The sequence below is a fragment of the Amblyomma mixtum genome, chromosome 2 (assembly GCF_055824585.1).
Source record: "Amblyomma mixtum isolate Tamu chromosome 2, ASM5582458v1, whole genome shotgun sequence".
Lineage (NCBI taxonomy): Eukaryota > Metazoa > Arthropoda > Arachnida > Ixodida > Ixodidae > Amblyomma > Amblyomma mixtum.
The window spans coordinates 65,312,762-65,384,850 of NC_143013.1; the positions used below are offsets into that span (position 1 = coordinate 65,312,762).

The 72,089-nt window shown below is 48.3% G+C and overlaps 1 protein-coding gene across 1 annotated transcript; it reads right to left on the reverse strand.

The window, feature by feature from the left end:
- Positions 1-44,836: 44,836 nt before the first annotated feature.
- LOC149359594 (uncharacterized) lies at positions 44,837-56,581 on the reverse strand. Its single transcript, XM_089567708.1, has 2 exons — positions 56,569-56,581; positions 44,837-46,152 (listed from the first exon to the last, which is right to left on the reverse strand). The coding sequence occupies exons 1-2, from the start codon at positions 56,579-56,581 to the stop codon at positions 44,837-44,839; spliced, it is 1,329 nt and encodes a 442-aa protein (XP_089423834.1).
- Positions 56,582-72,089: the final 15,508 nt, after the last annotated feature.

Sequence of the window (72,089 nt, forward strand, 5' to 3'; positions counted from 1 at the left end):
TGAGGCAGCAGCGGCGACCGGTCGCTGACAGCGCAAGCATTACTTCCTTGTCGTCAGCTAGGCGCTACGTGGCGGTACTAAGTGGCAATATGTTAAATTTTTCAACATACTCCGACAACCTTATTTCAATTAAGTTTTCTCAATTTTTTTGTGCCTCCGCTTTGTGCTTTCTGAAATAATACGGGCAGTAAAAGAATTACTTCCATATTTCAGTATGTAGGCAAACCACTGCTTCTCTGGCACAGAAACAATATAGGCCTATGCTTTCCTCTGTCTTTTAGATTCACCACCAGAAAGTGCTCAGATTCATGGTCATATGTACCCTGTGAATAATTTCTTCATTTATTGCAGTTAAAGTTTATAATAATCTTGCCAAGCTAAACGTAAGATTCTATAGCGTGTAGATAGTTCTTAATTGACCTTATTCACGACTACTACCACTGATGAACAAATAACCTCAGCTATGGGGTTGTGAAACACATCCGCTAACAACTAAGGGTGTTGTTGCGACCCGGGTAGCATGGCCGGACCGGAGATGGGAGGAGGAGGATGGGAGACTGCGTTAGTAGGAAGGCAACGAAAACTTTATACACTTATTTACATTATTTACAAAGAGCGACTGAGCATGACTCTCAGTGGAAGGGAACTTCTTCGTCAACCGGAGTCGACAGGAGCTAGCAGGCTTCTTCCTCGGACACACTCACAGCCAAGTTAAATAGGGTTCGCATTCCCCAGATCCCTGCCTGGGGAATAAAGTTCGATGAGCACTGTCCAATCGGATGGACCGAAGTGGACGCTACTGTTAACACACGGCAGGGACGGTGCGGGCTGTTCCGCTCTTTCGCAGCTCGGTCGATGGGAAGGGGGAGATGCTGACTAATCCGACACGGCTGGATATCATCACCCGCAGTCTACCAGCAGGTGAACGAATGTGCTTCCCCGCCGGATGTCCAGACCACGAGACCTCTGCGAGGACACAGCCGTCTTCAATTAACAGCCAGCGTGACTGTGCGTAGCACCCCTTTGTCCTTCGGCGACCCGAGGGTATACACGATCGGCCTGACTGGAGCGCCACGTCGCCGCCGCTTTCGCTGCGGTTTGCCGCTGACAATGCCCTCTGCGCATCTCCTACCTCCGCCGCTGCTGCCGTGGTCACCTCAGCTCAAGGAAGTCCGCTGGACTAATCCACTTACGCTAGGAGGGGGGCATCACAAGCACTACACTGCACCGCCGCCGTCGCGAGGTTGTCGGCCGTGTCGACTGTTCACGGTTGCTGCTTGATCGGGTCCACGTGGCCAGAAGTACAATCACAACAGCTCACCCGCCGCCAGGTAGAGGCCTCGAAAGGGGTTACAGCTCCTCGCTGTCCTCTGAAGAGGCCGCATCAGCTAGGCAGGTCCTCTGTTTCCTGGGTCATCCAAGGGTCGGTGTCTGCAGGCCAAGGGTCTCAGGTAGAGCATTAGTGGTCAAGAATGCACAATGCCCCCACCCCGGCAAGGCAAGAGCACCACCCCTCTCCCGAGTCGTGCTAGACAAAACAAAGAACAAGGCCTTAAGCTAGGCTGCTAGATTAACTCCCCTTTTGGCTCCCCCTCTCATGCGGCCTAGTTGGGTGAGCTGCGGACGTGACATATGCGGGCGATTCACTGGCACCGCATCTTTCAATTTTGGACCAGGTTTTATGCTGGAAGAAATTATCGCTGCCGTTGCTATCCACAGACGGACGGCCGATAGATCAGTTGAGAGGATAGTAGAGCTCAACTACTACAGCTGCCCATGTCGTCTTCCTTGCGTTATGCATGACAGCAGACACGACGTAAATGTTCAAAACTAGCACAACAAACACAGCCTAAATAATCACGTTCTGCCAAACCAAATCGGCTAAAAAATAGCATTTCTACGAGCTCACCCGAGCCACGTTCACTACAATGTCCAAGAGAGGCTTCGCTCGCGCCTCTGCGTCTGCGGACACTAGCGGGTTACAAATACTGCGCACCTTGCTTGCAAAGCCAAATTCGGCTGAAACGTAGCATAGCTGCCTACTCTCGCGAGCTACGTAAGATACAAAGTCCCTTCGTGCTTCCGTGTCAGCGGACACTATAGCACGCAACAGTCAGCGCAGGTAAAGTTTGCATGTCAAGCCACGAAACAAACTTGACAAGGTTATGGCGCAAAGTGATCTCGCGGCCCCCACGCGAGGGACTACGCCGAGTTAGCCCACGAATGACTTCGCTGTTCATCCGCGCCCCAGCGGGCACTCTCACAATTCGCATCAAATCTCAATTCAGTGATGCCACGGAAGAAAAGAAACAAAACATAGACAATAGCGCGGGTGAGATTACATATCTTACAAATGAACTGGTTCCTGCTTCAAGGAACTGCGCCATTGACAGGTTACATAAGAAACAAGCATAGTCACGGCTACATCACTCAGCGCCAGATTCAAAAGAGTACAAAATGCTTCTCAGGCACCAAAGCTCAAAACATGGTTTGCTTTAATTTTCTTTTTACAGTTGATTAAATGAATAAAAGCAAACAGTTAATACATGGAGCACTTAGCCCTGGAATGCGCCTAGACGCAGTCATCTGATTCAAGGAATCCACTGGTCCCCATTCTTCAGGCGCGCCCTGCGGGGTCGCGGTCGGATGGCCGGGCTACCAGCTAACGCTTCCAAAAATCTGCGGGTCTGATTAGTTCCGCGTCTTTTCGACTGGCATGCAAAGCCTGGGTAGTGCTGGAACAGCTTTACGCGAGAGAGGCGCTTCCTCCCCTCTCGGTTCCCTGCGTGTCCCGTCTCTGTCTGACCCACGCACGCTCTGCGGCTCCCTTTTGTCCGGTAGCCGCGCGCTCCTTTCTTTAGCAAGCAGCAGGTGTGACATGTCTCCTGACAACCCTTGCTGCGGTCCCACAATGGAGCAGGTGGCTTACGCTCTGCATGTGCCCGCTTAGTCGATCTGGTCATCACGCGAATCCTGTGAGCTCTGGAGTGCAGCGGTGGCAACTTCGGGAAGTTACGCGGTTGGCCGATCCTCAAACTCGCGGGCTTTACGACCTGTACCTTTTTTTACTGTGCGACCATTCACCTCAGTTTTCTTTGCGCACCGTCGCTTTCTCGAGGCTGCCCTAGCGGGCCTGGATCTGTTGCGCGCGTCTCTAGTTATGGCGGTGCCGTCACGTGTTAAGCTGCCGGCCCTCGCCGCAGCATCAAAACTGAACCTAGACATTTTCAGAGGCTCCTCGCGTGCGAGGTTCGCCCTGCAGCGCCAATCCACATGTTCCTCACTCTCACTGCTCGGCGACAGTCCCTCTGAAAAGCTGGTCGCTGCTGTTTCCTTTGAGCACAATAGCTCGTTTGCCTGCACTTTAATTTCTGCCGCTCATAACCGTTCGTTGTCCTGAATTGTGCATTTTGGACCAGCGTCATTGCCATTCCATGTGACAGCAACAATTTGAGCGGCATCGCCCTTATCTAACGCTACGCTCTGACTTAGCGCTTCAAAGTTGGTATCCCGTAACTCTCCGTGGTGCTCTTTCCCGGAAAGCTGTCTTTCGGTTTGGCGGCATGCCAACTCACTACAGACTTCCTGGCACGGAACCTCCGCCTTATTTGCCATAGCGGCATCTTTTTCAGGGCTAGAAGCGGCCATGTCACAAATTTCTTTTCTGCTCGCCTTTCCGGCCAAACCATCCCTTGCGCCTTTGCCATGGCCAGTAGTGCTACATTCCCTTTCCTCTGCCTTTAAATTGACAGATCCTGCCACCGTTTCTGCGGAACTGGCAGTTCTCTCTACGCTTATACCTGCCTTGTCATTCCTGTCTTGCGCAACTGCTGTGTCCCTAGCTGCATCTTCACTTTGACGTTTAGAGTCCACCACCATACGTATGCCGAAGAAACGAAAGAGGGCACCTGTTGCTATGTCATAGTGGTGAACCTCATCGTCGGAGAGGCGCGCTAATACAACGCCGACGTCACCAGGGAGGATGGCCACCAACAACATTGACCATTCGGCCTGGTTCCTCCCTACAGACTCGCTCAAAATTCTCGAGGAAAGTTCTGAAGCTGTCACCTCTTCGAAAAGTCCTCAAACGATCTCGAGCCCTTCGCCATTTGAGAAGCTGAACGTTACGCATGAGCTCCTGCTGCTGAAGCAGTTCGCTCTTCTCTTTCTCCTGACGAAGCCTTCGCGTTTCTCGCTCTGCTTTTGCTACCTCTGCCTGAGCTTCAGCTAGCTTCATTTCTAGTCTCTTCCTTTCTCACACCACCTCATATTTCCTCTTTTGTTCTGCTAATTCCTTTTTTCTTTTCTCTTCCTCTAACTCCTCTATCTTTTTATTTCCTCCCAGTGCTCTACTATCTCCTCGTCCTCAAAACCGAGGTCCTCTATCACACTGACAACCTGCTATTTCTTCATAGTTTTCCCACAATCAATCCCTAATTCCCCAGACAAGGAGATCAGGTCCATCTTAAGCAGATTTCGCCAGTCCATGACTGCCCTTAAGTGCTCGCAAATAATGTGATTGCAAGTCTCTCAAGGATGTTGGTGCAAAGCAAGGTTCAAATCCGAACAGGCTACTACAACCAACGCACACTACCAGGAAGAGCAGCACAAATGCTAAGCCTGGAAATACTCAAGGAGAGAAGGCAATGCACTCACCAAAACCGGAGCCAGGACACCACGCAGACAATCTCACCGCTGCCAACCAGTTGTTGCGACCCGGGTAGCATGGCCGGACCGGATATGGGACGAGGAGGATGAGCGACTGTGTTAGGAGGAAGGCAACGAAAACTTTATACAATTATTTACATTACTTACAAAAGAGCGACTGAGAGTGACTCTCAGTGGAAGGGAACTTCGTCAACAGGAGTCGACAGGAGCTAGCAGGCTTCTACCTCGGCCACACTCAAAGCTGAGTTAAATAGGGTTCGGATTCCCCAGAACCCTGCCTGGGGAATAAAGTTCGAAGAGCACTGTCCAATCGGATGGACCGAAGTGGACGCTGGTGTTACCACCCACGGCAGGGGCGGTGCGGGCTGTTCTGCTCTCTCGCAGCTCGGTCGATGGGAAGGGGGAGATGCTGACTAATCCGACACGGCTGATAGAATCTCCAGCAGTCTACCAGCAGGTGAACGAATGTGCTTCCCTGCCGGATGTCCAGACCACGAGACCTCTGCGAGGACACAGCCGTCTTCAATTAACAGCCAGCGTGACTGTGCGTAGCACTCCTTTGTCCTTCGGCGACCCGAGGGTATACACTTGCCCTAACTGGCGCCGCCACGTCGCCGCCGCTTTCGCTGCGGTTTGCCGCTGACAATGCCCCCTGCGCATCTCCTGCTTTCGCCGCTGTTGCGGTGGTCACCTCCGCTCAACGAAGTCCGCTGCCCTAATCCACTTACGCTAGGAGGGGGGCATCACGAGCACTACTCTGCACCGCCGCCGTCGCGAGGTTGTCGGCCTTGTCGACTGTTCATGGTTGCTGCTTTAATCGGGCCGGCGTGGCCAGAAGTACAATCACAACAGTGTGAAGCATTTATTGTAGCAAAGGCATACTTCGTTGTCGTCGAAACAACCCACATTGATAGGCTTTAAAACACTAGTGAGAAAAGAATCAAGGACACGATAAAATGTTTTAGCCAGCCCAATTGAAAGCATTGCCACTTATTCCTTAAATTACCGAAAAAATATAGTTATATGGCTTCAACGACCCTTAAGCCACCAGTCAAGTGAGGTACAATAGCATTCAACACTGAACTGTAACCAGTTCAAACCGACTTTTGCAAAAATTGCTGCCGGTTTAGTATTGCTAACCATGAATATTGAGCGCCAGGTTTCTGTTTTTTTTTGGTGAGGGAGGGGGGGGGAGGAGAGGGGTGGCTCAGTATTATTTTATTTTGAGGCAATAGCTACACTACTGTAGCTACGCCAGCCGCTTCGCCTCTTCAGCATAGTCACACTTTTGCCGTGGTCGCACCGACCGTGAGCCGTTGCCTAGCAACCGCCTCGGTGGACACCCTAACGGCACTGTACAGGAAGGGAGGAAGTGGGAGTGAAAGAAGAAAAAGAAAGAGGGGCCGTAATGAAGAAAATGTAAATTCTCTTTGAGTAAAGGAAATAGAGCAGTAACTGTCTCACGTATCTCGGTGGACACCCGTCATCCGTTTGATGACCTGAGAGAGTACCCAAGTAAATCATAAGTAGCATTACATCGCTTAACCACAGCGAAGATTAAGCATAGTTATGGCTTGTAGTTCGCTAAGTAATGACGCAGTGTATCTCTATCTCGGTGGACACCCTAACGGCACTGTACAGGAACGGAGGAAGTGGGAGTGAAAGAAGAAAAAGAAAGAGGGGCCGTAATGAGAGAGAGAGAAAACTTTATTTACAGAGGAATTCGGGGCACGCCCCATGGTCCCCGCACGACCCCACTGCACTCAAGTGTTTATGTTCCGAAGGTCCATAACACTGGCAGCACGGCCGGTGGCGATGGTCTGCACGGCCGGATCCTCCGAGCGCAGCAGCGTCTCCCAGTCCTCCCAGGTCTTGAGGTTCTCTAGGTCCCGCGGGGGAGGGTCCGCCGGGCAGAGGGAAAGGATGTGGAGGGAAGAAGCGAAGGGTTCTGGGCATAGAGTGCATGCCGGAGTGGGGAAGGAGGGATGATAATGGGCTAGGGTAAGGGGTGAAGGGAGTGTGTGTGTCTGTAGTCTGCGCCAGAGTGTTTCGTGTGTGTTATCTAGGGAGGGGTGGGGCGGGGGGTAGAGCTGGCGTAAGGCTCTGTGCGCCTGGGTCAGCTCACTGAATGAGTGCATGCGCTCCTTCGTGAATCCCCGATCAGAGGCCACCTGAGCCCGGTTTAAAGAACCTCGGGCTAAAAGGTTGGCGGCCTCGTTTCCGGGATTCCCGGAGTGCGCGGGCACCCATATCAGCTCCACTTGGCGGGGCGGGGGGGCATCGGGCGAGTCCAGTATGCCAAAAGCAGGGACATGGACTCGGCCTCGAGCAAAATTTAGAATCGCAGTTTTAGAATCGCTTCCATGCGGGTTATAGCAAGGGCAATGGCGGCTTCCTCTGCAGCCTCTGGGGACGTGTCTGGAGGGAGAGGTAGTGTGAGGAGGGCGGATAAAGAGGAGTCCACCACAGCTGCTGTCGCTTCATCACCCGTGCAGGCAGCGTCCACTCACACGGCGTCCGGCTGGGGGCCGTACGCTCGATGAGGTGCCTTCGCACGGGCTCTGCGGCGCTGCTCATTGTGGGACGGGTGCATATTCCTCGGGAGCGGCCTGATGAGGAGCTCTCGGTGAAGGTATCGTGGGATGGCGAGGAGGGTTGGGTCGTTGGGCGGTATTTTGATTCCGAGGGTGTCCAGGATATACCGACCTGTGGAGGTTTGTGTGAGCCTGATGTATTGGGCCTGTCGGTGGGCCTCCACCAGTTCCCCGATCGTATTGTGGAGGCCCAGGCCTAGTAATCTGTCTGTGGGTGTGTTGAGGGGAAGGTGAAGTGCTACCTTGAATGCCTTGCGAATCAAAGCATCCAAAGCGTTTATGTCATGTTTGGATAGGTGTAAGTATGGGGTAGTGTACAGCACACGGCTGAGGACAAAGGCATGAATGAGGCGACATAGGTCGCGCTCCTTCATGCCTCTATGACGTCCCGAAACCCTGCGGATGAGGTGCGATATCGCGCCTACAACCTGCTTGAGTTTCTTGAGGGTGGTGGTGTTTTTGCCATCGTTCTGGATGTGCAGGCCCAATACACGGAGGGTTCCAACCTCAGGTACCGGGTCACCATTCAGTTCAATGGCAATGGGGGAGCGGGGGCAGCGGTGGCTCTTAGGCCGGATAAGGAAGAGTTCGGACTTCTCTGGGGAGCAAGACAGTCCGATGGTCCGTGCGTAATTTTGGGTGAGGGTGGCTGCTTCCTGTAAGGTGTTCTCTATGTCTCCGTCACTGCCGTGAGTGGTCCACAGGGTGATATCGTCGGCATAAAGAGTGTGCTTCAGGTGGGGAATAGTGGCCAATTTTCGGGCGAGGGGGATGAGGGTAATGTTAAAGAGAAAGGGAGAAAGGACGGACCCTTGAGGGGTGCCGATACTCTGAAGAGTGTAGGAAGGGGAAGACAGAGGGCCGAAGTGTATCTCAGCTGTGCGGTCAGTGAGGAATGCTTGAATGTAGGCATACGTGCGCACACCCACAGTCAAGGGGGATAGAGCAGTCATGATCGCCTGATGTTCAATGCGATCAAAAGCTTTGGAGAGATCCAAAGCTAAGACTGCCTTGGTGTGACCCGGAAGAAGCGGGTCGAAAATGTCGTGTCAGAGTTGCAGCATAGCGTCCTGTGCGGATAGATGGGGGCGAAACCCTACCATGCTATGCGGGTAAAGATTGTTGTCCGCCATGTGACTTGTGAGTCTCGCTAACACAACGTGCTCTAGGAGCTTCCCAAGGCATGAGGTTAGCGAAATAGGGCGAGGGTTTTGAAGTGTAAGTGGTTTGTTGGGTTTAGGTATGAATATTACCTTCGCGTGGCGCCAGGACTGCGGGAGGTTACCCTCCCTCCAGCACTGGTTGAATTATTTCGTAATGTGGGTGATCGATTGGTCATCCAGATTACGGAGCATGGAGTTTGTGATTTGGTCTGCACCAGGTGCGGAGTTGGCGCGGAGAGTCAGGAGGGCCGCTCTGACTTCCGTCTCCGTGATGTCGGTGTCGAGTGTTGGATTTGCTTGTCCTGTGTCGTGCGGTAGAGGTATGGGGCCGCCTGGAGATGTGTACATGGTTCGAAGTGTGTCTAGAAGGGTGTCGGGATCGTCAATGTGTTCATGTGTGAGGCGTGTCACGTGGTGCTGTGTTGCTGATTTGGTGCGCGTGGGGTCAATGAGGTGTCGGAGGAGTTGCCATGCGCGTTTGCTGGACAGGTTTCCGGCGATGCCGTCACATATCTGTCCCCAGTTGGATCGGCAGAGCTCCTCAGAGTGCTCTTGGATTTGTGTCTGCAGCGCGGCCAGCCGCTTCTTAAGCGTTCTGTTGTGTTTGTTGCCTTTCCAGCGTTCTATACTCCGTTTCATACATCATGTGCAACGCGGTGAAGGCTACGGAAGTAGTCCGCAGAAAAAAATAAAGAGAGGTGTATCCCTCCGCGCTGTTTTGTGGCCGTGCGGTCTAACGCGTCGCTCCATCTTCCTCCCTTCCCGTTACGGCGAGGTTTAGGTGTCCACCGAGATATGACAGATACATTTCCTTTCCTCAAAAACCAATTTACCGACGAGCAAGGCGTATTTGTCCGCGTTTCAGATTGGTCCAAATTGTCGTCACGCCGCTGAGCTGGACGCCATTTTCTCAAAAGTAAAAGGGAGGCGGACAGAAAGAGTAAACACGGCGGCCAGCGGGGACAGCGAAAACGTGAAATGGAAAAAGACGACACACGCAAAATACAAAATCACAGATCTCGACCGATTCGCTCGCAATATCATCGTTTTTTGTCACGCTGGTGACAAATGTATTACACACAAAGCCTGTCGGCAATGCATTTGTTATTTTTCGCTCACCACAAGCAACGCACTATTTTCTGTCACGGATGCAGGCTGCGCAAAAAAGAGCGCTAGCTTTGACAGCGTTGCACCTGATGTATGAAACGGAGTATAGGATGCTGTGATAAGCCTCCCAGAAGTGGGCTAGGCGTGTGTCAAGGGTAGGTGTTTCGGTTGTAGTTTCAATGTCTCGCGTGTTGTGGTGAAGAAAATGCAAATTCTCTTTGAGTAAAGGAAATAAAGCAGTAACTGTCTCACGTATCTCGGTGGACACCCGTCATCCGTTTGATGACCTGAGAGAGTACCCAAGTAAATCATAAGTAGCATTACATCGCTTAACCACAGTGAATATTAAGCATAGTTATGGCTTCTAGTTCGCTAATTAATGACGCAGTGTATCTCTATCTCGGTGGACACCCGAACCGCACTGTACAGGAAGAGGAAGGGAGGAAGGGAGGAAGTGGGAGTGAAAGAAGAAACAGAAAGAAGGGCCCGTAATGAAGAAAACTATTTTTAGGAAAGGAAATTACGCAGTAACTGTGAATCCACATCTAAGGACGGAGATGAAGAAGCAACGCCCAGCGAAACGAAGCGGCGAAAGACTGACTTTACAGATCGACTCAGCGAGTTCCACTTGGCCAGCTGTAGCTATCGCGTCTCTCCAGGTTTAGCTATAGCCAAACCACAGCCAATTTTTTGAGGAAACGAAATGGCGCAGTAACTGTCACATCTTGATGGACACCCGAACCACGCCGTAAGGGAAGTGATTAAAAAGAAAGTCAAAGAAGCAAGAGGTGAGTGACAATTGTTTTTTAAGGCGGGAGCCTGTAATGGCTAATACTCGCGGCCAAGGTCACGTCCGGTATAACGCTGTCTTCCACGAATAACGCGGCAACTTATAGGGATGGGAGAAAACGAATGGTAGCATTAGATAGAGGGGACAAAATGTAACCCCGACGCCAAGTTTGATGACTGTAGAGAGATTAGTAAATAATTACAGGTAATTATAGCGACAAAAACAAAACAACCAAATGCGCCGATATAGCGCGGACGTCGATATAGCGACTGGAGAGGGTGACATCACATCCTGAGGTCGTCATGGTAACGGCGCGCGCGCGCCTCCCTTGTGTGAGAAGCCTCGCAGCTCTCGAGCGAGTCGGTGGCGCGCTACCTCCCTCCCTGTGAGTCGCCGTACTAATGTACTCTAGAATCCTAGTCGGTAAGGCCAAAGGCTGTCGCCTCGCATCACTTTAGAATGCCAAAGTACTCCCATCAATTTCTGAGGAATGAAAATGGAGCAGTATCTCGCTCACATCTAGGTGGAGAGCTAAATCCACTCGGTGACCGGTAAAAGGAAAGTGCACGGGCCTGCCCACTGGCTCGAGCTGAGCCAGTGGGCACACATGCAAACAGGGGAGAGTTGAAGTTGCGAGAGGAAAGATTTAAAGAACAGACGCGCGTCGCAACAACCACGTCCGCCGAAGCGACGACGCAGGCTGCAACAGATCCAAGGCGGCGAGCGCTGAAGAGCATACAGGTGACTCAACTGGCGAGCGCGAGCAGTCGGAGCGGCCGTCGGCGCAGCGGTGGAATGAGCGGTAAAACACGCTACAAATCACGTGGTATGACGTCACAGCGACACCTCCGGCGAGCCTCCCATTACAAGTCAAACCCTGGCGTGATTTCACCTTCAGCTTTGCATGTAAGGAGGGGAGCTTTTAGCTCCAAAACCTTATAGTCAACATCAAGCAGTGTCGCAACACCTGTAACCTTTTAAATGCTGCTATTTTTGCTTTGTTATTGCTAATTAGAACCTATGCAATGTGACTTTTTATGCGAAAAGCTTCACTACGGGGGTCGGATCCGAGCTTCGCGGGAGCCGGTGCACAGATTTGCCAGTTCTGCGCATGCGCGAAACCAAGTGACGTCACGCACGGCGCAGGAGGCCGCCGCCGTCAACAACGACTTGTCACTACTGAAAAAAAGGAAACTGCGTCGAGGCTGGGAATCAAAATAGGGCCTTTGGGATTTGAAGCGGAGGCGCTACCAATCCGCCACGAAGGCTGAAGGTTTGAGCCGGATTAAAGGCGCATCAAGGGAATGCATGAGTTTCATAAATAAAATAAAAGGAATAAAAAGTAAAAAGAAGGAAAAATAAAGAACCAATAAAGTAAGTAAAGAAATATTTAAAAAACAATAAAAATATGAAAAGAAATAAATATTAAAAATTAAATGAAAAAATGAAATAGGGAAAAAAAATAATGGGAAAAAAGAGAAAAAACGCAAACAAAAATTAAATGAAAAAGAAAATATGGAAAACAAAAATAATAAAGATAAGAAAAGAAACAAAAATAAAAATAAAACAAAAAATACGATAAAATATAGTAAAAGTCCCGCCGCGGTGGCTCACTGGTTACGAATCTCGGCTGTAGGCTAGAACGACGCGGGTTCGATCCCGGCCGCGGCGGCTGAATTTCGATCCAGGCGAAATGCTTGAGGCCCGTGTACTGTGCGATGTCAATGCACGTTAAAGAACCCCAGGTGATCGAAATTACCGGAACCCTCCACTACGGCATCCCTCAAAGCCTGAGTTGCTTTGGGACGTTAAAACCCAATAAACCAAACCGTAAATAAAACAACAGGGCGCCAGGAAACGCTCTCGCCTTGCAGCACTGTAGAGAGTCAAAGTGCCTCCTGAATTTTAACCGCGCCGATTTCCGTCTCCTCCTCCGCCTCCGCACAGGCAGTGTGTGGACGGCCGAACGCCTCCACCGTTATCGTGGTCCTCCCAGTGCATTGTGAGCGAACTGCGACAGCCATGACGTCAAACCAAGCGTAACTAAATCTTTTCGCTTGCATATCCAGGCTTAACCATACCAAAGCCACTGCCTAATTTTTTTCTGAACAAGTTCAACAGCGCTTCATTATTAATACTGGTCATTAAAATATAAAGTATTTAGAACAGGGCGCAAGAAAGACGGAAAGCCTTGCAAAATCTGGAAAGGCCGTCAGACTTTTGAACTGGTCAGTGCCCTTCTCTCGTTCTTCCGAAGCTAAAAGGCTGCTTATTGCCTAGCATTCAACTTTTTAAAAGACTTTCAAAAGGGACACGAACAGCGCTACCATCCCTTTGTCAGCATTGTGCGATTCTTCCCTAAAACCATGCGTGTATTATTTCTTAACTCAACTAATTTCTGTCGTTCTTGTCACCAAGCCACCAGCGCAACAAAGTTCCGGATACTGGCGTATGTCATCAAGCAACGCCTGACCAATGGGTTCCTCAGAATGCAAGGCCCGGTTGACGAAAGTACAAAAACGGGCAGCTCTGCAGCGTCCCGCAACAAGCTTTAGAAGATGCTATTTCTTTGCAAAAATGTCTTCTTTTTACGAGCCAGGACCTTTAAATTAAAGCTCATGAAGGTGTTAAAGCGCTCGTAGCCACCTGCGTTTTCGTCAGCCTTTTGCGCGCTAGAAGTTTATATAGTAAAGATTTCAATGGCTATACGTGGAACGGTATACAGCAAGTTAGACCAGACTCATAGGTTTGGGTTACTTGACAGCAAATATTTTGTTTTAATGAATAAAAAAAGCTTCAGTAAGGCAGAAAATTGCGCAGAAAATTAGTACGTAGTACACCTGGCACCGCCACTCGCGGATTCTCGCATGTGAGGCTGTAATATTTGTGCTGGAACATTACTCCAGAATCAGTGGCCAGTTACCAAATAAACATGGGGAAAGCAGCGCGGCGAGCGTAAGCAACAGAGGGAGGAGTCTCATAATTGAAATATCCCAAAGCAGGTGATGGACGGGAAGGTGAGACGCGACGACAAGCGCTCAGTCTTTCGCCTCGCCTTCCGTGCACTCAGACAGCGTGCAATCGTTTTACACAGTAAGTTCCAAAGATCTCAACAGCATTCGCGCTCTATTGTGCATGCTAAGCAGCTGCTGAAGCACTTTCGTTCTTACATCAACCGTCCAATCGGCTACTTTCTCCAGGCTTCCGGCATTTGTAATGGATCCTAAACTAGCCACTGGCTAAGGATCCAGATGCCTCATTCACCGAGAACTTTGTATATTTTTCTGTGTAATAAAACTTGAATTGAAATTGAAATTATGAACTTGCAAGGTGCATTTTAATTTTTTTTTTTTTTCATTTAGTGCGTGCTCAAGGAAACACGCGCATGCGATGGGCGTCAACGTGTTCAGATCGATGAGAGTGCGTGGTCTTTATGTTTTCTGCGCAGTGGAACACACATGAAAAATGCAGAAAAATATCGCACAAATACCACGTGCATGCACCATCACCGCTCATTTGGGTTCGTTGTAAATATTGGATTAGCAAAGTCAGGAACAGGCTCCAAATAAACCGCGAATTTAGATCAGGTATCAGCGCCAGAAGTATAGTACAGCATTAGCCATTGTTTTAGGCAGACCTAAGCAAAGGCGCAGAGCGTGTCGCTTCATAACAAACAGGGGTTCAAGCTTGTACGTTGAACCCGCAGAAAAGGTCCTGGAGCCAAATTCAATTATTTGCCGTATATAGGTCTTATAAAGAAAGAGCACAGTTCCGACGCATACGAAATTTTTTCTTGATGATCCTCACCAACCGGGCAAGGGCATGCTCAGCTTCCAGCACAGTGCTTCTAAGTTGGGGTCGCCAGTCTAACAGCGGATCATTTATTATACCCAAGCCTGTAGGAAAACCAGGACGGCATACTTGTTGCCATTTAAAGTTAACTTCCAGCTGTCCAGCGAAACTTCCAGAGCATATAAATACTCTTGCAACAGTCTGTACAGAATATGAATATTCTTTGGCAGAAACGAAATAAAGGAATATCATGCGCATACAAATAAAATTTGCCGACCGGGTGAATACGGATATCACACATTAATGCATTAAAAATAACGTCGAAAGAACGGAGCCTTGTGGAACACCTCTAGACTGGGCGTATGTATTAGTAGTTAACGTACCCTTAGTGAAAAGGAATGGTGTATTGCTTAAGGACTCTCTTATGGATGCGAAGAGGTACAAACGAGGTTGTACATCAGCTGGTTTACAAAGCAAAATGCGGTGTTCAAAGCTGTCATACGCCTTTGCAATATCCAAAGTAACCAGAGCTGATGCCTCTTTTCGCCTCATTACAACCCTTATACATCTCTCCAAGTCTATGTGCGTGGTCCAAATCGAACACACACAGCAGAAGCCAATCTTAGCCTGGCTAACGCATTTACGAGTCAGAACATGATTCTTGAGTCGGATGAAGACTACCCTTCCCCTGGTCTTTCGGCAATTAAATTATTTTCTCTCTTTTCAAATTTTGTGGAATCCAAGCATTTTCCAAAGACCAATTCACAGTCTGCCAGAGGCCCGGGGCAAAGTCTTGAGTTAGTATTTTCAGCATGCTAACTGCTATTTCATCAACTCCAGGGGCAGCAGAATTAAGTACAGACACTAAACCAGCTATAGAGACCTCAGTCAGGTCAGCACCCAAAAGAAATGGAGTTGAAGAAAAAGTAGTGCGACCGTGAAAACGCGCAGCAAGGCTTTGAGCTATGGACTCCAGTTGATCTTTTTTACTGAGGGATGAGAGGGCACGTTAGTACGTTCTATGTATCTGTAGAGACACTTCCGGTTGACTGCGTTAGACAGATAGGTGTTAAGATTTGCATTGTATTCACCCTTAGCCTTAGATATCGTTCTTTTAAAAGAAGTTTCAAAGAATTTGTAATTTATCCAGTTCTTTGGGCACTGGTTATGCGCTTGGCTTTTCCATACGGCTTTCCTCAGCCGATATGCTTTTTCGCATTCTGCATTGCACTAGCTTAAAGGAGTCTTATTGTTAACGGTTGACTGAACTATAAAGACTGATCGCCGCTGGGCGTCTAACACTGAAGTTAAAACTAGAGGATCCCGGTCAGATTTGTCCGCGGGGACAACAGACGAGAAGGCCTAACCTAGAAGTTTCTTGAACAGTGTATTATGACCAAATTTTGTGCGTCACCAGTCGCACTAAGCGGACTGCAAGCAAGGGTGAAAGTGATCCGGTAGTTGCCACTTAACGTACCATAGTCAATTGTAGACCACAAAGATACCCCAATGCAACTAACAGCTAACGTTAAATCAACAGCTGAATGAGAATTTGCCCTCATTTAAGGTACGGCGTGACAATTGTAACAGCACACATCACTTGCGGACATCCAAGACCAAAGTAAATGCCCGCTATAGACCGTTCTCAAATCCCAAAAAGCATGATGCGAACTGATGTCCTCAGCCAGAACTACTCTTTTCTTGTTGCGCAGTAAAGCATGCAGCTCATCTGCCCTACGAACACCTGCAGGGAAGTAGATATTTGCCATTGTAACAGAGGCCCACTGCGGAACAAGGATTTAAACTGCAAGGATCTCACAATCAGGTCACATAAATTTATGAGACACTTTAGCAGCATGAAACAGTTTCGTTGAAAACAATGTTCACAAGCCCCCCCCCCCCCTCCCTGCCGCTTGAGCGATCAGCTCTAAAAACACTTATTTTTAATTGTGGAAGGAGGATAGGAGAGATCCACGATTCGTCTAGTGAAATAATGTCTGGAGTAAGTTTATAAGCTACTGTAAGTCGTCGAAAGAAGATGTGATAGAGCGGCCGTTCCGCTGGAGTACAGATATTCTGCTATGAACTTTGCTTGAAAAATCAGGCAGAAACAGACTCTATTTCTGTGTAATTCCAGCTTAATCGTTCGTAGTCTTGAGATTCGGATGGTCAGATTTAGAAGAAGAGGGAACACGACGCTGCTGAGAAGGAGATGTCAGTTCATTATCTGAAAGACAAGAGTTAGAGGGGGAGACTGGGTCTGAGTTATTTACACCCAAAGGCGTGGAGGCAGAAGAGCTCGTGGGTCGAATATTACCTACCGTTGCATAGGAGGAAGGCCAGGTAGACGAGGTTAGGTCACCTAAAGCCGATGAGCAGCCTGCGCTGAAATGGCTGTTGACAATGCATCGCTGAAAGTGCATTCCTATTTCCTATTTTGCCAAAAAGACGCACCTCGGAGATCTCAAGATATCGGACTGTCGTAGCCTTCAGCTGCTCCTGGATAATACGAGAGTTTTTTTTTATTTTATTATCCCCATCGCTTGCAGGGACCAGTGCCACACGGATAATCTTGGCAGCGTTTTGACAAAAAGAATTTAGCGGCATGTTTTCAGCCGGCAAACTGGCGAACCAGGCTACCGGACCTGTCTCTGGGGAAGACATAGCCTTGATAGTAAGCCTACAGAGACATGAAGCCTACATAAAACGGGGAAAAACCTGGCGAAATCTCCACTCGCAGAACGGCCTCACCAGAAGTTTATGACAGGCCACAAGACACAGAGACAGGCAGTGGATCAGCAGCGCCAAGATATATCAGCACCGAACACTTGCCACACCTGTATGACTATCATCTATGTGACACTATGAGCGTTCTCAAAAAAACCTTTTCTTCCTCCTCCTCCACCCATGCAAGATATAAAGTGTGAGTTTTATATCTCCTATCTAATATATGTTTTGGCAGTGATCGGAGCCCCCAAAGCCGGTGGTTTTACCGTCGGCGTCTCACAAAGCGGTAACAAAATGTTCCTCTGCTCATATATTGCCCAAAAACAATTGCGCTCTAGGCTGGCCGTGACCACACGTAAGGTATGGAGAATATTGTGATTGCTCTCAATAATTCGCCCCTGTGATGATGCGATTCAAGTCTACCTGAGGTCGGTGCATTCATGATGTCAGTTGCGGAACGCAGCATGTGGTGGCGGTCTTTCCGTCACTTGTGTAGACTGCAAAAGACCCTAAAAATGAAGGATTTTTGCTTTATTGCTTCTCGTTGTACTTTTAATATAATTGTTATGGGTTCACAACAAGTATGCAAAAGCTGTATCTTACTGGTACTCGCCTATAGGGGAAGCGTGGAGGCTAACAAAAAGCGTTCCGCTTAAGTTCAGGACAACGCAACGAGCAATGAAAAGAAATATTACAGGTGTAACGTTTGGAGACCGAACGCCGGCAGAGTGGGTGACAAAACCAACGCGGCTGAACGACACCTCAGTAGAAATCAAGAGGAAGAAATGGGTTTGGGCATGTAGTGCGAACGCAAGATAACCGCTGGTCTTTGAGGGTAACAGAGTGGGTTCCAAGGAAGGCAAGCTTAGCAGGGAGCGGCAGAAAGTTAGGTGGGCGGATTAGATTAATGAGCAATAAGTTTGCGGGGATACGCTATATGCAGCTGGCACAGCAGAGGGTTAATTAGACATACATTGGAGAGGCCTGCAGTGGGCGTAGTTAGGCTGATGACGATTACGATTATTCCAGACTGCCCACAGCAAGCGCTATGGAGAGCTGTGTATTGCAGTGCCGGACGAGATGTGGTTACGTAAAGGAGAAGGAAAATGATGCACGTGGTGCAGCAGCAAACCGCACTATCTAGTGGTTGCACAGAGCTCCGCACAGCAAGTCGGGATAAAGTGGCCTGAGGATAAATCATAGAATGGAAAGTCTCTGCAGAAAGGTAATATCGTTGTTTCATCCATCTGAAGAAACAGCGCTCAATACTGAATCCGGAAATGATACCTACTACACGCGTGTCTGCTGTACAACTATGAACAAAATAAACATAAGACTCATAACGCATGGAACCCACGCACCTGCGTGCAACATGGCCGCAGAGAGAAGGCAGGCATTGTGTACAAGCGCAACACGCGTTTTATGTGAACCTGCTTACAAAAAAATGACAGCTTAGAACATTGTGGCATTATACCCTCCCATGCGACATTTTTTTCTCTTTGGGTTGTCCAGAGATGCTGCTCACCTTTCTGATATTGCTACTACAGCCCTCTGGGGCAGATGTTCGGAAATTTGCGAACGTGTCCGTTACAAAACTTCTTTTCTGCATGTCTGCAAATTGATTTTTCATTGTGTGCAAAAGTTGTTTCTTTTCTGCTTTATTACTTGCGAAGAAACACGCATCAGCTGCTTGTACATCCATTAAAAAAATATAAAAAGTCCCCTTGAGCTATATTGTTCTTATGGCACATGGTTCTCCGGCTCTCTGTATATAAGCGCGCACACAGTTCCAGAACCGTCACTTCTGCAGGCCACCGAGTGGGGGAAACCCAGCAGGACACCGCAGACATGAAGGCATTCCTCGCCGTCACCCTCTTATCCGCTGGTGAGTGTGGACGTCTTCGGCAATCGTGCTCTGCGTGGCGTTTTCGTCCTGCACTATAAATTCACCCCATATAGCCCCTATAATAAGAAGGTGGTGTTCACCCCGAATCAGCTCTTCAAAATTGGAACATTTGTGGAAGGTACCACTAGTGTTAATAACTCTCAACTATTAAGGCGAAAGCCTTTAATGTCTCATCGTTGTAAGCAGCAGTTGTCGACAGAAATGTCACGCTTTTCAGTTGGTCGAAACGGTCGTGATGTCACAGCGGGCCAATTTCAAACGGGGCCAATTGTACTTTGGCTAGTAACCATGCAACCAATTGAAGGGATCATATAGTGATGATCCAAGTAAGTGGGACTGAGCTTAGTTAATTGCTTAATTACCAAATTGGCCTAATTAACTTTTCTAGTCAGGCCATATAAATAAATAAAACCGAGTAGGAAATTGGCCGAGCTCGGGAATCGAACCCCGGTCTTCGGAGTGCGAGACGAGCACGCTATCCACTCCGCCATGCCAGCTCGACGGTTTGGAATGAACAAAGGCGCGTCTAGTGAATACGGTGTATTCGCTCACTGCCATCCTCCTCCCTTCCCTTCTGGCGAGGTTTAGGTGTCCACCGAGATATGAGAGACAGATACATTTCCTTTCCTCAAAAACCAATTTACCGACGAGGGAGGCATAGAACCGAATGGGCAATGGCGTTCTATGGACTCCCTGGCAGCGTTGCAAGACGCTGTCGCGTTCCACTCTTAGAGGCGAAGCTCAACATCTTAACCACACATCAGTGACCGCACTTTAGGTCAAAAAGTTCACCCCCCGCCCCTGAATTTTGACGGGTGTCCACCGAGATATGCGACAGTTACTGCGTAATTTCCTTTCCTCAAATACAATTTTCATTTCCTTCATTACGGGCCATCTTTGTCTTTCTTCTTTCACTCCCACTTCCTCCCTTCCTCTACGGTGCGGTTCAGGTGTCCACCCAGATGACCGAGAATTTCTGCGCCATTTCCTTTCCTCAAAAAGCGTTGCGTCCAAACGGCAAGGCATCGCGCCGAACGGGTGGTGGCGTTCCGTGGACTCCCTGGCAGCGCTACAACACGCTGTCGCGTTCCACTCCTAAAGGCGAAGCTTAAGCGTCATTAATTAGCATTTAATTAGTATTCAGGCATTAATCAGTAATTAACCATTAATTAGTGATTTGTCATCACTTAGTAATTAGTACTCAATTACATGTGACGCCACCAGTGCCACAGAAGCAGTTAAAGTGGTGCGGAAAATGCTTTCGCCTCTACGCACTTTAGAGAGTCAAAGTGGCCCTGACTATTGAATTTAAGTTTCTGGATAACAAGGCGCAACAATGGTCAGCCTGCAAAGCCGTGATCGTTCCCGGTTTCGATGCCACATCAGCACTTTAGCTGTGGGCTGATGAGCGGGCATGGTCGTCTACAATTATCAGAAAACTCTAGGTATTCTTTCTTAACAATCAACCACAGGATCCATACATCGTAATGCAGTACTATTACATGCATGTACACAAGCACAGATACAGGAGCGAGTGTTCCCACTTGCTAGGATTGCCAACGGGATCCTGGACTAGGGAAGACCGACCACTGAAGCTCCACATCTATCTTTCCCCATCCCTCTACTCCCTAACTCTTCCTTTTGAAAAAAAAAAATGTTTTCACTACTACTACTACTTGGCAAGGTGCCTTATAGAAATGAATGACTTAAAACACGTAAAAGTGATTATTTTAGAAGAATAAAGCGATAGAGCCTGGAGATTGCATTTGCATGAGATTTCTCACTCAAGAGTAAGCTGGTACAAATGAGACTATTAGAAATAAGCGGACATATGTTCTCAACATGGTGTGCGAGGCAGCCTCCGAATGGCAGAAAAATCGGTTTCTGACAACACTAATGTGAAAAAATTCTAGGTTGTTCCAGTATATAAAGAAACTGTTCTTTCATCGCTGAATAACACAAAATTAAGTTAGAGGAGCTAAATTATTTGCTATTAGCTTCTATACCGAATAAACAACACGTAGTCCAAAATAAATTTATTTCTAGTTGTTGAGCTAAGAGCAATCCGATGAGTCTTCCTCTGAGGTTTTTCTAGGTATAGAAGCAATTTTGTTTTATATCTAGGCCGCTATTAGTTGCACTTGAGTGGAGCTAGCGTTTTCATTCGAAATAATCTAATATAACGGAAGCCGACAGCACCACATATGAAACCCACTTCAACAGAAGACCGAAATTAAGGCTTTGGAGACTTATAGCAGCTTCGACATGGTCCAAAGCCATTTACAAATATTATTAATCTTCCTTAAAATGCAAATACAAGGAACGCGTGCAAGCTAGCAGTTAAAACAGCGCAGCCGTTTCAGAGCAACATTAGCACGAGAATATATCCACATCGGCAAACTAATTAACATGAACTAAAATTGGCTTGTAAGGCCGTAAGAACCGAATTAGCTTCGGCCATTAATTAAATTTAGAAGACAATCTATATTGTTGGGGAAACAGCCACAGTAGAAGATCCACAGTGCGTTTATGTGATATTTGAAGAAGACAATGCAAAACAAATTACCCGAAACGTTAATATACAAATACTTTTTTGACGAACAAGAAATAATGCTAGCGGTTATTTGTGTCCCGCAAAGTCAAAAATATTATTCTGCTGGAATACCCTTGAATTCATACCCAACAATTCGGGACAAAATTATTTTTAACGCTAAAGGGTTTATGAGCGCAGCTGTTTCATATATTGCAAGATTTGGCTATAACAATCAAAATATAAGCACACTTGTCGTCGGCAGGCTTGCAATGTTTTTGCTAATAACGTTTCTGGTATCGTCAAAAGCGTTCCCCATTCGTTTCTTTATCGCATTCTAAATGACCTTGATGTGAGCGACGGAACTACTATATAAAAAAAATTTGCTGCCTATAGGAAAAATGGACCTTCATTATTTCCTTACCAGTACTTTACCTTTCTCCAATATTAAAGATTTTTGTTCGAGAATGTTGTACCCGTCCAAATCTTTCCTGCAATCATATTAACCGCAAGTTGGCTATTGGCTGAAGGCGTAGACAACGCTGTGGTCTACGCTGGATACCTTTAATGGCAGAGTTAGTTAGTGAAGTGTTTTTTTTTCTCGCGCCCTAACACACAACCCGCTATGCCTGTCAGCGGCTGTTCCATAGCGTGGCTCCAGTAGAGACGTGTTCCCTCACTAAGTAGCACTGCAAGAGCAGGACGGACTGCGCTTGGCACAAAAAAAAAATATGTCTTGTAGCTTCCTATTGACAAAGTTTGCCTTTATTTTAACATGATAATTCTTTGCGACATTCAGTGCGCCACTGTTGCTCAGATGTACTACTTCTACGCGAATGTTCTGTCGTGCGTCTGCATCGTTCATAAAACCATGCGGTCAATTTTTCAAAATGAGAAATAATTGGTTGTTAAACAAAAGCGAATAAAACAATGCTATGAATTTTTCAAAACGAAAATCAATGTGTAGTTAAACAACAGCGAAGGAAAGTCGCTCCTGGGGAAAAGCGACTGTAATTGTGCCATAGTACTGCAACAAATGCCGAAATTATTAGAATGCGTTCTGCTTGACAGCTAAGGGTGCGCTGTGATTCAGTTTCTGAGTGGTTCATAAACACGCGCTTTCCGGCTCTGGTAGTTAGTAAACGCACTTCAGGGCCCTGTGCATTAGTCCCTGCACGCCGCCACAGAACAATGAAAATGTCTGTTCTGCCTCACGCGGCTCACAGCCCAGAACATAACTCAAACACATTTAGAATAACGGAAAGTTAGGCTAATTGGATTGAACTATACAGGTACATCAAAGCGCTACACAACGAATACGACAGAGGAGACGAAGAATAAGGAGGTAAACGCGTTCCTGATCCGCAATATGAAAGAACATTTGGATGATGTTTCGGTGAAGACGTACCTAGAGCACTCTTTTGTTCGTGTGGTAAACAGCTGCTGTCATTCTACGATCGCGTGCATGAGTGGTGGACGCGTATCGCTGCTGGTGGGTGCTATGTTGAAGGTGATGCAGTCCCGAAAGTAAAGGCATGCTAAACTTTCTTGTAAATGTAATATAAAGTCGAGGAGGCAAGAAAATTTCAGTATTCATCCATGTAACATCCACTGTACGGTTGTAGAATATGGCTCAAAATGCGTAATGGCAAAAAATTCCTCTTCGATGGTTTTCTTAAGTTTTGTTTATCTTCCTCCTCTATTTCAGCGTCGCTAGTATACGCTGCCCCACGAAGGAGTTCTACGAAGACGGACGCAGGGTCTACTGTAGGAAGTGTTTTGGGATCCCTCACATCCGGTGCCAGCGGTAGTGGCGGATTTCCGGCAGGCATCGGAGGGGCAACCTTCGGAGCTGGTGTATCTGGTGGCGCTTCGGGCAGTGGAGTTGGAAGTAGGCTGGGAGGCGCATTCAGGCCTTGGGGAAGCAATGCTGGAACAGGATTTAATACTGGCTTTGGAGGCGATAGTTCCTTTAACGTAGGAGGATTTGGACTCGACCCATTCGGAGGATCTGCTGCGGGATTCTCAAGCCGACCTAGTTGGGGAGCTAACTTTGGAAATGCAGGCGCCGCACACGGCGGCACTTTCAGCTCTAGCTCTTCCGCTCCTGGAACAAGTGGATCCTATGCCTTTGGCGTCGGAGGAGCAACTGGCCAGCCAGGTTTTGGACCTGCTCTGCATGCTGGAGCCGGTAGCTCGCACGGAAGTGCTTCAGGAACCTTCAGTCACGGCGGCGCTCCCTCCAACGGTGGCTATTTTAGTGTCTCTGGCCCAGGCTACCAGGGTGGCTCTCTCTACGGAAGCGGATTTTACGGCCCTTTGTCAGGTTATGAAGGGTTTGGAGCTCAACCTGGCTTCAACACCTTCGACAGTTACGGCCCATTTAATGACGGGGCTAATGGTGGTTATTATTCTTACGGCAGCAGGCCAGGGTTCTATTTCTCAGGACCTTATGGCCAAGGCAACGGCGGCAGCTTCAGCACTTACCAGGTACCCGGACCACTTGCAAGCAGCACCAGCAGCAGGTCAGCGAGCTCTGGCCCCAGCAGCTCGTCCCCATCTGGTGCTTCAGCAGCCACCACAAGGTGAGGAAATGGGAAATGTTTTGTAATTTTTATTAATAAACGGAACAACTTTGAGCTTGGTTGCGATAATATCAAAGATGCAAGAAAATGAAAAAGGTATAACTCCAGTACATTCTTCCTTTCACCACATCTACCATTGCCTCTTCTATCAATTTATTCCCACTGCCTACTGTGCCTGATTATTGGTGAAGAATACGTTTATGTTCAAAACGACTAACAATTAGTTATTGCATTGATTAATAATTAAGTGTAATAATAATTTGATACTCCCTGTGACGTGTCAAAACATAGACTTTTATTTATGTTCGTCAAAACAAATGGCCATAATACTGTTCATGCAGCAGTGATCTTTTTGTGCACTGAAAAAAAATTGTACTGAATGAGGAGCAACGAAGCAAAAATGTCGTTTCTGCTTTGTTGTGCCTTGTGAGAAGACACTTAACGCTAAATTCCTTTCAAAATAACATTGACAGTCAATTGTCACAAGACGTAGAAACGGAGAAAGAGTGCGCCGTTATATATAAGCACAAAATGTCCGCTGCAAACATTCGCATTCGTTCTGAAATTTCTGCTCTATGTGGTTAGGGAAGCAAACCAAATTTCCGGTGACAAGCTTCAGGAGTTTCTGATTCTCAAGTCCTAAAAAGCACTTGAAGCAGCCTTTCGAATTCCACGTAAACGAAAGTGTACGTACATAAAATACGAATTATTTAGGTTAAATGTTATCGAGGCGGTCAGCAGGGCTGAATGCTGAGTATTAGAAACAAGGGTATAAATGGAAAAGACGTGCACTGAAACACACACACAAAAAAACACAGTGCACACGCTAGATTGGCAATATTTTTGCAGCGCTGAAACCCCGCAAAGTGTTCCTGTCCATGATTTCTACCAAAATCAGAGGTAATGCCACTGCAGTGCTTGTGAGCGGCAAATCAGTGCGCTAATAATACAATACATATGTTATCTATCTGTCCGCTTTCATGAACAACTTTGATCTATCCAAGTTTAAACCCCTGTTCGCATCGGAATAGAAGTTACGAGTGAGTGGCAACGTGTTTCATACCAGTATGGTTTCATTTCGGTCGCATGAGAAGGGCACACTTATTTTTTTATCGATAAGTGTGCAGATTTTCTACGCCTCTCGATTTGCTGCAAAACTGTGGAGCAGAACAAAGCATTAACTCATAAAGATATACCGCTTAAGAAGCGTTTATCCTGCCGCTCTTCAGTTTAAACCTGACCCCGGTGCTCTGTCCTTAATGTTCCTGTTTTCATATCTCACAGTTTTCAAAAATTATTTTTTGCATACCCCTGGAAATAATTGGAATAAAGCATGTCAATTTCAGCAGTGAATTAAACGAAAAACATAGCTTAAAATAACACAAAGGCAGAGATGACGAAGAATACGCGGGCAGAGTATGCGCTCGGCCGCCCTGATCCTTGCTGCATCTTCTTAAGAAGTGAATACTAGATAACTCTGCCAAAATAGAGCCTTTATATATTCTATGCTGAATGCCACTAGTTATGCTTTCGCCAGGCTGTTCTTAATTAAAGATTTGACTTTTTGCTTTTCTAGCGGAGCATCTGCCTCTAACAGTCAATAATGCCCGGACGCTGCCATGGCTGGACATGTTACACCAATTCAGGTATTTCATTAAGAATAATATCTCTGATACGATTTCATCCATGCCTGCTTTGTGTGCATAGAATTTTTGCAAAAAGGAAGGCAGGGAAATTTGTGCTCAGAATACGGAAAACGGGAGCATTCGCTGTAGTGAGCTCGTAGAATGCAAGCAAACAAAATTCTTCAGCATCTGAAACGGATATCGATACAAGGCCTTGAACCGTATTTTACTACCGCTGCAGGGAACGAGAGGGCCGGCATATGGCCTGCATCCCATTTTTGATGGCGTTTTCTGAGGTTTGGCAGCATTGTGTAGCCCCGAATGTTCTTGGTTCCCTTACTGCCCATCTGCTTGGTTTTGTTTGGTTTATTGGGGTTTAACGTCCCAAACCGACTCAGGCTATGAGGGACGCCGTTGTGAAGGACTCCGGAAATTTCGACCACCTGGGGTTCTTTAACATGCACTGACATCGCACAGCACATGGGCCTCAAGAATTTCGCCTCCATCGAAATTCAGCCGACGCGGCCGGGATCGAACCCGTGTCTTTCGGGCCAGCAGCCGAGCGCCATAACCACTGAGCCAGCGTATTGCTCATCTGCGTATTTTGCCAGTTGTGCTAATGGTGATTAATGGAGCATATGATCTTTCTCGTTTTCTCCAAAAGCGCAATGCAGGCTGGTGCTACCAGTTGTACACATCTTTAATTTCTTCGCAACGCTTAAAAAATTCATGAGCAAAGAGTCAAAATTATCATCTCTCCACGGAGAACGTCCATGTAATATTGTACATTTCTCTGCTTCCAGACTACGGAGAAGCTCTCTTCATCAGTTCAACCCAGCGACCGAAGAATTGCAGTGAAGCTACTGTTTTCGAGGACATTCTGCAATAATCTTGAATCGAAATAAAGAAAAAGTATTGTCGTGAACAATGTGTCTTTTGGGGGTATCGCCGACATGGAGATACGTGGTCAGCTCTACCAGCCCACATGATCTCCGTAATGAATGTCTTTAGCAATGCACTTCGTGCCGTAACGATGCCCTTTGCGTTGGTGGGAACTCTTCTGAAGAATAGTGTAACTTCACTGTCCCTATTAACAACGGGTACATTGCGTACACAGTCGTGCGAACTAATAAAATTAGTTTTTCTGGCAAATATGCGGACTTTTCATGTTCGGTTTCGAAACTACGGAGGCAGAGGGATCTGTTGGCAGGAGAGGACGAACGCGGTTTCGACGACACCGATGACGATAGCAACATGGTTTCATATAACTTTGCCCATGCCGTTGTCGCTGTAAGCGTTCTGTTATTTTCGCACGTATTACCCCGAACCATGACTTGGGCAGTAAATGCTGTGAACCGCCTTTTACTGGACTATATAGGAGGAGCTTCACTCGGATGTTCGGGTGACAGCCTGCTTAAGTGAACAGCTCCTATTTTCTGCGCGCTATTTTTGCAGTTACGTTCGTATGTGTGCCACGTGGCTAAGATAGCTATTAAAAGAAAATCCCAAACACAAGTTCAGAACACGCACCGATTGAGACAGCAAAACAAAACGGCAATGAATATGCTCCCAGCATTGAACATTATTAAACACGTTAGATCCACCTTCCTCTCTCTACTGGTTGCGATGTTCCGCCTTTCGGCATAAAATTGTTTTAATCTGTGTGTTTGGAGACATACATCAATGCTAATGCCAATTTCATGCTAATTAAATGCAATGCGGCCTTCTATGCAGCGTCAGGTAGCACGTGTGCACCTCCCACACGTGTAGTTCCAATAGTTATAATTATCACCAATCAAGAAATGGTGCTTGCTGGCACTCGTATTGTACCATTTAGTTTTTCACAGCGCTGAAGTGACGTTCATCATCATCATCATCATTATCAGCCTGACTACACCCACTCCAGGGCAAAGGCCTCTCCCATATCTCTCCATTTAACCCTGTCATTCGCCAGTTGCAGCCACCGTATTCCCGCAAGTTAGTTAATCTCATCTGCCCACCTAAGGGAAATTACCGTTCCTTTAATTGCTAGGCGTTGCCAGGTCGCTCTCAGAGGCTCGAAGTCACAAGCACCCGCTCCTTATTATTCCACGCTGTCCACGAGGATGTAGTTACGCTGTCTTGGAAGTTCACGATCGCAATTAAATAGAGTGTTTTCAACTAATCCATGAATCCTCATCCGGCGACAGTAAACTTATATTGTAGATATGGGCAGAAGTTGACCACTAAACAGTTTAAATTCTGCGCCAGGCTTATAAGCTCTCGTTTACTACTGTGGAGGCCAGTGTTGAGGTCGCCCAGGAGGCGACCACGGCCACGTTTATTTGAGGCTGCCTGAGAAGAGGTAGCGACAGAGCAGCGGCGGCAGCGTCCGGCGAGGCCCAAGTCCAGAGCGTTCTCTTCTGCGCGAGCCGGCGCTCTCCTGCGCGTGCCCACCGCTTCGTCGTCTTCCGCGTGCCGAAGCGGTGGCGCTACATTACTTTCTCCACAAGTGTCGTTACAAACCACACGACAACATAAAAACACTCAGTACCTCGATGAAACCAAGGAAAGCATAAAATACTCCTGGCTTTTTTTTTTTGTGGTAGTGGTAATTACAGGGAAGGCTAGATATCTATTCATTTTAAGTACGAGAAAAATTTGCTAAAAACGAAAAGAACCATATGCCGCTTGCGGGATGCGATGCATGACCACCACACGTCGTGTTCAAAGCTCTAGCAACCTAGCAACGGCGCCAGATGTCTGTCTACGGCTGTCTTTCGAATTTATTCGGCTACATTTTTCTTACCTCTAGCCTAACCTTTTCAGTTATTTTTCATGAAAGTAAATGGTACTGTAACTCTCTCATTTCTTGGTGGACACCTCGACTGCACAGTGGGGGAAAGGAGGAAAGACGAAGTGAAAGAAGAAAAAGAGAAAGATCTGGCGTAGCACAGGGCTCCCGAATAACTTCCACTACATGGGGATCTTAACGTCCACTGGCATCGCACGCATAGCACACGGGTACCTTTGCGTTTCGCCTCCATCGAAATGCGGCCGCCGCGGCCGGGTTCGAACCCGGGAGCTCCGACTCAGTAGCCCCGAGCCCTAATCACTGAGCCACTGCAGCGGATGCCTAACCTTACGAATGCTCTTTAGCGCCACACCTGACTACATCGGTGCATGTGCCGCCGAAATAGTAAGGTGTGGCACTAAGGGCCTCGCCACTTGCCGCGCTGCCTCAGCACGCTGAATTAAGGTGCCGACGTTGAAAACAGTCTCTTTCACTGTAGCAATTAACGGGAAACCAATCGTCCAACGAAAATATCACACGATGACCGAAGACAAGTTAAAAGGGTGTCAGGTGTGCCGTTTTCTGAGGGTGGTGTTGCATACAAAACTGACATATGAAAGAATTCTGTGCTTTGTATCACCGTACATGCACACATTATCCGTTGTTTAGTTCAACGCACATAGAAAGCATGTCGGTCAGTGCTCGGCTGAGTCGCTCCACCAACCGGTTTGTGTACGAGTTCTACGCTGGTGATGCTCAGTTAACACCATATCTGTTGAAGGACGGAGGGGAGATTGCGCTAGAAAAACTAGCCACCCAGTATACGCACTCCCTAACGACCTCGAGCGTACCAGAAGCTTTCAAGAACGCTTGCATAAAAATGGAGATTCTAATTGATAATTGGAATAATCAGAGAAAGGAAATGGCAAGGACATAAAAATTACAAACCGATCAGCTTGCTAAGGTAATCGCTACTAGAGTCAGGGAAACCTTAGACTTCAATCAACCAAATGATAAGACCGGTTTTCGCAAAGCATATTCCACAATCGACCATATCCACGCTATTAATCAGGTGATAGAGAATTGCGCAAATTATAACCAACCCCTATATATGTCTTTATTTGATTACGAGAAAGCATTTGACTCAGTAGAAACCTCAGCAGTCAGGAAGGCATTGCGAAGAGAGGGAGTAGAAGAGGCTAATGTGAAAATACTGAAAGATATCAATAAAGAGAGAGGCAGAGAGAGAAAGGAATTTTAACGAGAGGAAAACGAAGAGATGTCGGCCGAAAAGAAGATGTCTATAAAAACTGCATAGCACCATAGTCCTCCATAAAGTCCGCAACAAACATCCAATAAGGAAGGGCATAAGGCAGGGAGACACGATCTCACCGAAGCTATTCACCGCCTGTTTATAGGGGGTATTTTGTGGTCTGAAATGGGAACAGTTGGGGATAGCAGTTAATACAGAATACCTAAATAATCTACTACTCGCTGATGACATTGCCTTACTAAGATACTCAGGAAATTAGCTCATGAGGCAGAGCAAAACAGTGGGTCAAAAAATTAATATGCAGAAAACCAAAGTAATGTTCAACTGTATAGCAAGAGAACAGCAGTCACAATTGGTAATGAGGTCATGAAAGTGACAAGGAAATACGTTTACTTGGGGAAGGTCATCATCATCATCATCAACCTGACTACACCCACTGCAGGGCAAAGGCCTCTCCCATGTCTCTCCAATTAACCCTGTCCTTTGTCAGTTGCCGCCACTGTATCCCCGCAAACTTCTTAATCTCATCCGCCCACCTAACTTTCTGCCGTCCCCTGCTACGTTTGCTTTCTCTTGGAATCCACTCCGTTACCCTTAAGGACCAGCGGTTATCTTGCCTTCGCATTACATGCCCTGCCCAAGCCCATTTCTTCCTCTTGATTTCAACTAAGATGTCATTAACCCGCGTTTGTTCCTTCACCCACTCCGCCCTCTTCCGATCTCTTAGAATTACACCTATCATTTTCCTTTCCATAGCTCGCTGCATTGTTCTTAACTTAAGCTGAACCCTCTTTGTTAGCCTCCACGTTTCTGCCCCATAGGTGAGTACCGGTAGGATACAGCTGTTATATACTTTTCTCTTCAGGGATATTGGTAAGCTGCCATTCATGATCTGAGAGAACCTGCCATATGCACTCCACCCCATTCTTATTCTTCTAGTTATTTCCCTCTCATGATCCGGATCTGCGGTCGCTACCTGCCCTAAGTAGACATATTCTCTTACTACTTCCAGCACCTCGCTACCAATTGCGAACTGCCGTTCTCTTGCTAGGCTGTTGAACATTACTTTGGTTTTCTGCATGTTAATTCTTAGCCCCACCGTTCTGCTCTGCCGGTCTAACTGATTTATCATGCTTTGCAGTTCTTGTCCTGAGTGGCTTAGCAAGGCAATGTCATCAGCGAATCGCAAATTACTCAGGTATTCTCCATTAACTCTTATCCCCAACTGTTCCCATTCCAGTCCCCGGAATACCTCCTGTAAGCAGGCAGTGAAGAGCATTGGCGAGATCGTGTCTCCCTGCCTGACACCTTTCCGTATTGGAATTTTATTGCTGACTTTATGGAGAACTATAGTAGCTGCGCAATCGCTATAAATATCTTCCAATATTTTCACATAACACTCTTCTACACCCTGATTCCGCAATGCCTGCATGACAGCTGAGGTTTCCGCTGAGTCAAATGCTTTCTCGTAATCAATGAAGGCTATATATAGGGGTTGGTTATATTCTGCGCATTTCACTATCACCTGATTGATAGTGTGAATGTGGTCTATTGTCGAGTATCCTTTACGAAAGCCTGCCTGATCATTTGGTTGACTAAAGTCCAAGGTTTTCCTGACTCTATTAGCGATTACCTTAGTAAATACCTTGTAGGCAACGGACAATAAGCTGATTGGTCTTTAATTCTTCAAGTCCTTGACGTCTCCTTTCTTATGAATTAAGATAATGTTAGCGTTCTTCCAAGCTTCTGGTACTCTCGAGGTCACAAGGCATTGCGTATACAGGGTGGCTAGTTTTTGTAGCACAATCTCTCCTCCGTCCTTCAGCAAATCTGCTGTTACCTGATCCTAACCAGCTGCTTTCCCTCTTTGCATTGCTCCTAAGGCTTTCTTTACTTCCTCCTTCGTTACTGGCAGGATGTCCCATTGCTGTGCTCGACTGCCTCCCTCAGTAACTTGATGATTACATTCGCTACTGTATAGATTTGTGTAGAACTCTTCGGCTAATTAAACTATCTCATCCATATTGCTGATTACAATGCCCTGTTTGTCTTTTAGCGCATACATCTGGTTTTTACCTATGCCCAGTTTTCTCCTCACTGATTTTAGGCTACCTCCGTTCCTTAGAGCATGCTAGATTTTCTCCATGTTAAACTTTCTTATGTCGGCTACCTTGCGCTTATTTATTCACTTCGATAGCTCTGCTAGTTCTATCCTGTCTGTGGAGATAGACGTCCTCATGCTTTGCCGTTTCTTAATCAGATCTTTAGACTCCTGAGATAGCTTGCTGGTATCCTGTCGAACCATCCTACCACCTACTTCTGCAGCGCACTCTGTAGCGATAGCTGTAAGATTATCATTCATTGTTTCAACACTACGGTCGTCTTCTTCGGTTAAAGCGTAAAATCTGTTTTGCAGCGACATTCTGAATTCCTCTACCTTCCCTCTTAATGCTAACTCGTTAATAGCCTTTCGCTTCACCAGTTTCCTCCGTTCCCTCTTTAAATCTAAGCTAACACGAAACCTTACCATTCTGTGGTCGCTACAACGGACCTTACCGAGGACCTCCACATCCTCTACGATGCCAGGGTGTGCACAGAGTATGAAGTCTATTTCATTTTTAGTCTCACCATTGGGGCTCTTCCACGTCCACTTCCTGTTTGCTCGTTTGCGGAAGAAGGTATTCATAATCAGTAAATTATTTCTATCTGCGAACTCTACTAATAACTCTCCCCTACAGTTCCTAGAACCTATGCCATAGTCACCTACCGCCTTGTCTCCAGCCTGCTTGTTACCCATCTTTGCATTAAAGTCGCCCATCAGTACAGTGTACTGTGATTTTACTTTGGTCATTGCCGATTCCACATCCTCATAGAAGCTTTCAACTATCTGGTCATCATGGTGCGACAGGCTGGGCATGGCGCACCTCGTCCCTGGCGACTTCAGCTAAGAGGCGCAACCTTGGGCAGGCGCAACCGTTGAAGTTCCTCTCGGACAGTGGACCGAATGAGTTCGCGTAAGGCATCCGCGCTGCCACCGAGGCATGATGATAAAGCATCGAGTGCCAAGCTGTTAACATTTAGATTGAAATGTTGGGCTCGTTGCTGGAGCGTCATCTCCATGGTGGTCGCCTCCGCGAGGAATTCTGCGAGAATGTGTGATGGGTTACGCAGAAGGCCTGCAAAAGTTCCTGCTTAGCTCCACGCATCAGATGGCGAAGCTTCTTTTCCACCGTCATGTTGGAATGGGCGCGCTTGATCAGACGGGTCTTGTCTTCAATCTACTACGTGCGCACTCTTTCGTTAGTCAGTCTGTTTCTGGAGTGCAGAGCAGCTTCAGCTTTCTCCCGGCGTTGGACGTTCTGGAAGGTGGCCAGAAGATTGTGGCAAAAACGTCGCCCAGGTGCAAAGGGAGCCCTCGTGGTTTTTGAAACCAGGTCCGTGCGGACTCTTCATTCGCAAAGTAAACGTTATTTACCCTACGTCCGTCCCTCTAGCCTTTGTAGGTGGTGACGCGCTTGAAGGCTTCAGCCAATGTTTAGCGTCTTCGAACACGTCGTCGTGATAAGATGGTGGTGCTCACGGCGGAGGAGAGTGGCGCTAGAAACCTGATATTCAGTGGGCGTGTCAGTTAGACTTAAGGCCCGAGGCTGCGTCTTTCTTGTGGGGGTCCCTAATTCAGGCAACTCTCCTTGTACGTGACGACTGGGGCGCTGGTCGACCGGTATCAGATCCGCGTCAAATACTGGAAGGCGTGCGCAGGTCTGGAGGCGTACCCTGTACTACTCCACCAGACTGTAGCGCAGAGGACACGCCAGGAACAATCTAAACCGAGAAAAGTGCGAAGTGCCCTCAAGGGTTCGAGCACGAGAGCGGGAGGCAAACAACATCTGTATTTACTTATGCATTTATTCCTGCGCATATATATTGTAAAGGCCTAGCATGGGCCATGCGTGTTCGCCCACTCCATATAGTTTGGGGAAGGCCTCATGAGACGCACTTTGGCCCCTTCACCAGGCATTTGTCAACCGACGGTTGCCTCTTCAGGAGTGATCAGTTACCTTGAAACAGACTAGTCAACTGGGAAGATATTCGGCACAGAAGCGTCCAGGGCGCCGAATGTCGGTGCTCTTGGAAAGCGAAAGGACGCGGACTCTGAACGCCATACTGCGTTGAGCTGGCGTCCAGTTCGGTGTTCACAAGGTGTTTCGAACTATTTTGGTTGCTTTTCGACAACACGCGATCTTAATAACGTTTCCTCGCGGTTCATAACCCTTCTGCCAATTTATTGCAGTACAATATCAATGCCTTTAAATCAACGATATTAGAAGTCGATATAAAACGCTTGACAAGTTCTTTTGTCATTTAATCAATTTTACGCTCATAAGCGTTATTCTGCATTTCTACTCATTTTGTTACCTACTTTTGCTGTCCATTAAGTTGTCTTTTTCTATACATCTGTTGCCCCGCCGCGTTGGCTCAGTGGTTACGGCGCTTGGCTGCTGACCCGAAAGACGTGGGTTCGATCCCGGCCGCGGCACCTGAATTTCGATGAAGGCGAAATTCTAGAGGCCCATGTGCTGTGCGATGTCAGTGCACGTTAAAAAACCCCAGGTGGTCGAACTTTCCGGAGCCCTTCACTACGGCGTCCCTCATAGCTTGAGTTGCTTCGCGATGTTAAACACCTATAAAACCAAACTCTATACATCTGTCAACACACTCCCAAAAATGTCCTAGCTACTCAGCTAGGACACCAGAGATCAGTCAGCAGCAAGTACAGATGAACGAAAGTATGAAAGCGCTGCATTAGTGATGCATGGAAGAGCAAACACACTGCATGAGGAGGTAAATAACGAGGAGGAGAAATGGCAGCAAGTGTTGTAGAGTTATCGCTCGCATCACAAATGCAAGCTTCAGCGAAACGCGCGTCCCCTGACATTACAATACGGAACACGCAGATGAACCTTTTCTTACGCCTGACATATTTTATACTTATAGTACCACATGCCACTGATGCTCTTGTGTAAGAAGCACGAAAACGGTCATATCTTTTGTACGGAAGATTGCTCCGTAATAGCGCCCATGGGCCTCCGCCGTGGGCTTCAGGTGACCTGTGGCCCGAGAGTTTCGTGGGCCATGTCTCATAGAATAATTTTCTTATGCGCCGTGCCGGCAAGCACTTCATCATCATCTTCTCTTCTCTGCTCATCACTTCTGCCACGCTCATCGTCACGTGCTGCGTTTCATTGTCACCGCCATTCTTCTAGTTCGCGCGATTGGAACGATCGCTCTGTGCCCCGGGTGGTGTCACTGTCTAGACTCTAGAGGAAAACAAAGTAGGCAGACTGGGAGCACTCGTGCCAGCACCCTGACCCCTGGCCAATCCCCCGCCGGGAGTATGTGCCATTAAGCCTGAGGGCATAATCATCACTCGTGCCAGGCTGTCTGCAATTAAATCATGCAATAACCATCTGTCACTTCGTACTTTTTCATCGGCTTGCCATCACGTACCAATATTCTCAGTGCTGTACTCACTGTTTTGTAGGCTCTATAAGCAATGGCTTCCAGAAAACCCCGTTTTCTTGCGATCCTCGCGAGCGAAAGGGGAAATAATACCGGAAATTATTTCCAGTTTGGCTGGAAGCCTGTGAATTGCTCTGACATCGTGCGGTGCAAGATAAGTCATGCTCATAACGTCACAAAATTTCTTACCATTTCAAACAGAACTTCACCATTAATTTTAGCAATACCATGAAACTCGAGATTCATGTGTCGCCTTCACTGTTCCAAGTAATGAGTCCCTGCCCTCATTTCAGCCATTTCTTTCGTGTGTATAATTTTCCCCGAACACCTGTTCAAGCATTCAGTCTCTTAGTTTCACGTTTTTGGGGGTCTAAGCGCGAAGAAATGTTATCGACCCTGTCACACATGTGTTGTATAGAGCTTTCAGTGCCATCCACTAGCCCCGGGAGACAAAGAAGGGAGTAGAGCTTCATGCTCAAGTCGAGCAAAACTTCCCAAAAATCTCTATCAAACACGTCGGCAGTTACACTGCAGCATTTTGTCGTGCCCAACAAAAATATATTATGAAAATAGTAAAAAAAAAAAACGAAGAGTGCCCAAGGAAACGCTTTCGCCTTGCAGCACTTTAGAGAGCCAAAGTGCCCCCTGAATTTTAACCCTGCCGATTACCGTCTCCTCCTCCGCCTCCGCACAGGCAGTGTGTGGACGGCCGAACGCCTCGACCGTTATCGTGGTGCTCCCAGTGCATTGCGCGCGAACTGCGACAGCCATGACGTCAAACCAAGCATAACTGCAGCTTTTCAATTGTATATCCAGGCTTAACCAGAGCTAAGCCACTGCCTAAATTTTTCTGAACAAGTGCAGCCGAGCTTTATTATTAATACTTGTCCGTAAAATATAAAGTATTTAGGACAGGACGCAAGAAAGACGGAAAGCCTTGCGAAACAAAGTTCCGGATACTGGCGTTCATCAAGCAGCGCCTGACCAATGGGTTCCTCATAATGCAAGGCCCGGTTGACGCAAGTACGAAAACGGGCAGCCCTGCAGCGTCCCGCAGCAAGCTTTAGAAGATTCTATTTCTTTGCAGTAATCTTATCTTTTTACGAGCTAGGACCTTTAAATTAAAGCTCATGAAAGTGTTAAAGCGCTCGTAGCCACCTGCGTTTTCGTCAGCCTTTTGCGCGCTAGAAGTTTATATAGTAAAGATTTCAATGGCTATACGTGGAACGGTATACAGCAAGTTAGACCAGACTCACAGGTTTGGGTTACTTGACAGCAAATATTTTGTTTTAATGAATAAAAAAAGCTTCAGTAAGGCAGAAAATTGCGCAGAAAATTAGTACGTAGTACACCTGGCACCGCCACTCGCGGATTCTCGCATGTGAGGCTGTAATATTTGTGCTGGAACATTACTCCAGAATCAGTGGCCAGTTACCAAATAAACATGGGGAAAGCAGCGCGGCGAGCGTAAGCAACAGAGGGAAGAGTCTCATAATTGAAATATCCCAAAGCAGGTGATGGAGGGGAAGGTGAGACGCGACGACAAGCGCTCAGTCTTTCGCCTCGCCTTCCGTGCACTCAGACAGCGTGCAACCGTTTTACACAGTAAGTTCCAAAGATCTCAACAGCATTCGCGCTCTATTGTGCATGCTAAGCAGCTGCTGAAGCACTTTCGTTCTTACAGCAGCCGTCCAATCGGCTACTTTCTGCGGGCTTCCGGCGTTATGAACTTTCAAGGTCCATTTTAATTTTTTTTTTCATTTAGTGCGTGCTCATGGAAACACGCGCATGCGATGGGCGTCAACGTGTTCAGATCGATGTGAGTGCGTGGTCTTTTATGTTTTCTGCGCAGTGGGACACACATGAAAAATGCAGAAAAATATCGCAGAAATGCCACGTGCATGCACCATCACCGCTCATTTGGGTTCGTTGTAAATATGGTATTAGCCAATTCAGGAACAGGCTCCAAATAAAGCGCGAATTGAGATCAGGTATCAGCGCCAGAAGTATAGTACAGCATTAGCCACTGTTTTAGGCAGACCTAAGCAATGGCGCAGAGCGTGTCGCTTCATAACAAACTGGGGTTCAAGATTGTACGTTGAACACCCAGAAAAGGGAATGGAGCAGAATTCAAGTATTGGCCGTAGGTAGGACTTATAAAGGAGGGGCACTGTTCCGACGCATACCGAATTTTTTGTTCATGATCCCCACCAGCCCGGCAAAGCCACGCCCAGCTTTAAGCACAGTGCTTCTAAGTCTAACTGCGGATCATATATTATACCCAAGCATTTAATAGAATCAACTTGCGGGATTAGGATAGAGTGATACGGCAAAGAAATGTAAAGAGGGGATGCCTGTGAGAAAACTAAGACGGCATACTTGTTGCCATTTAAAGTTAACTTCAGTCTGTCCAGCCAAACTTCCAGAGCATATAAATACTCTTGCAACAGTCTGTACAGAATATGGATATTTTTTGGCAGAAACGAAATAAAGCAATATCATGCGCATACAATAAAAAAAAGCTTTGATGACGGGGTGAATCGGGATACCACGCATTAATGTATTCAACAATAACGTCGAAAGAATGGAGCCTTGTGGAACACCTCTAGACTGGGCGTATGTATTAGTAGTTAACGTACCCTTAGTGAAAAGGAATGATGTATTGCTTAAGGACTCTCTTATGGATGCGAAGAGGTACAAACGACGTTGTACATCAGCTGGTTTACAAAGCAAAATGCGGTGTTCAAAGCTGTCATACGCCTTTGCAATATCCAAAGTAACCAGAGCTGATGCCTCTTTTTGCCTCATTGCAACCCTTATACCTCTCTCCAAGTCTATGTGCGCGGTCGAAATCGAACACCCATGGCGGAAACCAATGTGAGCCTAGCTAAAGCCTTGAAGAGTCAGAACATGATTCTTGAGGCGGATGAAGACTACCCGCCCTACGAGCTTAATCAAATTTATTCTGAGAGCAATCGGCCGAATATTGTCGAGATCAAAGCCCTTCCCCTGGTCTTTCAGCAATAAAATAATTTTTGATCGTTTCAAATTTTGTGGAATCCAGACATTTTCCAAAGACCAATTCACAATCTACAAGATGCCCGGGGCAAAGTCTTCAATTCATATTTTCACCATGCTCACTGCTGCTTCATCAACTCCAGGGGCAGCAGACTGGAAGCAATTAGGTACAGACACTAAATCAGATATAGAGACCTCAGTTAAGTCAGCACCAAAATTAAATGGAGTTGAAGGAAAGGTAGTGCGACTTCGAAAACGCGCAACAAGGCCTTGAGCTATATGGACTCCAGTTGATCTTTTTCTTCCCTAGAGGGCAATACTGTGGACTAAGTGATATGAGAGGCCACGTTAGTACTTTCTATGTTTCTATCGAGATACTTCCGGTTGACTGGGTTAGACAGATAGGTGTTCAGATTTGCATTGTATTCATCCTTACCATTAGATATAGTTCCTTTAAAAGAAGTTGCAAAGAACTTGTAATTTATCCAGTTCATTGGGCACTAGTTATGCGCTAGGCTTTTCAATACGGCTTTCCTCTGACGATATGCTTTTTCGGACTCTGAATTCCATTAGCTTAAAGGGGTCTTATTTTTAACGGCTGACTGAACTATAAAGACTGATCGCCGCTGGGCGTCTAACACGGAAGTTAAAACTAGAGGATCCCTGTCAGATTTGTCCGAGACGACAACAGACGAGAAGGCCGCACCTGGAAGCTTTTTGAACAGTGTATTATTGACATAATTTTGGGTGGCACCAGTCGCCCTAAGCGGACTGCACGCAATGGTGAAAGTGATTCTGTAGGGGCCACTTAACGTACCATAGTCAATTGTAGACCGCAATGATACCCCAATGCCATTAACAGCTAACGGTAAATCAACAGCTGAGTGAGAATTTGCCATCTTGTAGGCTATGGCGCGACAGTTCTAACAGCACACATCACTTGCGGACATCCAAGAACAAAGTAAATACCCGCTATAGACTGTTCTTAAATCTCATAAAACATGATGCGAACTGATGTCCTCAGCCAGAACTACTCTTTTGTTGTTGCGCAGTAAAGCCTGTAGCTCATCTGTCCTATGTACACCTGAAGGGAAGTGGATATTTGCCGCTGTAACAGAGGCACACTGCGGAACAAGGATTTCAACTGCAAGGATCTCACAATCAGGTCACATAAATTTATAAGACAGTTTAGCAGGATGAAACAGTTTCGTTGAAATCAATGTTAACAAGCCCCCCTCCTCTGCCGCTTGGGCGATCAGCTCTGAAAACACCTATTTAAAATTGTGGAAGGACGATTAGGACAGAGCCATGATTCCTCTAGTGAAATAATATCTGAAGTAAGTTTACAAGCTGCTGTAAGTCATGAAAGAAGATTACATAGAGCGGCAGTTCCGCTGGATAACAGACATTCCGCTATTATTATTGCTTCAAAAATCAGGCAGCAACAGCTTCTATTTCTTTGCAATTCCAGCTGAACCTTTCTGAGTCATGAGATTCGGATGGTCAGATCTAAAAGGAGAAGAGGAAGCACGATGCTGCTGAGAAGGACATTTCAGTTCAATATCTATCTGACAAGAGTTAGAGAGGGAGACTGTGTCAGAGTTATTTACACCCATGGGCGTGGAGGCAGAAGAGCTCGTTGGTTGAATATTACCTACCGTTGCATAGGAGGGAGGCCAGGTAGGCGAGGATAGGTTAACTAAAGCTGATGAGCAGCCTGCGCTGAAATGGCTGGTGACAATGCATCGCTGAACGTACTGATCAAGCGGTTAAACTTGCCTCACGATCTGTAACGGTCATGCGGACAATATTTGCGTACGAGCTCTATCTTGTGCATCCGCGCGCGAGTACCTTGTTGTATTTGGGAGGCCCCCGCCCCCCTCCTGCCTGGGTGGATTAAAGCAGCTCGCGCTCCCCTCCTGCCTAAGTGGAATAAGGCAGCGGACCCTGACCCGCGAAGGCCGAAGATGCGGCGGGGGGCTGGCAAACACGGCAGCAGCGGCAGAAACAGCGGCGACGCGGTGGCGACGTGGCGGCGTCCGGTGGCCGAGTCGACCCTAGGGTCGACGGAAAGAGTGGTAATGTGCTAATTGAAAGACGGATGTGTCCTCGGCGTCTCGTGTTTTGGACATCCGGCAGGGAAGCGTCAAACATGTGCACGAGGAACGTCGTTCACCTGCGGGTAGACAGCGGGAGGTTCATTTCCAGATTCTACCCTTTCCCATCCACCGAGCTGCGAGGGAGCGGGACAGCCAGCACCGTCCTTGCCGTGGGTGGTATCAACAGTATCCACAACTGTCCGTCTGATTGGACGTCATTCTTCGAACTATTTCCCCAGACAGGGATCTGGGGAATCCGTGCGCTATTTAACGGGGTGTTGTTTTGAGACTCCAGTGCACTCCCGTTGACGAAGAAGTTCTGTTTCTCTGAGAGTCATTCTCAGTTACCCTTTTTGTAAATAATGTAAATATTCCTGTATAAAGTTCTCCTTCCTTGTTTTCCTCTTCATAACCCCGTCTCCCACCTTCCTCGTCCCTTCTCCGGCCCGACCACGCTCACCCGATCCTAATAACCTGTCACGCTTAATAATGACCAAGACACTCCATACATCGGCAACTTCGGGCAGGTGGGATCGTCAGCTCTGTGATGAAAGTGTTAAAGGCAGCAACTAAATGACTCAGATATGCCAACGTCTGATCTGTGATTTGATGCATGCACAGATTATAACCGACCCCTATATATAGCCTTCATTGATTACGAGAGAGCATTTGATTCAGTGGAAACCTCAGCTGTCATGCAGTCATGGAGGAATCTAGGTGTAGGAGAGTGTGATGTGAAAGTATTAGAATATATTGTCACGGGTGGTACAGTACGTCCGGCTCGGTTGGACACTTCCAAGTAGGTGACTGCCGCGGACGTCAGTAGCGGTCCCAAAAGCGGAGCATTCGCAGCCAGACACTTCGGCTTCTTCCTAAGGCCAGCTCGCGCGCGCATTCCGCGCTCTCGTGGGTCTAGTAGAACGACAACGATGAATGGACGGTGTCATTACTCCCCGGCAAAAAGAAGCATCGTCCCGATGCTGGGAGTGAGTGGAGAGGTCGGAAGGTATGAACGGGATTAGTGGGCGAGGCTACCGCTCGTGATAAGGCTTCAGGCGGACCACGTGAACCACTTCAGGGCACGGAGACCGTCGGGACTTCCGAAATCCATCGGGAATGACCTCGTAGTTGAGGTCGCCCAATGACCTGACCACGCGGTATGGTCCGAAGTGGCGATGGAGGAGTTTTTCGCTCAGTCCTCGTCGCCGAATGGGGAACCACACCCACACACGGTCGCCAGGCGCATAATGGACGTCATGACGGCGCCGATTGTAGCGATCTGCATCTCGAAGTTGTTGGTCCTGAATTCGAACTTTGGCCAGTTGGCGAGCAGCTTCGGCGCGTTCCAGGAACGTGTAGGTATCAGTGTGAAGGCTAGAGTCGTCCAGATGTGGTAACATTGCGTCGAGCATCGTCGTCACTGCACGACCGTAGACGAGGTGGAATGGGGACATCTGCGTTGTTTCTTGCATGGCCGTATTGTAGGCGAAGGTGACATAAGGAAGCACTTCGTCCCACGTTTTGTGTTCAATATCGACGTACATGGAAATCATGTCAGAAAGGGTTCGGTTCAGTCTTTCAGTCAACCCGTTCGTTTGAGGGTGGTACGACGTTGTTCGGCGGTGGTCGGTATGACTGCAAACCAAGATCTCCTGCAGCAGCTCAGCCATGAACGCAGGGCCTCTGTCAGTGATCAACACTTCAGGTGCCCCATGGCGGAGTACGATCTGATGCACGAAGAACTTGGCGACTTCTAAAGCGGTGCCGCTGGGTAGAGCTGACGTTTCTGCATAGCGGGTAAGGTAGTCCGTCGCGACAATTATCCATTTGTTGCCAGAGTTCGAACGTGGGCACGGACCCAGCATGTCCATTCCTATTTGTTGGAAGGGCCTTGTAGGTGGTCTAATGGGCATCAAGAACCCAGCTTGTTTGGTTGACGGCACCTTGCGACGCTGACAGGCTCGGCACGTTCTGACGTAGTGAGTGACATCAGCACGGAGACGAGGCCAGTAGTAATTCTCTTGGATTCGGGCTAGCGTACGGACTATGCCCAAATGTCCAGAAGTGGGTTCGTCATGGGAGGCCTGGAGGATTTCATTGCGCAGGCTAGCCGGTACGACGATTTGGTATTGCGTATTGTTTGGAGCGAAATTTTTCTTGACCAGAAGACCATTGCGGATGCATAAAGATGGCAACACGCGCCTGAAAGCGCGTGGGGCGGTCGTGTTGCTGCCGTTGAGAAATTCCATTACATCTCGAAGTTCGAGGTCGGCGCATCGTTGGTCAGCTAGGCAGGAGGCGCTGAGAGAACTCAGTAAGATGTCGTCATCATTACAGGCGTTGGTAGAAGGATCTACTGGGGCGCGGGACAGACAATCGGCGTCAGAGTGCTTGCGCCCGGATTTGTACACGACAGTCATGTCGTATTCCTGGAGCCGCAGACTCCATCGGACGAGGCGAGCGGACGGGTCTTTAAGGCTTGCGAGCCAGCATAAGGCATGATGATCGGTCACCACCTTAAAATTTTTGCCGTAAAGGTACGGTCGGAATTTCGAAGTGGCCCATACAATGGCAAGGCATTCTTTCTCGGTAGCGGAATAGTTTGATTCGGCTGGTGACAAACATCGACTTGCGTAAGCGATGACCCGTTCTTGACCCGCTTGGATCTGGACCAGGACAGCACCTAAGCCGATGTTGCTGGCATCAGTATGGAGCTCCGTGTCGGCGTTGACGTCGAAGTGAGCCAGAACGGGAGGTGCCTGCAGGAGGCTTTGAAGGCTGCGGAATGCATTTTCTTGCACTGCTTTCCATCTGAAAGGTGTGTCCGACCGTGTTAGGCGCGTCAGCGGCGCGGCAATGCGAGCAAAATCTTTCACGAAGCGACGGTAATACGCGCACAATCCAAGAAAACGGCGGACAGCTTTCAGGTCTTGCGGCGGCGGAAAATGGGCAATAGCTGTTGTTTTTTCAGGATCAGGCTGAACACCGGCTTGATTCACAACGTTCCCTAAGAACTTCAGCTCTGTATACGCAAAGTGGCATTTCTCATTTTTGAGCGTGAGTCCAGAAGACCTTATTGCTTGTGGGACCAATTCGAGGCGGTGAAAATGCTCCAGGAAAGTCGGGGCGAAGACGACAACATCGTCAAGATAGACGAGACACGTCTGCCATTTTAAATCGACAAGCACGGTATCCATAAGGCGTTGGAAAGTTGCCGGTGCAGAGCACAGTCCAAAGGGCATGGCCGTAAATTCGTACAGGCCATCTGGAGTAATAAAAGCTGTTTTTTCACGGTCCCGCTCATCGATCTCAATTTGCCAGTAACCTGACTTGAGGTCCATCGAAGAAAAGTATTTCGCGCTACAAAGGCGATCCAGAGCGTCATCGATCCGGGGGAGAGGATAGACATCCTTTTTGGTGATTTTGTTTAAGCGACGGTAGTCTACACAGAACCGCAATGTTCCGTATTTCTTCTTCACAAGGACGACTGGCGCTGCCCAGGGACTCCGGGAAGGACGAATTACGTCGTCGCGGAGCATTTCCTTCACTTGGCGGCCAATAGCGTCGCGTTCAGCGGGAGACACTCGGTAGGGGGACTGTCGGAGAGGGTGCACGTTAGCGTCCGTAATAATGCGATGCTTCGTTAGGTGAGTTCGTCCAACACGCGATGATACCGAGAAGGTGTCGCCGTAGCGCAAAAGAAGATCTTTAACTTGTTGTTGCTGCGTCGGGGAGAGTGCTGGATTGACGTCGAACGTGAAACCAGTGACTGGGCTCTGCTGTTGCGACAACGACATTGTGGAAATACTGGGTGTGCTGCTGACATGGGCGATGGCATCAACGTGAGCCACAACGGTTCCCACGTTCAGATGTTGGTGTGCACCACCGAAATTGGTTATCAGCACTTCTGTTTCTCCGTCGACGAGATTAACGACTCCTCTGGCGACAGCAAGGCTCCTGGCAAAAAGCAAGATCTGGTTGCCTTCCGCGACGCCTTCGAAATTTTGCACAGTCTTGGCGCCGACAGAAACCATAATACTCGAACGAGGTGGGATGGTGACGTGGTCATCCAGGATGCAAAGTGCGGTCGGATGGTCTGGATCTCTGTGTATTGCATTCTCTGTGGAGAAACACACGGCCTTTGACTGGAGGTCGATGACCGCTCCATTCTCGGTCAAGAAATCCATCCCGAGAATGACGTCACGTGAACAATGTTCAAGTATAACGAACGTTGCCAGGTAGGTTGCGCCTTGAACTGCTACTCTTGATGTGCAAGTCCCGGTCGGTGTAACTAAGTGACCCCCGGCTGTACGAATCTGTGGGCCCATCCACGGAGTGGTGACCTTTTTCAGTGTGGCGGCGAAAGTTCCACTGAGGATAGAGTAATCCGCCCCTGTGTCGACGAGTGCAGTGACGTCTGTTCCGTCGAGGGACATGCTCAGGTTTGCTGTCGTAGACGTCGTGTGAGAGGTACGGCGCGATGTTCGGTCACGGCTGCGGTGCGGTGCGGGTTCATTTCGATACGTCAGGTGGCATTCACGTAGAGTCGGCGGTTCACGGTGTTGGACGGCATTCGGTCGTGGCATCGGGTGGCCACCTAGTTGCGGCGTAGGAGGGTCTGTTACATTTCGTCGGTGAGCAACCTCCCCCTCAAAGGTTGCTGCTTTTAGTTTTGCTGGCGGGGGCTTTGCGACCTTCCCCGAGGAAAGTCACCGTAAGACCGACGACGTGGAGATGGCGACCTGCGTCTCCCACCGGCAGATTCGGCCAGATAATCGTTGATTTCTCTGGGTCGCTGCCCAGGCTGCGGACGTGGTGCATCTGCAGGGAACCCCGGCAGGCCCATCTGACGATACCTGCAGTTGCGGTACAGGTGACCCGGCTCACCGCAGTGATAGCAGAGAGGACGGTAGTTGGGAGTGCGCCAGATGTCACTTTTACGGGGATACGATGGAGCAGGACGAGCAGGTGGTGGCGGCCGAAAAGAGGCCGGGGTTTCCTGAAGACGACTCGGCGGCGGTTGTGCGCGACGAGCAACAGCGGCGTATGTCATTTGCGGTGGGGCTGTGGACGGCTGGAAGGGAGCTGGTGTTGTAAGCGCCTGTTGCACCTCTTCCCGAATAACCTCGGATAGAGCAGAAACCGTTGGCGCAGGCGGCGTAGCCGGGAACAGCTTCTGGAGCTCCTCGCGAACGATAGCTCGTACGGTTTCGCGAAGCATGTGGGTGTTACTGATGTCCGTGGCTACCGCAGTCATGGCCAAAGGCTGACGCTCGTATTGCCGCAACCGCATATCGAGTGTCTTTTCCATGGTGGTTGCCTCCGACAGAAACTCTGCGACCGTGCTCGATGGATTGCGAACCAGTCCGGCAAAGATTTGCTCCTTGACACCTCGCATGAGGTACCGGAGTTTCTTCTGCTCTGTCATGTCCGGGTCAGCTCGACGAAATAGCTTTGCCATCTCTTCGAAGTATACCAGTATGCTTTCATTTGGTAGCTGGGTTCGGGACTGAAGGAGCAGATCGGCCCGTTCTCTTCGAATCACCGTAGTGAAATCCTGCAGGAACTGGTCTTTAAATACGTTCCATGTCGTTATGGACGACTCCCGGTTCTCGAACCACGTACGAGCTGCGCCCTCCAGCGAAAAGAACACGTGTTGAAGCTTCGAGTCTTCCGCCCATCTGTTGTACCGGGTTACGCGTTCAAATTTCTCCAGCCAGTCTTCCGGGTCTTCGCCTGGAGAACCTTGGAAGATCGGTGGCTCCCGAGGCTGCTGCAGCACAACAGAAGGCGAACTAATCGTCGTCTGCATGCCTATTTCGGGCTGGACGGTCGTCGACGATGGCGCTGAACGAACCGCTTGTGTTGAGCGAGACTCCAGAAGCCCAAACTCGGGTTGAAGGCCTTGGAGCCGGCGGCTACCGTGGTGCCCAGGCGTCACCTCGATGGCAGATGACCCTCGAGGACTTGAATCCCTGCTTGCTGGGGGTGTCCGAGGCATGGAATGCGTTACCCAGCACCTCCACCAGATGTCACGGGTGGTACAGTACGTCCGGCTCGGTTGGACACTTCAAACTAGGTGACTGCAGCGGACGTCAGTAGCGGTCCCAAAAGCGGAGCATTCGCAGCCAGACACTTCGGCTTCTTCCTAAGGCCAGCTCGCGCGCGCATTCCGCGCTCTCGTGGGTCTAGTAGAACGACGACGATGAATGGACGGTGTCAATATTTATAACGATTGAACAGCTACCATAGTCCTCCATTAAGTAAGCAATAAAATTCCAATAAGGAAAGGTGTCAGGCAGGGAGACAGGCTCTCGCCAATGCTATTCACCGCCTGTTTACAGCAGGTATGCCGAGGCCTGAAATGGGTACAGTTGGGGATGAGAGTTAATGTAGGATACGTAAGTAATTAGCGATTCGCTGATGACATTGCCTTGCTAAGTCACTCAGGACATGAACTGCAAAGCACGATCAATGTGTTAGACAGGCAGAACAGAACAATGGGATTAAAAATTAACAGGCAGAAAACCAAAGTAATCTTCAGCAAACTAGTTCGCAATAGGTAGCGGGATGCTTGAAGTAGTAAAAGAATATGTCTACTTAGGGGTGGTGGTGGTGAAAACATTTATTAAAAGGGACAGGAGGATGTTTGGATCAGCCCTTAAGGAACTGATCCTTACAAACACTAGGTGGAGGTCCCTAGTATGGGACCCCAGTGGCGGTGGCCGCCACCCGGGCGCGCCCGACTAAGGCTTGTTGGGCCTGTAAGTCATGGCAGCCGAGCAGGGTCGCCTCCCAGTCCTCCCGGGTTGGGTAGGGGAGGTAGTGACCGTTGACCCGGATCATGAGAGGGAAATAACTAGAAGAATAAGAAAGGGGTGGGACGCATATGGCAGGTTCTCTCAGATCATGAATGGCAATTTGCCAATATCCCTCAAGAGAAAAGTATGCAACACCTGTATCTTACCGGTACTCACCTATGGGGCAGAGACGTGTAGAGGTTAACAAAGTGGGTTCTGTTTAAGTTAAGGACAACGCAGCGGCCTATGGATAGAAAAATGATAGGTGTAACGTTAAAATATCGGAAGCAGGTGGAGTGGGTGAAGGAACAAACGCGGGTTAATGACATCCCAGTCGAAATCAAGAGGAAGAAATGGGCTTTGGCAGGGTATGTAATGCGAAGGCAACATAAACGGTGGTCCTTAAGGGTAACGCAGTGGATTCCAAGAGAAGGCAAACGTAGCAGGGGGCGGCAGAAAGTTAGGTGGGGAGATGAGATTAAGAAGCTTGCGGGGATACGGGGGCCGCAACTGGCAAATGACAGGATTAATTGGAGAGACATGGGAGAGGCCTTTGCCATGCAGTGGGAGTAGTCTGACTGATGATTATGATGATGTCGATGCATGATCACCGCCGCAAACAAAGCAGCATGTTGCCGATTTTCAAGGTTTGCCACGGTGGCCAAACCGCCAGCAATTCTTACACTGTAAAAGCCGGGGCTGCGGTAGGTGAACACGGTATACTATAGGCCGAACTTTGAACTCACGTGGGCATGAGGACCCTGCAAACTTTGCGATGGTATACGAGAGCCTCCAGCCTCACTGTTACAGCGGTGAACTGAGATAATGCTGAGAGAATGCCAACACCGTCATCTTGGATGTCCTCAAGAATTTCTCCTGACGTAGCGGAGGGATCCACACCGCTGATAATTCCTTTTACACAAGCAAGTTGCTGAGGAATGAACTCTTTCACCGTTAGTGAGGCGAAAAAGGTGCACTGCAGCATGTCTGCAACACAATCTAAGTCAGCTGATTTGTACAAAATTCCTCTTTTCTCAAATAGACGCACCTCGGATATACCAAGATATCGGATGGCCGTAGCCTATAGCTGCTCCTGGATAGTACGATAGTTTTTTATTTTAATTACACCATCGCTTGCAAGGACCAGTGCTAGAGGAATAGAGGATGAGAGAGAAATGTGGGCTGCGGAGCGGTCGCATACCTCGTCGGCTCCGTGACAGATCGCAATCAGTTGCGATACACCAACTTTTCCCCCTGCAAGCCTGGTATCATCGTCTCCAAGAACCTCAGCGGCACCCGTCTACACCACGTTTGTTAAGGTGGGGCCAATTTTTGACCACTTTTCGGTCATTTGAAGCTTCGGTCACGCCGCTTTGGTGCTAAGCCTAACGGCGCCGGGGCCTGCGATGGCCCCAGTCGGGGATCTCTCGGCTGTGGCGGCTCCATATCAAGTCACTGGATACGACCCGCAGTCCTTGCAGATCGTAACAATGGACACCCATCAATCCGAGGATACGACTCAAGGCGAGGATCCTCTACCAACCGAGGATGATTACCTCCAAGATATGGTCCGCGTCTGGCGCGGAAAGAAGAACGCGGCGGCGGCATCGAGGGACGCTGGTGCTGGTGCCACCCAGCAACAGGTGCCGGATAGCTCTGCGCATACGCAGGGCGGGAGTGTGCTGAACGCAGCCTCGAAGAGCTCCAAGCAACTCCGGTGGCGGCCGCAGAACACGCCGCGCATTGAAAAAGATGACATCGTCGTGGTGCTGAAACCAAGAAACACGGTCGACCTCAAGGCAGCCTTTGGTCCTGGACAATCCGGCGCTGCAGTCCGCAGCATCCTCGGGGACGACGCAAATGCTGGACTTGCGGTGTGGCCCGTTTGGGACCAAAACGTCCTTGTATGTGCACTGAAATCAGTCGACGCCGCGGAGAAGCTACTCCGGGATATTGTGCTTCCAGTAGGGGAACGCGAGCTACCGTTCCGGAGACACCCTAAAATCTCCGGTGCGTTCTGTCGAGGCGTGGTGACTGTTTCGCCGGACGAAACGTCTGAAAGCGTTAAAAGAAAACTCAGTGCGGAACCAAATGTGGTGTCTGTGCGCAAGCTAGGGGGAACCCCGGTAGCGGTGATCACCTTCGCAGGGACCAAGGTGCCACGGACGGTGTTGTACAGCTACGAACGGCTCCCTGTTCGCCTGTACAAGAAAACAGTGCCTGCATGCCACCGCTGTGGCACAGTGGGCCATCGGGCCGATGCGTGCCCGCGACCGCAGCCGGGGCGCAGCAAACGCTGCGGAGTCCAGGTTCTCGATGCCACTCCTGACGGCCCGGCGGAACATGACTGTGTTCTGAGCTGCCTCATCTGCGGAGGCGGCCACCCTACCGGAGCTCCTGGCTGTGCCGGGCGGTTCCGGAAAACCATCAACCCGAGCTCCCCATCCGGATCCAAACCGAAGACAAAGACGGGGCCCAAGCAGGCTACTCCGCCCAAGGCCAAGAAAGCGCCAGCTCATCAGGAAACCAAGGCCAAAACCAGGCCATCGAAACCTGTCAAGTCTGGGACCCAGGCGGTGCCCCCGGTCCTCAACGCCAGGGACTTCCCGCCCTTGGCACCCGTCCAACCACAGGTGAGCAGTTGGAGTAGGGCAGTCTCCGGGCCCCATACCCGTCCCTCCCCTACCGAAACCGCCCTACAGCAGCAGGTAGAGGAGCTCAAGCGCCAGAACCAAATTCTAGCGCGCAAAATTCAGGAATTAGAGGCCAAACAGGCCGGGTCATCCGAACCAATGCAAGAAGCTGAGCCAGATGACGAGGATGACGGATCATCCGTAACATCTTGCCTCACTAGCGTCTCGCGGCAGAGCGGGGACACGGTAGTTGGATCTACTGGTCGCGTGGCCGGCCTAGAGGCACTGCAGCGCCAAACCGAGCAACTGGAGGAGCAAGTGGCGGCCCTCCCGCATCAAATCATGTCAGCAGTCCGCAAGACCTTCCAGGACATGTTCAAGGCAGCTTTAACGCAAGCACTTCCCGACCTTATGGCCCAGGTCACTGACTCGGTCCTTAAAGCCGTGCAGCCCTGGGTCAGCACCCAAATTAACAACGCCACTAGCTGCGAATCCCCTCACCTCAAACGTAAGACAGCCTCCCGCTAGGCAGCGGAGGAACATGGTTCAGGCTCGGCAGCTGGTGGGTCGGTGCGGCCCCTCGCTGGGCTTGCGCTGGCTCCCGGCCAGACCTAGTCCGCTCGCCCGTAAATAAATAGAGCAAGATGGCTAGCAGATCTAATAGGAATGATAAAAACCTGGAAAAATTCCAGATCATCCAATGGAACTGCAGGGGTTTCAGAGCTTGTAAAAAGCGGTCACACCTCCAGCTCTACCTGCAGTCCCTAGGTGACATGCCGGCACTCATTGCCCTGCAGGAACCCGGCATAGACGCTAAATTATCAGGCTACAGCACCTTTCAGGGGGGCCCCTCTACGTGCATGTGCATCCTGGTGAATAAGGCTTACACCGTGGCTCAGGTCGACTTATACTTGAGTACCGAGCAAGAATATACAATGGTCCGGGTACTGCCTCTCAGGCGCCGCGACCCGTCAATACATATCCTCAACATATACTGCCCTCCACATAAGCCCCACGTAACTTTCAATGAAATCTTCCTTCGCGCGATAAAGATGGCAGCCAAAGAGCCTCTAGTGATCGTTGGAGACTTCAATGCTCCCAGCCTTCATTGGGGCTACCACTTCGAACAGGCAAGAGGACGTAAGCTGGCGGAGCTCATCTCCACCCTCAGCCTCACGTTGCTCACGGACCCGGCGTATCCCACACGAGTGGGAAATTCGGTAACACGCGACACGTGTCCAGACCTTTCTCTCGTTAAAAGTGCTAGAGCGGCTGCCTGAGAGAACTTGGGAGATTCTCTAGGCAGCGATCACCTCATTCTCCGGATTACACTCGTGGCGAAGGCAGCGCGCAAAAAATGGGGTCAGGCCAAGCTGACCGATTGGCACAAATTGCGAAATCACACTATCCCTCCCGTACTGTTTTCCGGCGGCTACGCGGAGTGGGCTAACCACATATACATCATTCAGAAACAACACGTCACAACACTACAAACCACCGAAGAGATCACCGCAATGGACGCCCACCTCCTGCATTTGTGGGAGGCGCGCCGAAGCTTAACTAAACGGTGGAAAAAGCAGAAAACTAATCGCAAATTACCCGACCGCATAGCCAAGCTCACAGAGCAGGCTGCAGCGTATGCTGCCGAACTCTCAGATTCAAATTGGATAGCACGCTGCGACGCCGCAGCTCATCAGATGAGCTCAAAGGGGACGTGGCGTCTCTTTCGCAGTCTAATCGACCCCTCCCAAACGAGAGGGGAGACGCAAAAGCAGCTCCGGCGGGCTCAGCAAGGGTATCAAGGTACGACGGCGCAACTTGCGGACACTCTGTGCGACAGATATCTCGGTCGTACGGAGGACCCGCCTAGGCCTGAGTACATGTACTCTGGCAGGCCTAATGAAACACTTAATGCCCGTTTTGAGTTGCACGACCTTAAGGCGGCCTTAGCAAAAATGCGCCGGGGTACGGCTCCGGGACGGGGTCACATAACAGTGAACCTGTTGGTGAACCTACCGGACTCAGCCTACCCCCATTTATTAGAATACATCAACCAGATCTGGGGCGGGCGTCCACTCTCTCCCGAGTGGAAAACGTCACTTGTGACGTTTATCCCTAAAACAGGTAAGGCCGTGAATACGGACAACCTGAGCCCCATATCACTGACCTCATGTGCGGGCAAGCTTATGGACACGATGGTACGGGCTCGCCTCTCTCCATACCTGGAGAGTAAGGGCTTCTTTGCAGTCACCATGTTCGGGTTTCGCCCCCACAAGTGTGCACATGATGTCCTTCTCCAGCTGCACAGGGATGTAATACGACCCACAACTATGCAACATAATGACAAAGCCATCCTCGCCCTTGACCTGAAAGGCGCTTTCGACAATGTTAAACACGGAAGCATCCTGGCCAACTTGAGTTCTACCGATTGTGGGGCTAAGGCCTACGCGTATGTACGAGATTTCTTGACTAATCGCCAGTCCTTTCTTCGGATTGAGGGCGAGGAATACGGCCCTTACATGATGGGAACACTGGGTACCCCTCAGGGAGCGGTGTTATCACCGCTCCCGTTCAGCATAGCTATGATGCGCCTCTTAAGCCAACTGGCCCGGGTGGAAGGCATTCAACACGCGTTATATGCAGATCACATTAGAATTTGGACCACTGAGGGGAGCCTTGGGGACATGGAGGCCCGCCTTCAGCAGGCCGCTTCCATAGTCGATGCGTATGCTATTGACTATGGGCTCCAATGTGCTCCAGCGAAATCAGAGCTTCTGCATGTCAGAGCAAACCCAAAGGATAGGACAGCAATTCACATCTCTCTGTCAGGAGGTCCTATTAGAGACGTGGAGGAGCTGCGTATTCTAGGCCTTTTCATTCACCACAGACTCAGACCGGACTCCACCATTGTGAAACTCAAGAGAGTAGGCGAACAGGTAGGGCGCATGATCCGCCGCGTTTCCGACAAGCGGGGCGGTCTGCGGGGCAGGGACGCGCTTCGGCTCGTCTATGCCTTCGTGACTAGCCGGATCCTCTACGCCGTGCCATATCTCCGCACTACTAAGCAAGACGAGGCGCGAATAGACGCCACCATCCGCAAGGCAACCAAGCGAGCCCTGGATCTCCCGGTGGCTACCTCTAACGCCAAACTCAAGGCATTGGGGGTGCTAAACTCCTACCAGGAGCTGCGGGAGGCCGATCTCGTGAACCAATACACGCGGCTCATGCAGACGGCCCCTGGGCGCCGCCTAATAAACCGCTTACACATCCAACACGACTGCACTCCAGAGGAGGCGGAGCGTATCCCAGTACTGTGGCGCCATATGCTCTGGGTCTCCCCGCTCCCCCGTAACATGGACACCGACATGCACGAAAACAGACGACAAGCGCGGGCTCGGGCTCTTGAGAGACAACACGGCTCCCGACCCGGTGTATATTATGTAGACGTAGCAGGGCCATCGCCCACGGGATTTTACACAGCCGCTGTCGTTCACCAGGAAATGCACGTTGATGGACTCTCTTTTCGAGCCCCGAATTCAATGCGAGCAGAGGAAGTAGCGATAGCGCTTGCTGCCGCCCATGACAATTCGAGAATCATCATTAGGGACTCCCGAAAAGCATGTGATCATTACTTGGCAGGGGAGATCTCCCCCTTAGCTGCTTGCATTCTAAGACGGACTGCCACTGATCCAACACCGAAAAGAATCATTTGGGCTCCTGGCCATCAGGGCTTACGAGGTAATGAAGCCGCTGACGCGGCTGCCCGAACGCTTATTCACCGGGCTCCTCATCCAAGCTCTTCTGGCTCGGAGTCTAACCAACCGCTGCTGGGATTCAGGGAAATAATAACGCATTATAGCGACAACCACCGCCTTTTCCCGGCCCCTGCAAAGGGGCTGAGTGAGACAGAGGAGCGCCTGCAGACTGGTACTCTACTCTGTCCTGCAATCTTAAAACATTACAATCCTAACATGGATGGGCGATGCCCGCACTGTGGGGAGACCTGTGATATCTTACACATGGTGTGGTCATGTACTCAAAATCCCTTCCAGAGAGGCATGGGAGACTGCCCTCCTCAACTGCTCCTCGCTTGAGTCCCAAAGGGCTCTAGTGAAACGGGCGAGAGACGGGGCATTGTCATGCGGTGTCCCGGACTAGGGACGCCGACCATGTAGCGGGGCCACTCTGTGGCTCCCAAACTCTATTTCAGAAATTAAAAGTTTTCACCACCACCACCGCCAGGAATAAGCTTGACAGAGTTTTGACAAAAAGAATTTAGCGACATGTTTTCAGCCAGCAAACTGGCAAACCAGGCTGCCGGACCTGCGTCTGGAGAAGACATAGCCTTTACAGTAAGCCTACAGAGACATCAAGCCTACATAAAAAGGGGGAAAACCTGGCCAAATCTCCACTGGCGGAGCGGCCTCACCAGAAGTTGACGACAGGCCACAAGACACAGAGACAGGCAGTGGATCAGCAGCTCCAAGACATTTCACCACCGAACACTTGCCACACCTGTATGACTATCATCTATGTGACACTTTGAGCGTTCTCAAAAAAAACCTTTTCTTCCTCCTCCTCCACCCACGAGAGGCACAAAGTGTGAGTTTTATATCTCCTATCTAGTGTATGTTTTGGCAGTGATCGGAGCCCGCCCAGCCGTTGGTGTTACCATCGGCGTCTCACAAAGTGGTACCAAAATGTTCCTCTGTTCATGTACTCCCCAAAACAATTGCACTCTACGCTGGCCGTGACCACACGGATGGTATGGAGGGGATTGCGAATGCTCTCAATAGTGCGCCCCTGTGATGATGTGACTCAAGTCTGCCGGAGGTCGGTGCATTCATGATGTCAGCTGTGGAACGCAGCACGTGGTGGCGGTCTTTCCGTCACTTGTGTGTTCTTCAAAAGACCCTAAAAATAAAGGATTTTCGCAACAGCTGTATCTTACTGGTAGTCGCCTATGGGAGAAGCGTAGAGGGTAACGAAAAGCGTTCAGCTTAAAGGGACCGTGAGGAGAGCTCTATTAATATTTTTTATAGCAAAATCCGATAGTTCGGCATTTCATGCGTTTTTTGTCACTTAGCCGGCAGCAAAAGATGCATTTATTTCTAAGAAATTCGGATTCGAAGTTGAAAAGTTTTTCCCGCCGCTGATTCACACTTGGGACTCTCTTTTGCCGACACAGGACTAAGTGACGTGACACATGACGTGATATATGACGTGCACATGACGTAACGCAGACTCCGTGATTTCTTGAGTCTACCGGTGCGGCCTAGCAGCAGCCGAAATGAAAGCTACCGCCGGCCGCACGTTGAAGGCATCTATCGGCGATTTCAGCCGCTACCGTCGCTTCGTTTACGTTTGCACCGGCGTTTTGCTAGCGTTACGATGGATTCCGTTCTCGAAGTCGTCAACGAAGTTCTCTCAAATAGACGCCTTACCGCCGGTGAGCAGGCAGTGACTGGTCCCGATGCTGCTGGCGCGCGCGTAGCTGCCGCGTACGTGTCGCCATCTGGCGACGTCAAGGAGATTTGCGCATGCACTGGCTGCGCGCGGGCTCCCGGAACTTAGGTACCGGTAACGGGAACACGGTACACGGTATGCTAAAGGTGTCTAATAACTTCGGCCTGCACTTCAGCGACCTGACCAACCTTAATAGGCTCCTTCTAAAGTTAACTAGCGTTTGGAGCGGCACTTAGAGTTCCTCTGCTGTTCCGCGCTTGTAAATCGAGGCGCGTCAAAAACAAAACCACGCGGGCATGCAGAGCGCAAAGACGCGAGAGAGAGAGAGATAACTTTTATTTTTCAGCTCAAGTCCGAGCCTTCCGCAAAGACGCGAAGCTCCATGATATACCGAAACTCATCTGGTCGCCTGTGGCGCCACTAAGTATTGATTTTCTTCGCTTACAACATTCAGGTTGTCTTTTGTCGGTCTTCCTTGTGTGACAAAAGGCACTATTGGTTTAAAAAAAAAACTTACTTCGGCATTCAACCGCGCAACCTTCATTTGTCAGCCTCAGTGATTCGTGGCTCTCGTGTCCCAGTGTTGCTAGAACCATTGGTTCTAGCAACACTGACTTGTCCTATGACGTCATCACGCTTGTACTTGCGAGTTGGCCTGCGGCAGCAATGCCTGTATTTTGGTTCTTGCTCTTTTCTACGTTACAAGAGCTTTGTTGTCAGTATGAGTAACGTTTTTGTAATCAGGAGCGGGTAATTTATCGATACAAGCCTCAGTGTCCCTTTAAGTTAAAGACAACTCAGCGAGCTATGAAAAGAAAAGTTATAGGTGTAACGTTTGCAGACCGAACGCCGGCAGAGTGGGTGACAGAATCAACGCGGCTGAACGACATCCTAGTAGAAATCAGCAGGAATAAATGCGTTTGGGCATGTAATGCGAAGGCAAGATAACCGTCGTTGCGCTGTAGTCATGGAAGATAACCGCTAGTCCTTGAGGGTAACGGAGTGGATTCCAACGAAGGCAAGCGTAGCAGGGGGCGGCAGAAAGTTAGGTGGGCGGGTGAGATTAATAAGCTTGCGTGGATACGGTGCGCGCAGCTGGCACAGTAGAGGGTTAACTGGATAGACTTGCAGTGGGCGTAGTCAGGCTTATTATGATTACGATGATTCTAGACTGCTCACAGCACGCGCAATGGAGAGCTGTGTATCGCAGTGCTGTATGAGATGTGGTTACGTAAAGGAAAAGGAATATGATGCACGGGGTGCAGCAAACCGCACTATCTAGTGTTTGCACAGAGCTGCGCACAGCAAGTCGGGATAAAGTGGCCTGAGGATAAATCATAGAATGGAAAGTCTCTGAAGAAAGGTCATATCGTTGCTTCATCCATCTGAGGAAACAGCTCTCAACACTAAATGCGGAAATGATACCTACTACACGTGTGTGTGCTGTACAACTATGAACAAAATAAACATAAGACTCATAACGCATGGAACCCACGCACCTGCGTGCAACATGGCCGCAGAGAGAAAGCAGGCATTGTGTACAAGCGCAACAGGCGTTGTATGTGACCTTGCTATCGCACATCGATATACAAAAAAATGACAACTTAGAACATTGCGGCATTATACCCTCTCATGCGAGATTTTTCTTCTCTTTGGATTTTATAGAAAGCTGCTCACCTTTCTGATATTGCTTCTACAGCCCTCTGGGGCAGATGTTCGGAAACTTGCGAACGTGTCCGTTACAAAACTTCTTTTCTGCATGTTTGGAAATTGATTTTTCATTGTGTGCAGAAATTGTTTGTTTTATGCTGTATTTCTTGCTAAGAAACTCGGCATCAACAACTGGTACATCAATTAAAAAAAAAACAAAAAGTCCCCTCGAGCTACATTGTTCTTGTGGCACATAGTTGCCCGGCTCTCTGTATATAAGCGCGCACACAGTTCCAGAACCGTCACTTCTGCAGGCCATCGAGTGGGGGAAACCCAGCAGGACACCGCAGACATGAAGGCATTCCTCGCCGTCACCCTCTTATCCGCTGGTGAGTGTGGACGTCTTCGGCAATCGGGCGCTGCGTGGCGTTTGGCGTCCTGCACTATAAATTCGCACCATCTAGCCTCTAAGAAGGTGGTTTTCACCACGAATCAGCTCTTTAAAATTGAAACATTTGTGGAAGGCACCAATAGTGTTAATATCTCTCAACTATTTAATTGAAATTTCTAGATAAGAAGGCGGAACAATGGTCAGCCTGCAAAGCCGTGATCGTTCTCGGTTTCGTTGCCACATCAGCACTTTAGCTGTGGGCTGATGAGCGGGCATGGTCGTCTACAATTATCAGAAAACTCTAGGTATTCTTTCTTAACAATCAACCACAGGATCCATACATCGTAATGCAGTACTATTACATGCGTGTACACAAGCACACATACCGGAGCGAGTGTTGAAACTTTCTAGGATTGATGAGCGCCCTTTAGCAAGGTGTCTAATAGAAATGGATAACTTAAGACACGTAAAAGTATCTATTTTGGTAAAAAATGCGATAGAGCCCAGATATATTTGCATGAGATTGCGCACTCAAGGGTAAGTTGGTACTAATAAAAGGGTTAGAACTAAGCGGACATATGTTCTCAACATTGTGTGTGAGACAGCCTCCAAATGGCAGAAAAATCGTCTCCTGACAACACTAACGCGCAAAGAAAATCTAGGTTGTCCCGGAATACAAAGAAACTGTTGTATTACCGCTGAAGAACACACAATTCAGTTAAAGAAGCTAAATTATTTGCTATTAGCTTCTATACCGAATAAACAACACGTAGTCCAAAATAAATGATAATTCCTTGCGACGTTCAGTGCACCACGGTTGCTTAGACGTGCTACTTCTATGCGAATGTTCTGTCGTGCGTCCGCGTCGTTTATAGAAGAATGCTATGAATTTTCAAAATGAAAATTAATTTGTACTCAAACAACATTTTGAAGAAAAGTGAAAAATGGTACCAGCGAAGGAAAGTCGCTCCTGGGAAATGTGACTGGAATTATACCGAAGTACTGCAAATAACGACGAAATTATTAGAATGCGTTCTGCTTGACAACTAAGCGTGCGCTGTGATTCAGTTCCTGAGTGGTTCATAAACACGCGCTTTCCGGCTCTGGTAGTTAGTAAACGCACTTCAGGGCCCTGTGCATTAGTCCCTGCACGCCGCCACAGAACAATGAAAATGTCTGTTCTGCCTCACGCGGCTCACAGCCCAGAACATAACTCAAACACATTTAGAATAACGGAAAGTTAGGCTAATTGGATTGAACTATACAGGTACATCAAAGCGCTACACAACGAATACGACAGAGGAGACGAAGAATAAGGAGGTAAACGCGTTCCTGATCCGCAATATGAAAGAACATTTGGATGATGTTTCGGTGAAGACGTACCTAGAGCACTCTTTTGTTCGTGTGGTAAACAGCTGCTGTCATTCTACGATCGCGTGCATGAGTGGTGGACGCGTATCGCTGCTGGTGGGTGCTATGTTGAAGGTGATGCAGTCCCGAAAGTAAAGGCATGCTAAACTTTCTTGTAAATGTAATATAAAGTCGAGAAGGCAAGAAAATTTCAGTATTCATCCATGTTACATCCACTGTACGGTTGTACAATATGGCTCAATATGCGTAATGGCAAAAAATTCCTCTTCGAAGGTTTTCTTAAGTTTTGTTTATCTTCCTCCTCTATTTCAGCGTCGCTAGTATACGCTGCCCCACGAAGGAGTTCTACGAAGACGGACGCAGGGTCTACTGTAGGAAGTGTTTTGGGATCCCTCACATCCGGTGCCAGCGGTAGTGGCGGATTTCCGGCAGGCATCGGAGGGGCAACCTTCGGAGCTGGTGTGTCTGGTGGCGCTTCGGGCAGTGGAGTTGGAAGTAGGCTGGGAGGCGCATTCAGGCCTTGGGGAAGCAATGCTGGAACAGGATTTAATACTGGCTTTGGAGGCGATAGTTCCTTTAACGTAGGAGGATTTGGACTCGACCCATTCGGAGGATCTGCTGCGGGATTCTCAAGCCGACCTAGTTGGGGAGCTAACTTTGGAAATGCAGGCGCCGCACACGGCGGCACTTTCAGCTCTAGCTCTTCCGCTCCTGGAACAAGTGGATCCTATGCCTTTGGCGTCGGAGGAGCAACTGGCCAGCCAGGTTTTGGACCTGCTCTGCATGCTGGAGCCGGTAGCTCGCACGGAAGTGCTTCAGGAACCTTCAGTCACGGCGGCGCTCCCTCCAACGGTGGCTATTTTAGTGTCTCTGGCCCAGGCTACCAGGGTGGCTCTCTCTACGGAAGCGGATTTTACGGCCCTTTGTCAGGTTATGAAGGGTTTGGAGCTCAACCTGGCTTCAACACCTTCGACAGTTACGGCCCATTTAATGACGGGGCTAATGGTGGTTATTATTCTTACGGCAGCAGGCCAGGGTTCTATTTCTCAGGACCTTATGGCCAAGGCAACGGCGGCAGCTTCAGCACTTACCAGGTACCCGGACCACTTGCAAGCAGCACCAGCAGCAGGTCAGCGAGCTCTGGCCCCAGCAGCTCGTCCCCATCTGGTGCTTCAGCAGCCACCACAAGGTGAGGAAATGGGAAATGTTTTGTAATTTTTATTAATAAACGGAACAACTTTGAGCTTGGTTGCGATAATATCAAAGATGCAAGAAAATGAAAAAGGTATAACTCCAGTACATTCTTCCTTTCACCACATCTACCATTGCCTCTTCTATCAATTTATTCCCACTGCCTACTGTGCCTGATTATTGGTGAAGAATACGTTTATGTTCAAAACGACTAACAATTAGTTATTGCATTGATTAATAATTAAGTGTAATAATAATTTGATACTCCCTGTGACGTGTCAAAACATAGACTTTTATTTATGTTCGTCAAAACAAATGGCCATAATACTGTTCATGCAGCAGTGATCTTTTTGTGCACTGAAAAAAAATTGTACTGAATGAGGAGCAACGAAGCAAAAATGTCGTTTCTGCTTTGTTGTGCCTTGTGAGAAGACACTTAACGCTAAATTCCTTTCAAAATAACATTGACAGTCAATTGTCACAAGACGTAGAAACGGAGAAAGAGTGCGCCGTTATATATAAGCACAAAATGTCCGCTGCAAACATTCGCATTCGTTCTGAAATTTCTGCTCTATGTGGTTAGGGAAGCAAACCAAATTTCCGGTGACAAGCTTCAGGAGTTTCTGATTCTCAAGTCCTAAAAAGCACTTGAAGCAGCCTTTCGAATTCCACGTAAACGAAAGTGTACGTACATAAAATACGAATTATTTAGGTTAAATGTTATCGAGGCGGTCAGCAGGGCTGAATGCTGAGTATTAGAAACAAGGGTATAAATGGAAAAGACGTGCACTGAAACACACACACAAAAAAACACAGTGCACACACTAGATTGGCAATATTTTTGCAGCGCTGAAACCCCGCAAAGTGTTCCTGTCCATGATTTCTACCAAAATCAGAGGTAATGCCACTGCAGTGCTTGTGAGCGGCAAATCAGTGCGCTAATAATACAATACATATGTTATCTATCTGTCCGCTTTCATGAACAACTTTGATCTATCCAAGTTTAAACCCCTGTTCGCATCGGAATAGAAGTTACGAGTGAGTGGCAACGTGTTTCATACCAGTATGGTTTCATTTCGGTTTCGTGAGAAGGGCACACTTATCTTTTATAGATAAGTGTGCAGATTTTCTACGCCCCTCGATTTGCTGCAAAAACTGTGGAGCAGAACAAAGCATTAACTCATAAAGATATACCACTTATAGTGGGATACAACTTAAAAAAACAGCAGTTGCTAACATTGGGCCGCGGTCCGCGGCGTCCTGTATTACTCCGCTGGCCAATTGCAACTGTAAACGAAATCAGCTTTTTAATGTTTGACATTATCAAACAATGCACGTATCAAAATAATAGAGCTCATAATTCTTTTTCTTGTTATAAGCTTCTTGTTTAGGTAATAAGAAACGTTTAAGCAGCGGACTACGTTTTTGTCGTGGAGGAATTCTGTGCGCGGAGGCTGAATGTGGGCGGAGCTTCACTGCAGACTTAAGTTGTATCCGACTATAGGAAGTGTTTATCCTGCCGCTCCTCAGTTTAAATCTGACCCAGGTGCTCTGTCCTTAATGTTCCTGTTTTCATATCTTACAGTTTTCGAAATTTATCTTTCGCATACCCCTGGAAATAATTGGAATAAAGAATGTAAATTTCAGCAGTGAACTAAATGAAAAACAGCCTAAAATAACACAAAGTCAGAGATGACGAAGTATACGCGGGCTCGTCCGCCCTGTTTCTTGCTGCGTCTTCTTAAGAAGTGAATAGTAGATAACTCTGCCAAAATAGAGCCTTTATTCTATGCTGAATGCCACTAGTTATGCTTTCACCAGGCTCTTCTTAATTAGAGATTTAACTTTTTGCTTTTCTAGCGGAGCAACTGCCTCCAACACTCAATAATGCCCGGACGCTGCCATGCCTGGACATGTTACATCAATTCAGGTATTTCATTAAGAATAATAGCTCTGATACGATTTTATCCAAGCCTGCTTCGTGTGAATACAATTCTTGCAAAAAGGAGGGGAGTGAAATTTGTCCCTAGAATACGAAAAAAGGGTGCATTCACTGTATAGATCTCGTAGAACGTAAGCAAACAAATTGCTTCAGGATCTTAAACGGATCCCGGTAAAAGGCCTTGAACCGTATTTTACTACCACTGCTGTGAACGACAGGGCCGGCATATGGCGTGCATCTCATTTTTAATGGCGTTTTCTGATGTTTGGCAGCATTGTGTAGCCCCGAATGTTCTTGGTTCCGTTAATGGTCATCTTTTTGGTTTAGTTTGGTTTATTGGGGTTTAACGTCCCAAAGCGACTCAAGCTAGGGCGGGCGCCGTAGTAAAGGACACCGGAAATTTCAACCACCTGGGTTCTTTAACGTGCACTGACATCGCACTCCACATGGGCCTCTAGAATTTCGCCTCCATCGAAATTCAGCCGCTGCGGCCGGGATCGAACCCACGTCTTTCGGGCCGGCAGCCGAGCACCATAACCACTGAGCCACCGCGGCGGGTTATTGCTCATCTGCGTATTTTGCCAGTTGTGCTAATGGTGATTAATGGAGCATATGGCCTTTCTCGTTCTCTCCAAAAGCGCAATGCAGGCAGGCGCTACCAGTTGTACACATCTTTAATTTCTTTGTAACGCTTAAAAAATTCATGAGCAAAGAGTTAACTGCTTAATACAAATTATCCTCTTTCCACTGAGAATGTCCCTGTAATATTGTACATTTCTCTGCTTCCAGACTACGGAGAAGCTCTCTTCTTCAGTTGAACCAAGCAGCCGAAGAATTCCCTATGCAGTGAAGCTACAGTATTCGAGGACATTCTGCAATAATCTTGAATCGAAATAAAGAAAAAGCATTGGCGTGAACAATGTGTCTTTTCGGGATATTGCCGACATGGAGGTACGTGGTCAGCTCTACCAGCCCACATGATCTCCGTAATGAATGTCTTTAGCGATGCACTTCGTGCTGTAACATGCCCTTTGCGTTGGTGGGAACCCTTCTGAAGAATAGTGTAACTTCACTGTCCCTATTAACAACGGGTACATTGCGTACACAGTCGTGCGAACTAATAAAATTAGCTTTTCTGGCAAATTTGCGGACTTTTCATGTTCGGTTTCGAAACTACGGAGGCAGAGGTATCTGTTGGCAGGAGAGGACGAATGCGGTGGCGACGTCACCAATGACGATAGTAACATGGTTTTATATAACTTTTCCCATGCCGTTGTCGCTGTAAGCGCTCTGTTATTTTCGCACGTATTACTCCGAACCACAACTTGGGCAGTAAATGCTGTGAACCGCCTTTTACTGGACTATATCGGAGGAGCTTCACTCGGATGTTCGAGTGAAAGCCTGCTTAAGTGAACAGCTCCTATTTTCTGCGCGCCATTTTTGCAGTTACGTTCGTATGTGTGCCACGTGGCTAAGACAGCTATTAAAAGAAAATTCCAAACACAAGTTCAGAACACGCACCGATTGAGACAGCAAAACAAAACGGCAATGAATATGCTCCCAGCATTGAACATTATTAAACACGTTAGATCCACCTTCCTCTCTCTACTGGTTGCGATGTTCCGCCTATCAGCAAAAAATTGTTTTAATCTGTGCGTTTGCAGCCACACATCAATGCTAATGCCAATTTCATGCTAATGATATACAATCCGGTCTTCTATGCAGCATTTGGTAGCCCGTGTGGAGCGGCCACACGTGTAATTCAAATAGTTATAATTATAACCAATCTAGAAGTTGTGCTTTCTGGCACTCGTATTGTACCATTTATTTTTTCACAGCGCTTGAGTCAAGTCACCGTTCTTTTGATTGCTAGGCGCGGCCAGGTAGCTGTCAGGGGTTCGAGGTCACAAGCAACCACTCCTTATTATTCGACGCTGTCCTCGAGGCGCAATTAAATAAAGTGCTTTGAACTAATGCATCAATTCTCACCCGGCGACCGTAAAGTTATATTGTAGATATGGGCAGAACTTGACCACTAAGCAGTTCAAATTCTGCGCCATGCTTCTAATCTCTCGTTTACTACTTTCTCCACGTGTGTCATTACAAACCACATGACAACATAAAAACACTCAGTACCTCGATGAAACCAAGGAAAGCATAAAATACTGCTAGCTTTTTTTTTCTGGTAGTGCTAATTACAGCGACGGGTAATTATCTATTCATCTTAAGGGCGAGAAAATTTTACCAAAAAAGAAAAGAACCATATGCCGCTTGCGGGATTCGATACACGACCTCGACACGTCGTGTTCAAAGCTCTAGCAACCTAGCAACGGCGCCAGATGTCTGTCTACGGCTGTCTTTCGAATTTATTCGACTACATTTTTCTTACCTCTAGCCTAACCTTTTCAGTAGTTTTTGATGAAAGTAAATGGTACTGTAACTGTCTCATTTCTTGGTGGACACCTCGACTGCACAGTGGAGGAAAGGAGGAAAGAGGAAGTGAAAGAAGAAAGGGAGAAAGACCTGGTGTAGCACAGGGCTCCCGAATAACTTCCACTACCTGGGGACCTTAACTCTTTCGCTACCGCAGGAAAATGAACGATTTGGAGTGTACGGAAAGAAAAAAATTTTTCCCAAGAACTAATACACCCAGCACATAATGCAATGCATGAAATTGTAGCTTATTAATTACACTTCTGAATGAAACAAACAGAAAAGTTGTGTGTGAGAAAGTAAATGAACATTTATTTGTGAAATTTGCTAAAAACACAAGAAAAAAGTATATCGCAAAAACAAAAATTACCGGCTGCGCTAAGCCAAAACTTGATTAGAGGAAAACTGGAATATACAAACTGTTGCACATGTTTATAGCTGTCATTATTCACAGTTTCAGCTATGAGAAAAATTTACTGCACTTTCCATGGCCTGTCAAGTCAGGGGTCATGACTGTGGTGCCACTGTGAAGAGCAGTCAGGGGTGAAGATGTGGAGCAGAGGTAGACTGACAGGTGCTTCACATAAGGTTTTATCTTTGTTCCTCCCTTGTTCTCTGATAGCCGAGCTTGCAGTTTCTTCATTTTTTAATTTTTTCGGTTGGTGTTGAATGGATTCTATGGGAGGATTGGGGGCGTGGACTTCATTTCCCTCATCATACCCGAAGATTTCTTCAATGAGCTGCTCCCTGAAAGCCAGCTAATAAAATTTGGCATTTTCGGCAAGCTCTAAAACATCAGAATCAATAAAAAAAGTTTTAGCGATGCGGTTCGAAAGCCAGAACACTTTCCAAGTCTTGCCAATAGATGCTGCCGCCACTGAATCATCCGGGTCCGTTACGTGCAAAAAAAAAAAGCGAAAAACCAATTTTGAGAAATGATTTTTGATGGCAGAGGGCCAGAATAGCTTATTCTGGTATTTCAGTAGAAATAAAGTCGCGGCAGGTGAACCATTCCAATGTATATGATGATTCCAAAGAACATCAACATCTCCAACAGATTCACGTCTTCCCATGAGCCGTCACGCCGAACTTGCTGAAAATCTTCATCCATGCATACTTATTAGTGTTTCCGCACACGGTCTTCATCATTTCCGCCGTGAAGAGCATCAAAAAAAAGTCGAGAAGTCGAGCTAATCTCCGAGCGCCGCTCCGCAGCGATGTGCCGATATGGACACCTAGCTGTCGTCTTCGTTGAAAAACGCGACGCGACCTTGAGCATTTGGCAAACTGCCTTCGCCATACGTTGTCAAGACCCTGAAGCACAAAAATAAACCACTCTCATCAATTACAAACCGTATGAACCGCAGAAAACTCGCAGCGAACGAAAACGGAACTTACATGCAAGTACGCGCTGACGTTCCAGGCTCCCGAGGCGAAGTCTCGCTGTCGAAACCGAAATCCAACGTTTGTACATTGTTGCCCGACTAATAACCGCTGCTTTCGTTGCAAAAAACGAAACCGAAACCGGCCGACGTACTCGGTGTCAGATTTCGTTTTCGAGGAGCGCGCGGCGACGCGGACGACATTTTCTCCGGCTCACGGCGCTGCGGCCGGTCAAAGTTTTATTTTTCACGGCGCCCCCTCATGTCATCACACTTAAACCAAGGCTGCAATCGAAAGAGCAGTAGTTGAGCTTGCTAGCTAGATGGCGGAGCACGTACACGACTCTCCAAAATGAGCTTTTTTTGCGCGGGCGATTTGAATCGATCATATGCAATCGATGGCCTATGGTGCGGTAGCGAAAGAGTTCCAGTGGCATCGCACGCATAGCACACGGGTACCTTTGCGTTTCGCCTCCATCGAAATGCGGCCGCCGCGGCCGGGTTCGAACCCGGGAGCTCCGACTCAGTAGCCCCGAGCCCTAATCACTGAGCCACTGCAGCGGATGCCTAACCTTACGAATGCTCTTTAGCGCCACACCTGACTACATCGGTGCATGTGCCGCCGAAATAGTAAGGTGTGGCACTAGGGGCCTCGCCACTTGCCGCGCTGCCTCAGCACGCTGAATTAAGGTGCCGACGTTGAAAACAGTCTCTTTCACTGTAGCAATTAACGGGAAACCAATCGTCCAACGAAAATATCACACGATGACCGAAGACAAGTTAGAAGGGTGTCAGGTGTGCCGTTTTCTGAGGGTGGTGTTGCATACAAAACTGACCTATGAAAGAATTCTGTGCTTTGTATCACCGTACATGCACACATTATCCGTTGTTTAGTTCAACGCACATAGAAAGCATGTCGGTCAGTGCTCGGCTGAGTCGCTCCACCAACCGGTTTGTGTACGAGTTCTACGCTGGTGATGATCAGTTAACACCATATCTGTTGAAGGACGGAGGGGAGATTGCGCTAGAAAAACTAGCCACCCAGTATACGCACTCCCTAACGACCTCGAGCGTACCAGAAGCTTTCAAGAACGCTTGCATAAAAATGGAGATTCTAATTGATAATTAGAATAATCAGAGAAAGGAAATGGCAAGGACATAAAAATTACAAACCGATCAGCTTGCTAAGGTAATCGCTACTAGAGTCAGGGAAACCTTAGACTTTAATCAACCAAATGATAAGACCGGTTTTCGTAAAGCATATTCCACAATCGACCATATCCACGCTATTAATCAGGTGATAGAGAATTGCGCAAATTATAACCAACCCCTATATATGTCTTTATTTTATTATGAGAAAGCATTTGACTCAGTAGAAACCTCAGCAGTCAGGAAGGCATTGCGCAGAGAGGGAGTAGAAGGGCCAACGTGAAAGTACTGGAAGATACTATAAAGAGAGAGAGAAAGAAAAATTTTTATGAAAGGTAAACGAGGAGATGTCGACCAAAAAGAAAATGCCTATAAAAACTGCATAGCTGTCATAGTGCTTCATAAAGTCTGAAATAAAATTCCATTAAGGAAGGGCAGAAGGCAGGGAGACAAGATCTCGCCAAAGCTATTCGCCGCCTGTTTACAGGGGTTATTTCGAGGCCTGAAATGAGAACAGTTGGGGATACAAGTTAGGAGAGGATACTAAATAATCAGCGATTCGCTGATGACATAGCCTTGATTAGTTACTCAGGAGATGAGCTCATGAGGCAGAACGAAGCGGTGGGTCTAAAAATTGACATGCAGGAAACCAAAGTAATGTTTAACAGTCTAGCAAGAGAACAGCAGTTCGCAATTCGTAGCGAAATGCTCGAAGTAGTAAGAGGATTTCTCTACTTGGAGCAGGTAGTGACCGCTAATGCGGATCATGAGACGGAAATAACTAGAAGAATAAGATTGGAGTAGAGCGCATATGGCCTGTTCTCTCAGATTATAAATGGCAATTTGCCAGTATCCTCAAAGAAGAGTATACAGCACTTTTATCTTACCGGTACTCACCTGTGGGGCAGAAACGTGGAAGCTAACAAAACGGATTCAGCTTAAGTTAAGGACAACGCAGCGAGCTATGGAAAGAAAAATGATAGGTGTATAGCATTAAGAGACCGGAAGCGGGTGGAATGGGTGAGGGAACAAACTTTGGTTGAGGACATTCTAGTCAAAATTAAGAAGAAATGGGCTTGAGCAGTGCATGTAATGCGAAGGTAAGATAACTGCTGGCCCTTATTAATGGTAACGTAATGGATTCCAGACAAGGAAAGCGTAGCAGGGAGCGGCAGAAAGTTATGTGGGCGGATGTGATTAAGAAGTTTCCGGGGATACGATAGGCGTAACTGGCAAAGGACAGGGTTAATTGGAGAGACACGAGAGAGGCATTTACCCTAAACTGTGTGTAGACAGACTGATGATGACTATGATGGTGATGATGATGATGATGATACGCCGTCACACGTCGATGGCTGCTGTGAGTCACAGTCATCACAGACGAAGATAAGTGCGTCGTGAAAGCTGTCACAGCCGTACGCTGTCAGTAACGCCGTTGTGAGTAAAGACAACGGCGGGGCGCCATGCCAGAAGAAAAAGTTCAGCAGCAGTGCCCTTGACAAGAGGCGTGGTCTCAGCGTGCAGTGTCAAGTATGCGGTCGGGACGACTGTAAAACGTTTTCCTGACGAAGATGCCGGGAAAAGACCAAGTAGGCCAAAGCCCATTTGATGAAAAGGGGTTGTCGGTGGGTCGACCGGGTGAAAAAATATGACGGGTTCCAAGTATCCATTGTTCGTATTTAGGGATGAGTATCTGGCGTACGGCAGTATGTCTACCGCGTCGTCCATCCTGAGAAGCGGATAAAATACCTCTTTCCTATAATCAAGACAGAAATGCAAAATATTCTCCCTCTTTTTAAAAAAATCACCGGCGATGCCTACGCACTTGTAGACGGCTGAATAATATCGTCGGAAAGCATTTCGGCGGCCTTAATTTTAATGGAGACGCCTTTCGTTGGGAAACCATGGTGTGGCCGCTGGCAGACGGCTCGCGTAGCCTCCTCGCTGATAGTACTACGACAGCAGTTAGGTCCACCTTCAAGGACGCTGGTAATCAGTAAGCAAAATCTGCTAAGAGTCCCGGGAGAACATTCTTCTTAGGCGATGGCACGTCCGCGTTTATTTTGAAGAACTGAACAATGTGGCGAGCACCAGCATCGTCTTGAAGTGTTCCGCCCATGGCGCAAAAAAACATGGGAACTCAGCAACGTCTTAAAAGAAAGCGACAGCGGTGCTTTGGGCGAGGTGGTGTAATTCGTTTGAGAAATTGGTGAGGAGGACGTTGGAGGACGCCAAAAGACAGCTCCAAGTCTCCTGTCCACCAGCAGCGGAATATTGGCGTCCGCCATCTCGTAGCAGTGGAATGAGTCGGTCTGTAAGGGTACCAGGACGCTGCACGGTGCTGTCACTGTGTCGTCGTTCTCGACAGTGCGCACAGCATTTCTGCAGCAGTCTCCGATGTCAGAGCGCGCTATGGTGCGCTTGGTCGAGAATGGGACCAGTGCGTCCTGAGAATGAATCACAGCGCCGTTCACCTGCAAGAAGTATGTTCCCAGAATCAATTCTCTGGAACACAAGCCAACTCGAGCTGTGCACGTACATGCCCCTTAGGGGGAATTAGGTGGCCCAGTGCAAATGTTACAACACAATCAGCACCGGTATCAAGTAGTGTGGTCACCTCAGCGCCGTCTATCCTTGCACGCAACGTACAGGATGATGTACCTGCCGGACTCTTTTCAATTCTCATCGGCCTGGTAGTTTCGCGATGGAGGATCTTGACATGTCCCGACGTCAGCGGCCTGGCCTGCAGAAGTCGCTTGGCTGAGGTTTGTCGGCGGGCGCTCGGGAAACGACAGCCAGCAGAGGTGATCGGGCGGCCGCAGCTAAGCGATCGGTAATGGAGTGGCGAAGGCAAATGGCACTCACATCGTCCGGAGTAGAGGGGTTACCGGCGCGCCGAAATATGCTGTTAGATCTTATGTAACCGTTGGTCATTCCGGGGACAGGGCGCGTCGGGCCCGTGACTGTGAAGGCTCACTCGGCGGTACGGACACGCTCGGTAAATGTGACCGACCTCCTAAGTGCTAACGAAGGTGCCTGTGGTGCGGCTTGTGCCTCAAATCAGTCTTCTGGGGGTGCGACACAGTGGGTACAGGTGTGCGAGAGGGCGCGATTGGGCTCACGGCAGGCATCGTATTAATGGGACCGTAGCCAGGCGTATCACGCACTACAGATGCGTACGTTCATCTGGCGTCAACACGCGGCGGCGCATTAGAGAGGCGCAGCTTGGCGTACCTCGTTTCTGGCGACTTCGGCTAGCGTTATAAGAGGCGCAACGTGGGGCAGGCGCAGCCGTTGAAGTTCCTCTCGGACAGCAGACCGAATGAGTTCGTGGAAGGCATCCGCGCTGCCACCGAGGCATGATGATAAAGCATCGAGCGCCAAGCTGTTAACATTTAGATTGAACTGTCGGGCCCGTTGCTGGAGCGTCAGCTTGATGGTGGTCGCCTCCGCGAGGAATTCAGAGAGAATGCATAGTGGGCTACGCACAAGGCCGGCGAAAAGCTACTGCTTAACTCAACGCATCAGATGGCGAAGCTTCTTTTCCTCTGTCGTGTTGGAATCGGCGCGCATGATAAGACGGTCCTTGTCTTCAAGCTACTACGTGCGCACTCTTTCGTTAGTCCGTTTGTTTCTCGAGGGCAGAGCAGCTTCAGCTTTCTCCAGGCGGTGGACGTTCGGGAAGGTGGCCATAACACTGTTGAAAAAACGCCGCCCAGGGGTGCTATGCTGGAAGGCCCGAGTTTGCTGAAACTCGGAATCTTCCCAAGCTCTGGCGACGCCCTCGGATGAGTGAACTAATGGTAACAAGACAAAATCCCACCCCCGTCACGCCTCCAACTTCATTGGGTTATCTGGATATATTCCGTGCTTTATCATCACATCGGCGCCACCTCATGGGCTTCTTGGGCGGTCTACAAAGAACGGGTCACGTGAGCCAACCGCCGGTGCACTTTTCATTTGTGTGTCGCTCCACCAAGTGCATTGCGTGTGCAATTAGACAAACAAGGTTTGTTGAAATTTATAATGCACTTAGTACATCTTTATAAGCATTTTATAGTGTGCAAGATTTGGATTTAAAGCTCTTTAGAGTGATTCATGCATTATTAAATTTTGCTTTGTACCGTGAGGGAACGCTACCAACGCTACGCTCCCGTCATCAGCTGACTTGCCAATGGCGACGAGGCACATGTGCAACGCTGTGAAGGCTACGGAAGTAGTCCGCAAAAAAAAAATAGAGAGGTGTATTACTCCGCGCTGTTCTGTGGCCGTGTGGTCTAACGCGTCGCTCCGTAGAGCCGACAGGCAATGGGAGTGCCTGGGTTCAAATCCCGCATGGTGAAACTTATTTTTTCGCAGATTTTTTTTCATCGCAAGTTGAATTTCGCTTGACCTGAATGAGAAAACTCGTTTTGTTCACAATCGCTTTAATATTATTCCGTGTTCTAAAATGAACTGCATGCATCTGTTCATTTGATGCATACCGCGCTAATGTGAGCTGTCCGAAATTCGTTGTCAATGAGCTCGCACCGGCTTTTGGTCAGCAGTGGCGGTTTTCTTCCCGATTCTGCAGCACTGTGACCATACTTTTTAGATGCAGGGGAGAGGTTTGTGCGGAAGATGACATTCATTCGTCGGGTTTAATTAATTAGCACCGTGGTGAGTGCTCTGCAGTTGCCCCATTAAAAAGTGGCCGTCTGCAACTTTCGATTTCGCCGTTGCCGAGGAGCCCACTTTTTTTTTTGAGCCTCTCTTAAGGTACCTGGCATGTTATGAATTGTTCTGTGCAACCGGTTAGCGGCTGATCCAGTCTTCGCCAAAATAGTCTGGGACCGACTTTGGCACTGTGCTGTAGAATAGCCCAAAAGACTTGGCGACAACAATTATTTTTTACTGATCGCTAAGTTCAGAAGCAAGATGTCTGTTAATTTAGAATGCTAGTTTATCATGCAGGAGCGCAGAAAACATGTTCTAGACTTCTTAATCGCCTATTTTCTCACTGTATATGTGTCACATTCTTGTGCATATCTGCAATTCTTTTGTTTTGTTAAGATATCTCTCGTTCTTAAGCAAAGCGCGTTTTCCTTTGTCATTGAAGAGAGCTCTATAACTTGGCTATTATATGCGGCAAAAGAGCAGTATATTTAAACCGATTGGTCAAATTATTTTTACACACACCACCTCGATAAGGCCTGTTTTCCCGTATTGAGTGTTAAATTTTGAACATAGTGTTGATTCACACAGTCCCAGAAAATAGTACTGCCTCAAGAGTCAGCTTGGCTCGATTTCCCTGCTCTCCTAGAAGAGCAGAAGCTGCTCAGGCAGTATTTTCATGCAGCCAGGTAAAAAGAGTTCCAAACTGTGGGAGCGTCAACTAAGAATGCAGAAAAAGTTGTACAACGGTAGGAAAAAAATATTTCGAAAGAGCAAACAATAAATGAGACAGGACAATAAAGAATGCTGACCCCGCAGTGTTTGAGAGAAATGGTTTATTCTGGAAACAACCAGTGG